This window comes from Triticum urartu, chromosome 3, assembly GCF_003073215.2.
Source record: "Triticum urartu cultivar G1812 chromosome 3, Tu2.1, whole genome shotgun sequence".
NCBI lineage: Eukaryota > Viridiplantae > Streptophyta > Magnoliopsida > Poales > Poaceae > Triticum > Triticum urartu.
Genome location: NC_053024.1, coordinates 424,622,459 through 424,694,547, shown reverse-complemented (window position 1 = coordinate 424,694,547; position 72,089 = coordinate 424,622,459).

Below are 72,089 nucleotides of genomic sequence, written 5' to 3'. Positions count from 1 at the left end.
TTGCCCTCCCCAAGATGGGAGAGTTGTTGGTGATGATGATGACGATGATTTCCCCCTCTGGGAGGGAAGTTCCCCCGGCGGAATCGCTCCGCCAGAGGGAAAAAGTGCTCCTTCCCAAGTTCCGCCTCAAGACGGTGGCGCTTTGCCCCGAAAGTCCTCTCCTTATTTTTTCTAGGTCAAAATGACTTATATACCAGAAGATGGGCACCGGAGGTGGGCTGGGCTGAGCACAACCCACCAGGGCGCGCCTGGGGGGCCAGGCGTGGCCTGTTGTCTTGTGCTCACCAGGTGGCCCCCTCCAGTAGTTATTTTCTCTAGTATTTCTTATTTGTTCTATAAAAATTCCTCGTGAAGTTTCAGCTCATTTGGAGTTGTGCAGAATAGGTAGCCTGACGTAGCTTTTCAGGTCTAGATTTCCAGCTGCCGGAGTTCTCCCTCTTTGTGTGAACCTTGCATATTATGAGAGAAAAGGCATTAGAATTACTCCAAAAGCATTATTATGCATAAAAACATTATAAATAATAGTAGGTAAAAATGATGCAAAATGAATGTATCAACTCCCCCAAGCTTAGACCTCGCTTGTCCTCAAGCGAAAACCGAAATTGAGAAACATGTCCACATGCTAAGAGAGAGAGAGAGGTCGGTAAAAACAAAATACAGACATAGAAGCATCATGTATATTATTATAGCAGCAACAAACTTTAACATAAAACTTTTATCATAGAATTTTTATCATAGACTTCTCATGAATAAGTAACAATTCATCACAAAATCGAAGTGTAAAGCATGAACTCTATTGGAAACCAACAAACTATGTTCTCAGACAACTTCGCAACTACAATTCATCATCTTTTCAGGAAGGGTCACGTATCGGAGCCTTTAGGCAAGTCCACATACTCAACCATCATATAGTCTTCTATGATTGCTAACACTCACCGCATACACATGAGCAAAACATTTCAACCAGACACATAGAAAGATAGGGGCTTATAATTTCGCCGCCCAACATATTCACCTCAAGGGTGATGTCAACAATAATAACTCATGCTACACACATCCAACTGGATATATGTGCCTAGATCTTTCCTCACCACATGATGCTTGCCAAAAGAGAAAATAAAAAGGAATAGAGAGAAAAACTTTGACTTTTGCATAAAAGTAAATACATAAAAGTAAAAGATAGGCCCTTCGCGGAGGGAAGCGGGGGTTTCCATGCGCTTTTTGTTTGTATGCTCAATCCCTTAGTGCAAAAGAGCGTCACGTTATATTGCCCCTTGTGATAGAAACCTTTATTATGTAGTCTGTCACTTTTATTCTTTGCCATCACAAGTTCGTACAATGCTCAATTTCTCTTACACTAAATGATCTAACACTTTTAGAGGCAATTTTTATTGCCTTATTGCACCGATGACAACTTACTTGAAGGATCTTACTCAATCCTTAGGTAGGTATGGTGGACTCTTGAAAATAAGATTTGGGTTTAAGGGTTTTGGATGCACAAGTAGTATCTCTACTTAGTGCAGAATTTTTTGTTAGCAAAGATGGGGGGGGGGGCAAGCACCACATGTTGAAGGATCTACGACAATATAACTTCTATATGAATATGAACAAACATAAATCATTATGTTGTCTTCCTTGTCCAACGTCAACAATTTTGGCATATAATATTTTGATGGGGGATCACAATCACAAAATATTTCCAAGATGGTGTATTTGCATGTGAATCTTCTCTTCCCTTATTAATTCTTTCATGAGTTGCATCATTGACCAATGCTATGTTTGTCAATCTCTAATAAAATTTTCTACTTATACTTTTCCTTATGTGGTGTCATTACTTACCATAAGATTAGCATATGATCTTTTTCATTTATTTCCTTTCTTTTTATTGAAACATGAAAGTAAAGAAAGCAAAACTCAAACTAAACTTTATTATATATCTCGCACACGATTACAAAGATAGATCACTAAGCAAACTCTCGAAAAGAAAGGATTGAACTAAACTTTTATTCATCTAAAGCAAAAGATAACTATGGATCAAACTAAGGTAAATAAAGGAAAAAGATAGTGGAGGTGATACGATATCGGGGCACCTCCCCCAAGCTTGGCACAAGCCAAGGGGAGTGTCCATACCCGATACTCAATTTTCTTTTGGTGATGAAGAAGGAGGTGGTGGTGAGATAACTCCCAATATATCCATGAGTGCCTCCTTCAAGCCTTGAATCTCATGAAGGGCTTTATGAAGCAACTCAGTGTTTTTCTCCACTTCAGCCATAATATGTTTATTCTTCGCCCCCCAAGAACTTGTTCCTGCAACACTATTTCTTGGATGGGATATGTCCCAATTGGACGGTATATGAATACGAGGAGTATTTTTGAACCCATAATTGTGAATCAAAATGTGAAAATTGTTATGATGTAACCTGTGTAAAGGTCTCCTTGGTGGGAATTCTTCTTGAACTTCAGGGTTCTCTTGACTGTTTGATGATCTTATGGCCTGATGAGGATTAGGACGAGTGGAGATGCCAGCCAATGTGCCCCTCTCAGAAGCCGAAGAGTGAACTCCAGGAGAGTTTCCTTCATCTTCCTCCATGGCAACCTCCTCAACTCCCTCTCCCCTTAGCTCCCCCTGTGACAACCAAGCATCACCTTCTTCATGGTTGGAGAAGGGAAAATCCATGGTACCTGGCCTGATAGATCTGACAGAAAATAGCAAGAAAATAAAACAAAAGATTTCTCCACGATACGGTGGTCAATACGTTCGCGGGGGTATATAAAGATTTTTTATCTTGGAAACAAGCAAATGGAAGAAAAACGGAGTTCGGAAGGTACCCGAGGTGGGCACAACCCACCTGGTCTTGTGCCCACCAGGGTCACTAATACGTCTCCAACGTATCTATAATTTTTTATTCTTCCATGCTATTATATTATCTATCTTGGATGTTTTATATGCATTTATATTATATTTTATATGATTTTTGGGACTAACCTATTAACCAAGAGCCCCGTGCCAGTTTTTGTTTTTTCCTTGTTTTTGAGTTTCGCAGAAAAGGAATATCAAACGGAGTCCAATTGACCTGAAACTTCACGACGATTGTTTTTTATCCAGAAGAAGCCCCCGAAGCAAAAGAGTTGGGCCAGAAGAGCCACAAGGCCTCCACAAGGGTGGAGGGCGCGCCCTCCGACCTTGTGGGCCCCTAGTGGACTCCCCTTACTTGTTCTCGATGCCAACACCTCTTATATATCCCCAAACCTCCGGAACAGAACCTAGATCGGGAGTTTCGCCGCCACAAGCCTCTGTAGCCACCATTGTCATCCCGGTGGTCTCCATGACGAGGAGGGAGTAGTTCACCCTTGGGGCTGAGGGTATGTACCAGTAGCTATGTGTTTGATCTCTGTCTCTCTCTCTCGTATTCTTGATATAGCACGATCTTTATGTATCGTGAGCTTTGCTATTATAGTTGGATCTTATGATGTTTCTCCCCCTCTACCTTCTTGTAATGGATTGAGTTTTCCCTTTGAAGTTATCTTATCGGATTGAGTCTTTAAGGATTTGAGAACACTTGATGTATGTCTTGCATGTGCATATCTGTGGTGAAAATGGGATATTCACGTGATCCACTTGATGTATGTTTTGGTGATCAACTTGTGGGTTTTGTGACCTTGTGAACTTATACATAGGGGTTGGCACACGTTTTCGTCTTGACTCTCCGGTGGAAACTTTGGGGAACTCTTTGAAGTTCTTTGTGTTGGTTTGAATAGATGAATCTGAGATTGTGTGATGCATATCGTATAATCAAACCCGTGGGTACTTGTGGTGACATTGGAGTATATAGGTGACATTAGGGTTTTGGTTGATGTGTGTCTTAAGGTGTTACTTTAGTACGAACTCTAGGGCTGTCTGTGACACTTGTAGGAATAGCCCAATAGATCGATCAGAAAGAATAACTTTGAGGTGGCTTCGTACCCTACAATAATCTCTTCGTTTGTTCTCTGCTATTAGTGACTTCGGAGTGACTCTTTGTTGCATGTTGAGGGATTGTTATATGATCCAATTATGTTATCATTGTTGAGAGAACTTTCACTAGTGAAAGTATGAACCCTAGGCCTTATTTCCAAGCATTGCAATACCGTTTTCGCTCACTTTTACTATTAGTTACCTTGCTGTTTTTATAATTTCAGATTACAAAAACCTTTATCTACCATCCATATTGCACTTGTATCACCATCTTCGCCAAACTAGTGCACCTATACAATTTACCATTGTATTGGGTGTGTTGGGGACACAAGAGACTCTTTGTTATTTGGTTGCAGGGTTGTTTGAGAGAGACCATCTTCATCCTATGCCTCCCACAGATTGATAATCCTTAGGGCATCCACTTGAGGGAAACTTGCCACTATCCTACAAAACTCTACGCTTGGATGCCCACCACGAGTCTACAAGAAGAAGGTTGCGTAGTAGACATCAAGCTCTTTTCTGGCGCCGTTGCCGGGGAGGCTAGGTAACCGGCACTAACACCCCGTCAACTAAGCACTTTTCTAGCGCCGTTGCTAGGGAGGTTAGTGCTTGAAGGTATATCTTTATATCTTGCAATCGAATCTTTTAGTTTCTTGTTTTATCACTAGTTGAGTCTATAAAAGAAAACTACAAAAAAATAATGGAATTGAGGTTGCCACATATGCTTTATCTTTTTAATATCTTTCGTGAAAATAAGGATTCCGATAATTTTGCTCAATTGCTAGAGAAAGAATGCAATAAAATATTTGACATACAATCTTTGAATGATGAGTATGATTGCAATGTTGTTAGTATGAATTCTTTGAATATCCGTAGTACTAATGATGATTGCACTAGTCATGATAAAAATGTTTCTTATAAGCATGTCAATTTTTGTGGAGTGCATAGAGTTTGTCGTTACATACCAAAAATTGGAGATAGATTTTGCAAGAGGCATAAGCATTTAGAAACTAAATGGTTGCAAGAGAGGCTAGATGTTTGTGTTGAACAATTTAATATTTTTAGCCATCCTTGTGAACTTTGCAATGAACATGGTCATTTAAATCTCCAATGCAAATTGTTTCATGATCGAATCGTGTCCAAAAATTGTGGTGACTTGATTTCCCTTGCGCATCATAATGAACTTAGTTTGGTTCTGGGATATGAAGAAATGAAACGTATAACTAAGGGTATTCCAGAATATAGCCTTGAGAAATTTCTTGATTTTGATCTAGAGGAAATTTATATGTATTGTGCGGTAAATTGCATTGAGAATCCTTATATTGCCAATTACTTAAAGAAAATAAAACAAATAGAAGATGAAGAGAATACTAATGAAGGGGAAGAGGTTTTCCAATATCCTCCTATTTTTTCTTATGTTGAATCAGGTAACGAGGAGGAGCCTTTTATTCAACCAATCTCATCAATAAGGAGATCCAAAAGGGTGATTAAACCCACACATGATGTGAAGAAGAAAAAGAAAATACGGAGAAGCAAAGGTAAAAAGGTATCACTCCCAAATGGTGTTGCTCCTATTATTGTTATACCTCATGAGAGTGAATCAAAAATAAATGTGGATGATGATATTGATTATTTACCTTATGTAACTATGTCCGAAAAAATTATTGGGGATGATTTCGTTATACCTATTATTCATTGTGATGATTATGATTGGGAAAGTAATGATACTTTTTATAATCTTGAAAATCTTTTTGGCACCAACTTAAAAAGTTGTGATGATAATAATTTCTATACTATTTTTGCTATACATACTATAGATGATGAGAGTGGTTATGCTTATAATATGCAAAGGCCCAAGCTTGGTGATGCTATGTTTGATGATAATGACATGTTTGAGAATTTATTTGCTGCAATTAATGTTTGTCCCAAGCTTGGGGATGCTATGTTTAATGGAGATGATATTTTTAGTCCCCCAAGTCTTGATGTGCAAATTTATTATGATGATAACATGCCTCCTATTTATGATGATTGCAATATGAAAGTGGGTTTGGAAGAGTGTCAACTTTAGGAAGTAGTGATCCCACTATTTTGGAGGGTGTTGAATCTCATTATAATGATAAAAGTGGATTTGGAGAGGTCATGACTTTATTTAGTAATGATTTCACTATCTTGGAGGAGGTCTCAATTGATTATGATGATAACAAAGTTGCTACTTATGATGATTATTGTGATGTCACTTATGTTATAAAAAGTAGTGATGATTATATTTATAAAGCTTGTAATAATTATGATTACCCTTTTTCTGAACATTATTCTTTTAATATGGAAATAATTTATAATATTCGGGTTTCTTATGATACTCCCACCATTCCGAATGAGAGTAAATTTGCTTATGTGGAGAGTAATAAAATTTCTATGCTTTTGCATCATGAAAATAATGCTTTACGTGATGTTTATATTGTTTAATTCATTCATGATACTACCGAAAATTATTATGAGGGAGGAATATACGCTAGTAGGAATTGCAACAATATCAAGTTTCCTCTCTATATGTCGAAAATCTTGACGTTATGCTTGTTTTGCCTTCCTATGCTAGTTGATTGTTGCTCCCATAAGTTCTTTTCTCACAAAATCCCTATGCATAAGAAGTGTGTTAGACTTAAATGTGCTAATCATATGCTTCATGATGCTTCCATTATGTTTCAATAAGATATCATTTATGCGAGCATCATTGAAATCATCATGCCTAGCTAGAAAGGCATTAAAGAAAAGCGCTTGTTCGAAGACAACCCAATATTTATACCTACTCTTTTGGTCTATTCACATGATTATGCTACTGTATTAATCATGTTCTATAGCTTATGTTTCAATAAAGTGCCAAGTAAGACCTTTGGGATGATCTATGGTGATAGTTGATTTGATCTTGCTGAAAAACAAAAACTTTTGCGATCAGGAAAACAATTCTCATTTTTAGCAGGAGCGTGGTAAAATACTGATTCTTTTTGCAGAAGATTAATAAAAAAATTTCCTAGGACTTCCTAATTTCTCAGGATTTCTGAGTTACAAAAGTATTCGAGAGTTACAGATTACTACAGACTGTTCTGTTTTTGACAGATTCTGTTTTCTATGTGTTGTTTGCTTATTTTGATGAATCTATGAGTAGTATCGGAGGGTATGAACCATGGAGAAGTTGGAATACAGTAGATATTACACCAATATAAATAAATAATCAGTTCACAACAGTACCAAAAGTGGTGATTTATTTTCTTATACTAACGGAGCTTATGAGATTTTTTGTTGAGTTTTGTGTTGTGAAGTTTTCAACTTTTGGGTAAAGATTCGATGGACTACGGAATAAGGAGTGGCAAGAGCCTAATCTTGGGGATGCCCAAGGCACCCCAAGGTAATATTCAAGGAAAACCAAGAGCCTAATCTTGGGGATGCCCCGGATGGCATCCCTCTTTCGTCTTCGTTCATCGGTAAATTTACTTGGGGCTATATTTTTATTCACCACATGATATGTGTTTTGCTTGGAGCATCATTTTATTTTATTTTGTTTTGATTGTTGTTTGAATAAAGTAATTAATATATGAAATTTTATTTATGCTAGAGAGTCTTCGCATAGTTACATAATTATTCAACTACTCATTGTGCTTCACTTATATCTTTTGGAGTAGTTTGTCATTTGCTCTAGTGCTTCATTTATATCTTTTTAGAGCACGTCGATAGTTTTATTTTCAAGAAATTTTTGAACTCTCATGCTTCACTTATATCATTTTGAGAGTCTCTAAACAGCATGGTAATTTGCTTTGGGCATCCAAGAGGGATATAATAAAAACTTTCATATAAAGTGCATTGAATACTATGAGAAGTTTGATTCCTTATGATTGTTTTGAGATATGAAGATGGTGATATTAGAGTCATTCTAGTGAGTAATTGTTAATTTGATAAATACTTGTGTTAAGGTTTGTGAGTCCCGTAGCATGCACGTATGGTGAACCGTTATGTAACGAAGTTGGAGCATGAGATATTTTTTTATTGTCTTCCTTATGAGTGGCGGTCGGGGACGAGCGATGGTCTTTCCTACCAATCTATCCACCTAGGAGCATGCACGTAGTACTTTCTTTTGATGACTAATAGATTTTTGCAATAAGCATGTGAGTTCTTTATGACTAATGTTGAGTCCATGGATTATACGCACTCTCACCCTTCCACCATTGCTAGCCTCTCTAGTACCGCGCAACTTTCGCTGGTACCATAAACACACCATATACCCTTCCTCAAAACAGCCATCATACCTACCTATTATGGCATTTCCATAGCCATTCCGAGATATATTGCCATTCAACTTTCCACCGTTCTGTTTATTATGACATGTTCCATCATTGTCATATTGCTTTGCATGATCATGTAGTTGACATAGTATTTGTGGCAAAGCCACCATTCATAATTCTTTCATACATGTCACTCTTAATTCATTGCACATCCCGGAACATAGCCGGAGGCATTCACATAGAGTCATATTTTGTTCTAGTATCGAGTTGTAATTCTTGAGTTGTAAGTAAATAAAAGTGTGATGATCTTCATTATTATAGCATTGTCCCATGTGAGGAGATAAAAAAAGGCCAAATGAAAAAAAGGCCCAAAAAACAAAAAAACGAGAGAAAAAGGGAGAAGGGGCAATGCTACTGTCCTTTTACCACACGTGTGCTTCAAAGTAGCACCATGATCTTCATGATAGAGAGTCTCCTATACTAATAGGAATTTTTCATTATAGAACTTGGCTTGTATATTCCAACGATGGGCTTCCTCAAATGCCCTAGGTCTTCATGAGCAAGCAAGTTGGATGCACACCCACTTAGTTTTCTTTTTGAGCTTTCATACACTTATAGCTCCAATGCATCCATTGCATGGCAATCCCTACTCACTCACATTGATATCTATTGATGGGCATCTCCATAGCCTGTTGATACGCCTAGTTGATGTGAGACTATCTCCCTCTTGTTGACTTCTCCACAACCACCATATTCTATTCCACCTATAGTGCTATGTACATGGCTTACGCTCATGTATTGCGTGAAAGTTGAAAAAGTTTGAGAACATCAAAAGTATGAAACAATTGCTTGGCTTGTCATCGGGGTTGTGCATGATTTGAATATTTTGCGTGATGAAAATGGAGCATAGCCAGACTATATGATTTTGTAGGGATAAGCTTTCTTTGGCCATGTTATTTTGAGAAGACATAATTGCCTTGTTAGTATGCTTGAAGTATTATTGTTTTTATGTCAATATTAAACTTTGTTTTGAATCTTATGGATCTTAATATTCTTGCCACAATAAATAAAATTACATGGATAAATATGTTAGATAGCATTCCACATCAAAAATTCTGTTTTTATCATTTACCTACTCGAGGACGAGAAGGAATTAAGCTTGGGGATGCTTGATACGTCTCCAACGTATCTATAATTTTTTTATTGTTCCATGCTATTATATTATCTATCTTGGATGTTTCATATGCATTTGTATGCTATTTTATATGATTTTTGGGACTAACCTATTAACCTAGAGCCCAGTGCCAGTGCCAGTTTTTCCTTATTTTTGAGTTTTGCAGAAAAGGAATATCAAACGGAGTCCAATTGACCTGAAACTTCACAACGATTGTTTTTCTACCAGAAGAAGCCCCCGAAGCAAAAGAGTTGGGCCAGAAGAGCCACGAGGCTTCCACAAGGGTGTGCTACCTCTTGAGCATGCGTTGGTTTTCCCTTAAAGAGGAAAGGGTGATGCAGCAAAGTAGCGTAAGTATTTCCCTCAGTTTTTGGGACCCAAGGTATCAATCCAGTAGGATATAACACGCAAGTCATCTACTACCTGCACAAACAATCAAGAACCTCGCAACCAACGCAATAAAGGGGTTGTAAATCCCTTCACGGTCACTTGCGAAAGTGAGATCTGATAAAGATAGTAAGGTAAATATTTTTGGTATTTTTGTTGTATAGATTGAAAAATAGTAAACGAGATGCGATGTAAATAAAAGAGATGCAATATAATAAGAAAGAGACCCGGGGGCCATAGGATTCACTAGTGGCTTCTCTCATGATAGCAAGTATTACGGTGGGTGAACAAATTACTGCCAAGCAATTGATAGAAGAGCGCATAGTTATGAGAATATCTAGGCAATGATTATGAAATATAGGCATCACGTCCGTGTTAAGTAGACCGAAACGATTCTGCATCTACTACAATTACTCCACACATCGACCGCTATCCAGCATGCATCTAGAGTATTAAGTTCATAAGAACAGGGTAATGTTTTAGGCAAGATGACATGATGTAGAGGGATAAACTCACGCAATATGATATAAACCCCATCTTTTTATCCTCGATGGCAACAATACAATACGTGCCTTGTTGCCCCTACTGTCACTTGGAAAGGACACTGCAAGATTGAACCCAAAGCTAAGCACTTCTCCGATTGCAAAGAAAGATCAATCTAGTAGGCCAAACTAAACCGATAATTCGAAGAGACTTGCAAAGATATCAAATCATGCATACAAGAATTCAGAGAAGAACCAAATAATGTTCATAGATAAACTTGATCATAAATCCAAAATACATCGGATCTCGGCAAACACACCGCAAAAAGTATTACATCGAATAGATCTCCAAGAACATCGAGGAGAACTTTGTATTGAGAACCAAAGAGAGAGAAGAAGCCATCTAGCTAATAACTATGGACCCGAAGGTCTGTGGTAAACTACTCACAAATCATCGGAGAGGCTATGGTGTTGATGTAGAAGCCCTCCGTGATCGAATCCCCCTTCGGAAGATCGCCGGAAAAGGCCCCAGATGGGATCTCACGGGTACAGAAGGTTGCGGCGGTGGAAAAGTGGTTTCGTGGCTCCCCCTAATGTTTTTAGGGTATCAGAGTATATATATAGGCGAAAGAAGTACATTGGTGGAGCTCCATGGGGCCCACGAGGGTGGGGGCGCGCCTACCCCCCTGGGCGCGCTCTCCTGCCTCGTGGAAGCTTCGCGAAGTTCTAGACTTCAACTCCAAGTCTCCTGGTTTGCGTTTGTTCCCAGAAAGGATCCTCGTGAAGGTTTCGTTCTGTTTGGATTCCATTTGATATTCCTTTTCTGCGACACACTAAAATAGGCAAAAAACAGAAACTGGCACCGGGCCTCGGTTAATAGGTTAGTCCCAAAAATAATATAAAAGTGCATATTAAAGCCCATTAAACATCCAAAACAGATAATATAATATCATGGAACAATAAAAAATTATAGATACGTTGAAGACGTATCAAGCATCCCCAAGCTTAATTCCTGCTTGTCCTCGAGTAGGTAAATGATAAAAACAGAATTTTTGATGTGGAATGCTACCTAGCATAATATTCAATGTAATTTTCTTTATTGTGGCATGAATGCTCAGATCCAAAAGATTCAAGACAAAAGTTTAGTATTGACATAAAAATAATAATACTTCAAGCATGCAAGGGCATATTTATCCCTAAGGTGTTTTGGTGATTGATGACAATGCTTTTGCGGACTAATCGTGTGCCTTGAGTATTTCAGACATTTCATCATTAGGCACAAGACGGTTTAGTTCCCCTCGAGGACTATCAAAGAAGGCGTTTTTCTACGTTTCTTTTCGGTGGTTTTGAGTCGTAGGGAAGCCATACTATTAAGAGGTGTCCGCATTGGTTAGGCTAGGGTGGAATCAACACGTACACATCCCTTTTGCACCCTCTGAGCTTTTCTGTTTCGTTGAAGGCTCCCTTGCTGCCTTCTCCCTGAGGCCTGGTCCCAGCGGTAGTACCGCGAACCCCACCGGTAGTACCACTCGAGAGCTACAAGCAGCAGTACCGCTCCTCTGCGGTAGTACCGCTTGGAGCTCTCAGCCGTAGTACCACTGCAGCTCCGTGCTCCTACCGCATCGACTCAAGGGTTCTCCTTTCGTGACAGGTTTTGCGGCACTAGCTGCGGCGGTAGGGGCGGTAGTACTGCTCTTAGGCGGTAGTACCGTTCTTACCACCACGGTAGTACTGCCCTGGGTCCAGGTCCTCGCTCCCGTCTTACTGGGCGGCAGTACCGCGAGGTGGAACGGTAGTACCGCTGGCCACAGCGGTGGTACCGCCCTGTGCGGGGCTGAGCGAGGGTAACGGTTGGTTTGTCTTCCCCCTTATAAAAGGAGGTCTTCTTCTCCAAGTTGACCTATCTCTTTCCCCCAAGCTCCATTGTTGCTCCAAAGCTCATTTTCGCCCGATCTCACTCCCTACCCAATCAAACTTGTTGGTTTTCTAGGGATTGGTTGAGAAGGCCCAAATCTACACTTCCACCAGGGATTGGTTGAGAAGGCCCAAATCTACACTTCCACCAAGAGAAATTTGATTTCCCCACTCATCCCTTGCGGATCTTGTTACTCTTGGGTGTTTGAGCACCCTAGACGGTTGAGGTCACCTCGGAGCCATATTTCATTGTGGCGAAGCTCTGTGGTTTCGTTGGGAGCCTCCAGTTCGGTTATGGAGAGAGCCCCAACCTTGTTTAAAGGTCAGGTCGCCGCCTCCAAGGGCACCAATAGTGGAATCACGGCATCTCGCATTGTGTGAGGGCGTGAGGAGAATACGGTGGCCCTAGTGGCTTCTTGGGGAGCATTGTGCCTCCACACCGCTCCAACGGAGATGTACTTCCCCTCAAAAGGAAGGAACTTCTGTAACACATCCTCATCTTCACCGGCTCCACTCTTGGTTAGCTCGTGCCTTTACTTGTGCAAGATTTTGTGTTGTATCCTTAGCTTGCTTGTGTACTTGTTGTTGTTGCATCATATAGGTTGCTCACCTCATTGCATATCTAGACAGCCTACTTTAATGCAAAGTTTAAATTGGTAAAGAAAAGCTAAAAAAATAGTTGCCTATTCACCCCCCCCCCCTCTAATCAACTATATTGATCCTTTCAATTGGTATCAGAGCCTCGTCTCTTTATTAAGGACTTTGCTGTCAAAGAGTATGGTTGACACCGTAGACAGTGTGGAGGAGCACTCCGGTGTGAATCCGATCTCGTCTACGGCCGATGGGGGAACCGCGGTCTCTCGTGAGGAATTCAATGTGGCTTTGTACACACTGAAAACCTCCATGACGACCGAGGTTGAAAGCATGTTTAATAAATTCCTAGAAGGGCTTAAACTATCCACTGCACCGTTGAGAGTGGGTAATCCCACTAACAAGGTGATGGATGCTAACTCCGACAAGGGGGAAGCTACTAGTGATCAAGTTCCTTCTTCTAGTGGTAAAAATGGCACCGGCATCTTTGCTCATGTGGAACCTCCACTTGTTTATGGTGGACCGATTCCTTCCACTCATTTGAATCATGTCGGTCCTCCCCCCAAGATTGTGAAAAATGAGGACTTTGATTCTTGGGTCTATCGCTTTAAGCGTCATTTAAATCATGTGAATACTAACATTTGGAGAATCATTGAAGAAGGTTTCTATCTGCATGACCGAAGCAACTTCACTCCTAGAGAAGCCGCGGATAATCAATTCAACGAGAATGCTCTCTTCGTCATCCAAGATGCTATTCCACCCGAAGATCTTCCTCATCTTCGGCCCTTCGCCATGGCCAAAGATGCATGGCATCAAGTTGTTTCCCTCTACAAGGGAAGCGCAAGCATACAACGCTCCAACTATGAAGTGGTGCAAGATGAAGCCGATGAGTTTGCAATGAAAGAAGATGAAGAACCTCGTGAACTTTATCGGAGGGTAACCAAACTCGTGGTCTCACTCCGAGATCATGGGAGCAAGGACATGGATGACAATTGGATCAAGCGCAAATTCCTCAAGGCAATGATGCCTTACCACAAGGCCATGTCCTCCGTCATTCGTCAAAGGTCGGACTTCCACACCTTGTCCTCAAGTGAAGTGTTGGATGAGTTTTTTGCCATGAGCATCTTGGACAAGACTGCCGACAATGCGGTGCTACGTTCTCAAAGAGCAAAGAAGCCCAACCTTGCATTAAAGGCCAAGGTTACTGTGGAAGAATAGGACGAAGAAGAAGAAGAAGACGAGAGCAACCCCGAAGATAAAAAGTATGCCTATCATGAACACATGGCTCTTGCTTCAAGGCAATTTTGGAGCAAGAAAAACTCAAGGACCAACTTCAACAAGAACAACTCAAGTGGCACAAAGGGAAAGCAACGTGTGAGGACTTGCTATAATTGTGGCAATGTGAGCCATTTTGTTGCGGAGTGCCCGTATGAGAAGAGGGAAGACAATGGTGGCAAGCTCATCCAAAAGGACAAATCCAAGTCTTTCCCAAACAAGAGCAACTTCACCAAGAAGACTCGTCCCAAGGCGTTGGTGGTACAAGAAGGGTACAATGAGGATGATGAGGAGGAGGAGGATGGTGAGTTGGTTGCCATGGCCTCCGTTGCCATTGCGACAACTCCACGAGTGTCACTCTTCGACTAACCCAATGAGAGCATCACCGCCAAGTGCCTCATGGCTAAAGCCACCAACAAGGTAACCCCCAACGTCAAAACTACCATCATTAATAATCCTTCTTTGATGGATTGCATTGATGAACATGATGGATCTAATGTGGAGGAGAATGAGTTTGAGTCCTTTATGAGTAAACGCAAGGGTAAATCCAAGAAGCACTTCGTTGCTCTCTCGAAACAACTTGGTGAAGCCAATGACATGATCGAGGCTCACGAAGATACCATCTCTAAGATGAAGGGGCATAGTCATGACTATTCCGATGAGATTTTGGATCTTTCCAATGCTCTTGAGAAATAGTGTGGTCTTCGCTTGGCTCTTGAGGAGTCACACAACGATGATCACGCTAAGTTAAAGAAAGATCATGATCATGCTATTGTTGTTTCTCGTGTGCTAAACTCCGAGAAGGCCAAGCTTGGGGTTGATCTTGCTAGACTCAAAGAGGAGTTTGACCTACTTGAAAAGGCTCACAAGGTCTTGAAGGGTACTCATGCTAGCCTCAAAGAGTCTCATGATCAACTTCAAGTAAGGCTAACCAAGGAGAAAGCCACATTTCCTCATATGATGCTAATTGATAATGCAAATGCTACTGACCCATGTTATGAGCATGTGCATCTTGTTGAGGAGAATGCTAAGTTGAAGGAGCGACTTGAGAAAGGCCTTGTTTCTTGCATACAAGGCGAGAAAAACCTCAATGATCTTTTGAGCAATCAAAAGGGAGTTGTGGCCAAGGAAGGGATTGGGTACGCACCCAAGTCCAAGAACAAGAAGAAGAATGACAAGGCCAAGCGACCTCCCCCTCTCAAGCAAACCTTTGTGAAGGAGGGAGAGGGTGCTACTAAGGAGAAGAAGAAGAAGAAGAAGAACACCGTGAAGGGTGGTGATGCCAAGAAGGGCAACACTTCCCTTCCCAACCAAGCCGGTGACTTTAACCCTTCTTATGTGTTGTCTCGTGCTAGTGATGGACATGTTTACGCCAAATTTGTTGGCTCTCCTTATGAGTACATTGAATGGTCTATTTGGGTTCCTAAGACCCTTGTTACTAACATCAAAGGACCCATTACTAAATGGGTACCTAAAACCAAGCATTGATCTCTTGTAGGTGTTTGCTTCCAGTGGGGAATCATGGTTGCTCGATAGTGGAGCCACTAATCATATGACCGGAAGCAAGGACTTGGTGGTGGATGTTCACAAGATTCCATCTATGCCCACCAATGTCGAGTAGGGTGATGCATCGTCCTCCAAGGTATTGGGGCTTGGCAAGGTTGTCATTTCTCATGATCTCATGATAGAGAAGGTCATGCTTGTTGAGTCCCTTGCATACAATTTACTTTCCGTTCGTCAACTTGCACTCATGGGCTTTGCCACTTTCTTTGATGTTGATACCGCGGCCCTCTTGTGGAGCAAGATTCTTAAAGTAGCCTTTGTTGGGCATGTCAAGAACGGTCTCTATGTGATTAACTTTTTGGAGCGACCCACTAAGACCGCGACATGCCTAATGGCTTAAGTTGACGTGGGATGGCTTTGGCATCGCCGTTTAGCCCTGTCAATATGATATCTTTGCAAAATCTTCTCAAGGGTGACCATGTCCGTGGACTAACAAATGTTATTTTTGCTAAAGATCGTGCTTGCAGTGCTTGTATTGAAGGAAAGCTTCATGAAAAGGCTCACCCTCCCACGACTATCATCTACTCGAAGAGTCCTTTGGAGCTCCTTCACTTGGATCTCTTTGGGCCTTCATCCTTTGATAGTATAGGGGGTAGAAAGTACTGCTTGGTGATTGTGGATGATTATTCAAGATACACTTGGGTGTACCTTCTTTAAGAGGAAGAGTGAGACCCAACAAACCGTCATTGACTTTGCAGATGAAGCCCAACGACAACACAATGCAAAGATCTTGACAATAAGAAGCGACAACGGCACCGAGTTCTAGAACTACACCTTGGATGAGTTCCTTAGTGATGAGGGGATCAAGCATCAATATTCCGCACCATACACCCCTCAACAAAATGGCGTAGCGGAGAGGAAGAACCAGACGTTGATGTATGCGGCAAGGACCATGATGGTGGAGTTCAAGTCTCCATACAACTTTTGGGACGAAGCCATCAACACCGCTTGTCATGCATCCAATCGGCTCTACCTCCGCAAGGGCTTGAACAAGACTCCTTATGAGATACTCACCGATAACAAGCGCAACCTCAAGTACTTCCGGGTGTTCGGGTGTAAGTGTTTCATTCTCAAGAAAGGTGTTCATTTGTCTAAATTTGAGGCTAGACCTTATGAGGGCATATTTGTTGGTTATGCTACCAACTCTCATGCTTACCGTGTCCTCAGTAAGTCCACGGGATTCATTGAGGAGACGTGTAACATGGAGTTTGATGAGAATAACGGCTCCCAAGTGGAGCAAAGTGGCACTTGTGATGTAGGTGATGAAATTCCTCCCGGAGCCATAAGAAGAATGGGAGTTGGCTTTATCCTACCCATTGAGGAACCCCTTGTGGCCGAAGGAGAAGGACAATGCTCCACTCAAGTGGAGCCATCACCAACCCAAGGCCCACACGCTTCCGAAGAACAAAGTGAAGGCCCTCAACATCATGAACAAGACCAAGGGCAAGATCAGTCTGATGACGGTGTTGAATCACCAAGTGATGCCCAAGGTCAAGTTCTCTCCTCCGAGCAAGTTCAAGATCTAAGCTCAAGATCAAGAACAAGCTCAAGATGGCACCCAAGATGATCAAGTCACCGCTCCTCAGCTCACCCCTGAGGAGGAATTGGAGCGTCGTGCCGCCAAGGTCGCTTCCAAGCTCACAACCAAGGGCCATCTCATGACGAATGTGCTTGGAAGCATCCGGAAGGGGGTAAGCACTCGTAGACAATTGGCAAGATATTGTGAACATCACGCATTTGTCTCTTGTGTTGAACCCCAAAAAGGTCTATGAGGCGCTCGAAGATCCAGATTGGCTCAATGCCATGCATGAAGAACTCAACAACTTCGAGTACAATAAGGTGTGGAGGTTGGTGCCAAGGCCAACGGGGAACCACAATGTCATTGGAACGAAGTGGATATTCAAGAACAAGCAAGACGCCCATGGAATTATCATTCGCAACACGGCCCGATTGGTAGCACAAGGCCACTCCCAAGTCGAGGGTATCAACTACGGTGAAACCTTTGCTCCCGTTGCTCGCCTTGAATCCATTCGCATGTTGATTACTTATGCTTCTCATCATAACTTTAAGTTGCAACAAATGGATGTGAAGTGTGCATTTCTTAATGGTCCCATTAATGAGTAGGTGTATGTCAAGCAACCCCCCGGGTTCGAGGATCCCTATTTTCCTGATCACGTGTACCAACTCGATAAGGCACTCTATGGCCTTAAGCAAGCCCCACGTGCGTGGTATGACCACCTTACCGAGTTGTTGCAAGATCACGGTTTTGAAATTGGGAAAATCAAACCCACTCTTTTTACCAAGAAGGTCAAAGGGGAGTTGTTTGTGTGCTAACTATATGTTGATGATATTACCTTTGGTTCCCCTAACAAAGCTTTCAATGAGGAATTTGCCGCACTCATGACCTCCAAGTTTAAGATGTCCATGATGGGAGAATTGAAGTTCTTTCTCGGGTTCGAAGTCAAGCAATGGAGAGAAGGAACCTTCATCAACCAATCCAAATACACTCAAGACATGCTCAAGAGATTCAAGCTCAATGATGTCAAGCCGGCTTCCACTCCAATGCACGTCAAGTGCCAACCTGACTTAGATCCCAATGGTAAAGCGGTGGATCAAAAGGTATATCGCTCCATGATTGGCTCCTTGCTTTACCTTTGTGCATCTAGACCGGATATCATGTTGAGTGTGGGAATTTGTGCACGGTTTCAAGCCGCACCTAAGGAAAGCCACTTTGTGGCGGTCAAGCGAATCTTTCGATATTTGGCTCATACCCCAAACTTTGGCTAATGGTACCCAAGAGGAGCAAACTTCAAGCTTGTAGGTTATTAGGACTCCGATTGGGCGGGAGACAAAGTGGATAGGAAGTCCACTTCCGGAGGGTGCCAATTTCTTGGTTGCTCTTTGGTGAGTTGGTCTTCCAAGAAGCAAAGTTGTGTGTCTCTCTCGTCCACCGAGGCGGAGTACGTGGCCGACGGTAGTTGTTGTGCACAACTTCTTTGGATGAGGCAAACTTTAAAGGATTACGGTGTCATTTGTGACAAAGTGCCTCTTTGGTGTGACAATGAAAGTGCCATCAAGATTTCTCTCAACCCGGTTCAACACTTCAAGACGAAGCATATTGAGATCCGGTATCACTTCATCCGGGATCACATTAGGCGAGGGGAGATCGAGCTCAAACTATGTCAACACTCATGATAACCTTGCAGATATTTTCACGAAGACTTTGGATGAAGCAAGATTTCGCAAATTAAGGCATGAGCTAAATATCATCGATTCGAGAAATGTTGCTTGAACCCTTGCACACTCCACCATACTCGACTTGTTGTCTTGTTTAGGTGTAGGCATGGACACAGGGGGAGTGTTGTTCTCTCAATGAACTGTCCCTCCCCCCATTATGCATAAATTGACCTAGTCTTTCACATTAGCCATTCTTGATGGTACTTGTGCTTCAAAGACGAGTTTTGGTCATGAGACCAAGGTTAAAATCTTCGCGGCGCCATACCTCTTGACTCAAACATAGGTGGCCTCGGCCACCGCCCTCTCTTGAAGAGGTGTGTGTTTCTTGTCCTTGTTCTAGTGTTCTCGTTGCTGAGTCTTTGTTCCCTCTTCTTGCCTTTTGTTTTTCCTTTCTTTTTGAGCTAGCCGGTTGGTGTCTAGTCTTTGAGTCTTGCTAGGCGGTTGTAACACCCTCGATGCGGCTATATCTCCCACGTGTCGAAGCATGACTTAGAGGCATAACCGCATTGAAAGCAATGTCGCAAGTGAGGTAATCTTCACACAACCCATGTAATACATAAGGGAAAGAGATACATAATTGGCTTACAATCTCCACTTCACACAATTACAAGAATAAAGCATTACATCAATCAGATACAATCAAGGTCCGACTACGGAACCAAAATAAAAGAAGACTACCCCAAATGCTACACAGATCCCCGATCGACCCCAACTGGGCTCCTCTACTGATCAACTAGAACGAAACAACACAAAGGACAAGATCTTCATCGAGATCCTCCTTGAGCTTGGTTGCGTCACCTGCTCGGAAACATCGGCACCTGCAAACTGGTTTTGGAAGTATTTGTGAGCCACGGGGACTCAGCAATCTCGCACCCTCGCGATCAAGACTATTTAAGCTTATGGGGTAAGGTAAAAGGTATGAGGTGGAGCCGCAGCAAGCGACTAGCATATATGGTGGCTAACATACGCAAATGAGAGCGAGAAGAGAAGGCAAAGCACGGTCGAACAACTATGATCAAGAAGTGATCCTAGAACAACCTACGTCAAACATAACTCCAACACCGTGTTCACTTCCCGGACTCCGCCGGAAAGAGACCATCACGGTTACACGCGCGGTTGATGTATTTTAATTAAGGTCAACTTCAGGTTTTCTACAACCGGACGTTAACAAATTCCCATCTGCCCATAACCGCGGGCACGGCTTTCAAAAGTTCAAATCCCTGCAGGGGTGTCCCAACTTAGCCCATCACAAGCTCTCACGGTCAACGAAGGATAAACCTTCTCCCAAGACATTCCGATCAGACTTGGTATCCCGGTTCTACAAGACACTTCGACAAGTTAAAACAAATCCAGCAACACCGCCCGAATGTGCCGAAAAATCCCAATAGGAGCTGCACATATCTCGTTCTCAGGGCACACTTAGATGAGCGCTCCATACAATTAAAATCAAACCTCGAGTTTCCCCGAGGGGGCGCTACACAGGACTCTGGTTTGGACCAACATTCAGAGGAGCACTGGCCCGGGGGGGTTAAAATAATGATGACCCTTGAGTCTGCAGAACCCAAGGGAAAGAAAAAGCTAGATGGCGAATGGTAAAACCAATGTTGGGCATTGCTGGAAGAGTTTTATTCAAGGCGAACTTTCAAGGGGTTCCCATTATAGCCCAACCACGTAAGGAACGCAAAATCCGGGAACATAACACCGATATGACGGAAACTAGGGCGGCAAGAGTGGAACAAAACACCAGGCATAAGGCCGAGCCTTCCACCCTTTACCAAGTATATAGATGCATTAATTAAATAAGCGATATTGTGATATCCCAACAAGTAAACATGTTCCAACAAGGAACAACATCTCCATGTTCCAACAAGTAACAAACTTCAATCTTCACCTGCAACTAACAACGCTATAAGAGGGGCTGAGCAAAGCGGTAACATAGCCAAACAACGGCTTGCTAGGACAAGGTGGGTTAGAGGCTTGGTTCAACAATATGGGAGGCATGATAAGCAAGTGGTAGGTATAGTAGCATAGGCATAGCAAAAGAGCGAGCAACTAGCAAGCAAAGATAGAAGTGATTTCGAGGGTATGGTCATCTTGCCTGAAATCCCGCAAGGAAGAAGAACAAGTCCATGAAGAAGAAAAACGGACGTAGACGAACGGGTCCTCACAAACGCGACGTTATCGGAACCAACCCGAAGAAGCAAACACCGGAAAGAAGCACACAACATAGTAAACAAACCACACATGAACATGGTATGATATGCGGGATGCGGGATGCGATGCATATGCAAGATTTGACAAGGAATGATTGAACCTGGCCTCAACATGGAAATCCAAGAGTGACACTGGAAATGTGAGGTTATTTCGGTTGAAATCGATATAAAGATCACCGGAATCGGATGCACGGTTTGGAAATGGCAAGCAAAACAAATATGGCACCGGTCTGCGATAAACAACAAGTAGCCACCTAAATGCATCAAGATAAATATGCTACAGCACTCAAACATGGCAACAAAATACATGGCAGGGATCCTCTCATAATGCTAGAGAAAAGATGAACACTGAGCTACGGCCAATTCATCCATTAACAGGTTCAAACAAGCATGGCAAAAGTGCAATTGATAAACAGGTTTCAGACTTAGTGAAATTAACACAAGCCTGGAATTTCAGATCAGGTAGCACACTTTGAAGCATGAAAACTATATGCTACAGGAACTTAACATGGCAAAGCAAGGCATGGCATGAAGCTACTCAAAGCACTTAACAAAAGTCCCTTAGTGACCATGAGCCAAAAGGGGTCAAAAAATACAATTGCAAGCATGTGAACATGGCAAAAACATAATCAGATCACAGACTTGGAGAAAAACTGGAGCATGCAAATCAGATATCAAGTAGGCATGTTTACGAGCTCGATGCACTTACTACAGAGCATGGCATGACAAACTAAGCATACACCCATCAAGAATACAGGTCATAGAAGCTAGACATGGCAAGAACAACATCATAGCATGCACGGATCAACAACAACATCCTCGGCAAAATCGCTAACAAGTAGACAATCTGCCAGGAATTACGAAATAGCAAAAGTAGAGCTCGATTGACTCAATGCTAGGTTGCTCCATAATTGCAGACAAATACATGGTTGGATAGAGCACTATAAGATTAACAAAACATCATTACTGATCATCCTCAAAAGAGGCACGGATCACTAGGAAACAACATGAACATATGGCATATTGATAAAAACATATCAAGGACTAGATGAAATTCTAAGTCCGTGAAATCAGCATTAACGAATGCACTACTTTGCAAGCTTGTGCTAGTCACCACACATATCACAAAAATACATGGATAGCACCTCTGTAAAGATGGCAAAGCATAGAAGAAAACACATGTAGAGCTCAGGAGCATATCATGCACACATTAATCATAGCAAAAATGACAAATAGCTATTTGATGCAGCAGATCCGACAAATAACTGAAATAGCTCTCTTCCAACAGCATTTCGGGCATCAAGATGGGCTCAAATGAAAATGATGCAATGAGATGAAATGATGTACTCTCTGAGGCGAACATTTTGATATGCTACACGCCCAAAACAGAGCAACGGATGTAGAGATACGATGCGATGAAGATGGCATAAAAGTTAGGGTTTCGGGAGTAAAAAGTCAACCCGATCCAGATCCAGATCCGGATCTCGCCGTTACTGTAGCAGCGGGTGCTCGCCGGAGAAGGGGAAGTCGCCGGAGTAGGGTGGAAGGGCCGGCCGGAGAAGGGGCTTGGTGCGGCGAGGAGATGCCCACCGGCGCCGGAGAAGGCGGCGCTGGCCGCGGCCGGTGCGGTGAGAGTCGGCGGGGTCGACGGTCGCCGACGCGGAGGCACAAGGCGAGGCCGCGCCGGCGCGGTGGCAGAGCCGGGGCGGCTCGGGCGGCGCTTGGAGATGGGCAGCGGGGCGGCGGAACCGGGCCTCGGGGGCCGGCGATGGGCTCCCCGGGCCGCACGGTGGAGGAGGCGGCCGAGCCACTCGGACGGCGACATGTGGCGGCGGACGTCGCGGGCGGACACGTCCATCGGCGGGGGTTTTTGTCCGGCACGCGAGGAGAGGGAGGGATCTAGGGTTTGCACCACGAATTTCGGAGGGGGGAGGTGTTTATATAGGTAGAGGGAGCTAGGAGAGTACAAATGAGGTGCGGTTTTCGGCCACGCGATCGTGATCGAACGACCGAGATGATGGAGGAGGTTTAGGTGGGTTTTGGGCCAAATTGGAAGGGTGTTGGGCTGCAACACACACGAGGCCTTTTCGGTCCCTCGGTTAACTGTTGGAGTATCAAATGAAGTCCAAATGGTACGAAACTTGACAGGCAGTCTACCGGTAGTAAACCAAGGCCGCATGAAAAGTCTCGGTCCAATCCGGAAATGTTTAACCCCCACACACAAAAAGAGGTAGAAAGGGACACCGAGTGACATAGGAGCGTCGGATTGCAAAACGGACAACGGGGAAAATGCTGGGATGCATGAGACGAACATGTATGCAAATGAAATGCACATGATGACATGATATGCAATGCATGAAACGCAAGCAATGACAAGGCAACAACAGCGAATAACTGGACGACACCTGGCACATCGGTCTTGGGGCGTTAGAGCGGTACTACCGCTTATGTTGACAAGCGGTACTACCGCCCACCCGAGCGATACTACCATGGAGGGGAGGGACCAGGGGGTTATGTCGGGGAAGGGGGAGGTTTCGTCTCCCCCATACCCATTCGCACCGTCCCCTCGTTCCTCTTCGTCTCTCCAGCGTCGACTCGCCATGGGAGGGCTCCGGTGGGCTGCCGTATCCAGGCCGTCCCTCTCCATTTCCTTCGGTGGAGTCGATCCCCACCCCGTCCTCTTGCCATGGATGCCGGTATTGCCCCCGTTCCTCCTCTCCGTTTGTCTAGATTTCAGATCTAGTGTCTTAGGGGCAATAGTGGTTGCATCTCTCGATTTTTGGCTAAATCTAGGCTTGAGTAGGTTGGAGAAGGCGACTAGACTATTTGGATTGATAATTGGTAGGAGTATTTTTTAATTTGGCAGTCCGGTAGTGCTGGATTTGACCATGATAGTAGGGAACCGTCGTTTCCCTGTCTTGAGCGGTACTACCTCTAGGGCGGTACTGCCGCTTATGGATCGTGGTGCTACCGCTGTTTGCCCAATTCCATCCTGTTCCTGCCATTTTTTGATCTTTTTGCTGTGTTTTTTGGCTTATGCTCGTTCTTTCTGGTTGTTCCATGTGTCTATGTGTTTGGTTCTAGGTGATGGTCCTTCTGAGCAGCATGAACGCCGTGTCAACCCCGGGCGTGCAACTTCCAAGCGCTACCGCACCCCTGAGACAACGACAGCCTCATCAAGTGTTCCGCCTCCTCCCCAAATGAAGAAGATGAGTGCGTCCAAGCCCAAGCCTAGGACCAAGTCTGTGATAGAGTTGTCCGCCAAGGAATTCTGGGAGAAGCATTGGCGCAACCCCTATGAGGTCGCTCAAGAACCCGCCTTGGTCAACCGCCCGTTCTGGAACTGTTTTCAGTATGCCATCTACTTTGATGTGATCAAAGCCAAGAAGAATCTTTTTGTTGATGTTCATTCCATCGATGTTGCCTTTATGGAGAAGGATCCTGACTACTTTGGGGAGGCTCTTCAGATGTGCTCTCAGTAGAACATCCTCAGGATCATGCAATTCAACAAGGACTTTGATGCAGATTTGGTGGCTCAGTTTTATGCCACCATCCATCTTGGCACGAATGAGGACAGGATTCTGACTTGGATGACAAATGGCAGGATGCTCTCTGTCAAGTGGAAGGCCTTCATGGAGCTTCTTGAAGTTGAGGATCAAGGTCTTGAGAACCCAGTTAGCTTTCGCCCTCACTGCAATGCAACTTCCACTCACAAGCAATCTCTCTGGCCATACTGTACCTTGAAGATTCACCCAGTGACTCAGAAGGAGACCTATGAGCTGCCAGCATTTCTTGATATTCTCCATCGCATCTTCAGGGAGACTCTCTTCCCTCGCATTGGCAACTTGGATATGGTACACTCTTTCCTTGTGGACATGCTTCTTTTATGTCAACATGAGAAGGAGGAAAACACTGGAGACTCTTTGGATATCTCTCATGTCATGTGGTCTGAGTTGGTTTCCGCCATCTCTGAGCGAAAGTGCCCTATCTATGGACCATTTATCATGTTGCTCATTGAGAAGTCCTGGGAGCGTGTTTATCCTAAGGTGTTGTTGGAGACTGGGGATCTAGTTTCTCATGAGATCAAGCGTCTGAGGAAGAAGGAGAACTGGGGCACCGCAGCTCCGAGTTCTGGCGTTCCGCCTGGAGCTGCTGACATGGAGACCGAGCTGATGCTGATGATGACAATGACTATGAGGCATCTGGAGTCGAGCCCTCTTGGGCAAAGAATCTCAAGCGCAAGATGAAGAAACTCTTCTGCATGGAGTCTCATGGTCAGTACATGACTCATGTGGCTGAGAAGCAGGCCAGGGGTCGTCACAAGGAGCTCATGCGTTAGTTGGGTGCGGCCATTGCCAGCGGATCTGAGGGCAAGATCACTAATGAGGAGGAGTGGATTCAGCAGCACTGTCCGTGGACCGATTCAGACACCAAGCAGTTTCCGACTGAGGATGGTAGTGCAAATGATCCCGCCAAGATGTGATGATAGAGCCCCTCAGTTTGCTTTCACCTGGAGCCTTAGCAGCGCTCTTTGCCTTTTTGGTGTCTCGATACCAAAGGGGGAGAGATTTTAGGGATTTGTCGGTGTCAAGTTGTGAGCGTGTGTTTGTGTGGCATTTTTGCCTTGCCTGTCTTTCTCGCAAACTCTTTTCTCGTGTTGAACCTTGCTTGCTTTGGTTTGGTTTGTGCTCGTGAGACTTATCTATCATATGGTGTAAGACATATGCACTCTATCGCATCTTATTGAGCTTATGTTATCTTGTGCTATTTATGTTATGCTCATATTTACTATCTTGCTTAGTGTTAGCCCTATTGTTGCAAGATATGCATTGTCTATAAAATATAGGGGGAGTGTTGATCCTAGTATGTGCGTTGTGCAGTCCAAAGCACTTATCTAGATAGCACACATCTAGGGGGAGCCCGTCTATATTTTAGAGATGTGGGGTCTACTTATCTCCTATATCTTCCCCTTTGTGCAAATCTTGTATTGTCATCAATCCACCAAAAAGGGGGAGATTGTAAGGGCATATTTATCCCTAAGGTGTTTTGGTGATTGATGACAATGCTTTCGCGGACTAATCGTGTGCCTTGAGTATTTCAGACGTTTCATCACTAGGCACAAGACGGTTTTGTCCCCCTCGAGGACTACCGAAGACGACGTTTGTCTATGTTTCTTTTTGGTCGTTTTGAGTCGTAGGGAAGTCATACTATTAAGAGGGCGTCCGCATTGGTTAGGCTAGGGTGGAATCAACACGTACACATCCCTTTTGCACCCTCTGAGCTTTTCCATTTTGTTGAAGGCTCCCTTGCTGCCTTCTCCCTGAGGTCTGGTCCCAGCGGTAGTACCGCGAACCGCAGCGGTAGTACCGCTCGAGAGCTACAAGCGGCAGTACCGCTCCTCAGCGGTAGTACCGCTTGGAGCTCTCAGCTGTAGTACCGCTGTAGCTCCATGCTCCTACCGCCTCGACTCGACGGTTCTCCTTTCGTGTCGGGTTTTGCAGCACTAGCTGCGGCAGTAGGGGTGGTAGTACTGCTCTTAGGCGGTAGTACAGTTCTTACCACCGTGGTAGTACCGCCCTGGGTCCAGGTCCTCGCTCCCGTCTTACTGTGCGGCAGTACCGCAAGGTGGAATGGTAGTACCGCTGGCCACAGCAGTAGTACCGCCCACCCCTGCGGTAGTACTGCCCTATGCGGGGCTGAGCCAGGGTAACAGTTGGTTTGTCTTCCCCCCTTATAAAAGGAGGTCTTCTTCTCCAAGTTGACCTATCTCTTTCCCCCAAGCTCCATTGTTGCTCCAAAGCTCATTTTCGCCCGATCTCACTCCCTACCCAATCAAACTTGTTGATTTTCTAGGGATTGGTTGAGAAGGCCCAAATCTACACTTCCACCAAGAGAAATTTGATTCCCCCGTCTCATCCCTTGCGGATCTTGTTACTCTTGGGTGTTTGAGCACCCTAGATGGTTGAGGTAACCTCGGAGCCATATTCCATTGTGGTGAAGCTCTGTGGTTTTGTTGGGAGCCTCCAATTCGGTTATGGAGAGAGCCCCAACCTTGTTTGTAAAGGTTCGGTCGCCGCCTCCAAGGGCACCAATAGTGGAATCACGGCATCTTGCATTGTGTGAGGGCGTGAGGAGAATACGGTGGCCCTAGTGGCTTCTTGGGGAGCATTGTGCCTCCACACCACTCCAACGGAGACGTACTTCCCCTCAAAAGGAAGGAACTTCGGTAACACATCCTCGTCTTCACCGGCTCCACTCTTGGTTATCTCATGCCTTTACTTGTGCAAGCTTTTGTGTTGTATCCTTAGCTTGCTTGTGTACTTATTGTTGTTGCATCATATAGGTTGCTCACCTCGTTGCATATCTAGACAACCTACTTTGATGCAAAGTTTAAATTGGTAAAGAAAGGCTAAAAATTGTTAGTTGCCTATTCACCCCCCCCCCTCTAGTCAACTATATCGATCCTTTCAAAGCATACTAACCAAGCAATTATGTCTTCTCAAAATAACATAGCCAAAAAAGCTCATCCCTAAAAAATCATATGGTTTGGGCATGCTTCATCTCCGTCACACAAAATGCTGCCATCATGTACAACCCTAATGACAAGCCAAGAAATTGTTTCATACTTAGCCTTTTCAAACATTTTCAACTTTTACGCAATATAAGAGCGCGAGCCATGGACATAGCACTATGGGTGTTATAGAATGGTGGTTGTGGAGAAGACAAAAGGGAGGAAGATAGTCTGACATCAATTAGGTGTATCAATGGGCTATGGAGATGCCCATCAATAGATATCAATGTGAGTGAGTAGGGATTGCCATGCAACGGATGCACTTGGGCTATAAGTGTATGAAAGCTCAACAAAAGTAACTAAGTGGGTGTGCATCCAACTTGCTTGCTCACGAAGACCTAGGGCAATTTGAGGAAGCCCATCATTGGAATATACAAGCCAAGTTCTATAATGTAAAATACCCACTAGTATATGAAAGTGAAAACGTAAGAGACTCTCTATCATGAATATCATGGTGCTACTTTGAAGCACAAGCGTGGAAAAGGATAGTAACATTGCCCCTTCTCTCTTTTTCTCTCATTTATATTTTTTTTGTTTGGGCCTTCTCTTCTTTTTTTATGGCCTCATTTTTTTCGTCCGGAGTCTCATCCCGACTTGTGGGGGAATCATAGTCTCCATCATCCTTTCCTCACATGGGACAATGCTCTAATAATGAAGATCATCACACTTTTATTTACTTACAACTCAAAAATTACAACTCGATACTTAGAACAAAATATGACTCTATGTGAATGCCTCCGGCGGTGTACCAGGATGTGCAATGAATCAAGAGTGACATGTATAAAAAATTATGAATGGTGTCCATGCCACAAATACGATGTCAACTACATGATCATGCAAAGCAATATGACTATAATGAAGCATGTCATAGTAAACGGAACGGTGGAAAGTTGCATGGCAATATATCTCGGAATGGCTATGGAAATGACATAATAGGTAGGTGTGGTGGCTGTTTTGAGGAAGGTAAATGATGGGTTTATGGTACCAGCGAAAGTTGCACGGCACAAGAGAGGCTAGCAATGGTGGAAGGGTGAGAGTGCGTATAATCCATGGACTCAACATTAGTCATAAAGAACTCACATACTTAATGCAAAAATCTACAAGTCATCAAAACCAAGCACTACGCACATGATCCTAGAGGGATAGATTGGTAGGAAAAGACCATCGCTCATCCCCGACCGCCACTCATAAGGAAGGCACTCAAAGAACACCTCATGCTTCAAATTTGTCACACAACGGTTACCATACGTGCATGCTATGGGACTTGCCAACCTTAACACAAGTATTTCTCAATTTCACAATTAATCAAATAGCACAACTCTAATATTACCATCTTTATATCTCAAAACAATTATCAAGTATTAAACTATTCAATGCACTCTATATGAAAGTTTTTATTATACCCATCTTAGTTGCCCATCATATTAGGACTAATTTTATAGCCAAAGCAAATTACCATGCTGTTCTAAAAGACTCTCAAAATAATATAAGTTAAGCATTAGAGATCAATAATTTCTATAAAATAAAACCACCACCATGCTCTAAAAAGATATAAGTGAAGCACTAGAGCAAAATTATCTAGCTCAAAAGATATAAGTGAAGCACATAGAGTATTCTAATAAATTCTGATTCATGTGTGTCTCTCTCAAAAGGTGTGTACAGCAAGTATGATTTTGGTAAACTAAAAATCATAGACTCAATTCATACAGGACGCTCCAAGCAAAACATATATCATGTGGTGAATAAAAATATAGCCTCAAGTAAAGTTACCGATAGACGAAGACGAAAGAGGGGATGCCTTCCGGGGCATCCCCAAGCTTAGGCTTTTGGTTGTCCTTGAATTTTACCTTGGGGTGCCTTGGGCATACCCAAGCTTAGGCTCTTGCCACTCCTTGTTCCAAAATCCATCAAATCTTTACCCAAAAACTTGAAAACTTCACAACACAAAACACAACAGAAAATCTCATGAGCTCCATTAGTATAAGAAAACAAACCACCACTTTAATGTACTATAATTAACTCATTCTTTATTTATATTGGTGTTAAACATAATGTATTCCAACTTCTCTATGGTTCATACCCCCCGATACTATCCATAGTATCATCAAAATAAGCAAACAACACACGAAAAACAGAATCTGCCAAAACAGAACAGTCTGTAGCAATCCGGAGGTTCCGAATACTTCTGTAATTCAAAAAATTCTAAAAAATTAGGACGACCAGGAAAATTTGTATATTGATCTACTGCAGTTGGAATTGGTATTTTATCGCTCTCTGGTAAGAAATAAAAAATTATTCTTGTGAGCGCATACTTTCTGTTTTTGTCAGCAAGATCAAACAACAATCACCCAAGAAGATCTTAAAGGCTTTACTTGGCATCAACACTAATTGAAACATAAAAACACAATCATAAAAGAGGCTATATAAATTGTTTATTACTAAACAGGAATAAAAAAGTAAAGAAAAAATATAAAATTGGGTTGCCTCCCAACAAGCGCTATCATTTAACGTCCCTAGCTAGGCATAAAAGCAAGAATAGATATAAGTATTGCCCTCTTTGGTATTTATATTTTTAATGGAGTTATGCTCGGATACGGGAGGTTCCTTACATTTCCCTTCATGCTCAGAGATTTTTAGATCTAGAGCATCCAACCGCTTATTGCAAAGAGTGATCAACGCATTCATACGGTGAAGGTTCCCACCAACATTTTTAAGAGGCTTAATAGATTTTTGCAATTCGCACAATTTCTCTAAAATTTGGGTTCCTTATTGAGTAAGGTGTAGTTCCTTTTGTGGGGGAAGTACTCCTACTATTCCCTCTAAAATTTCATAAGCAATATTGGGATCAATTTCAATAAAATTCCCTTTAGCGGCAAAATCCAAGAGTTGTCTATGGGATATGGTTAGCCCAACATAAAAATTATGAAGTAAGATCTTGAAATCTCCCACCTATAGTGCAACTATGATAGGATTCTATGATCCTATACCAAGCATCTTTTAAGTTTTCTCCTTGTCTTTGTTTGAGTGAAGAACTTCAAAATCGGGAGACGAAGGAAGGGAGAAAGGGCTAGCCATGACAGCGAAACAAACGATCTAACACACGGACACACAAGAGGCAAGCGAAAAGAGGCGAGTGGAAAAAGGGCGAATAAAATAGCAAAGGTGAAGTGGGGGAGAGGAAAACGAGAGGCAAATGGCAAATAATGTAATGCAAGGGAGAAGAGTTTATGATGGGTACTTGGTATGTCTTGACTTGAGCGTAGATCTCCCCGGCAACAGCGCCAGAAATCCTTCTTGCTACCTCTTGACCATGCGTTGGTTTTCCCTTGAAGAGGAAAGGGTGATGCAGCAAAGTAGCGTAAGTATTTCCCTCAGTTTTTGAGAACCAAGGTATCAATCCAGTAGGAGATAACACACAAGTCACCTAGTACCTGCACAAACAATCAAGAACCTCGCAACCAACGCCATAAAGGGGTTGTCAATCCCTTCACGGTCACTTGCGAAAGTGAGATCTGATAAAGATAGTAAGGTAAATATTTTTGGTATTTTTGTTGTATAGATTTCAAAATAGTAAACAAGATGTGATGTAAATAAAAGAGATGCAATATAATAAGAAAGAGACCCGGGGGCCATAGGTTTCACTAGTGGCTTCTCTCATGATAGCAAGTATTACGGTGGGTGAACAAATTACTGCCAAGCAATTGAAAGAAGAGCGCATAGTTATGAGAATGTCTAGGCAATGATTATGAAATATAGGCATCACGTCCGTGTTAAGTAGACCGAAACAATTCTGCATCTACTACTATTAATCCACACATCGATCGCTATCCTGCATGCATCTAGAGTATTAAGTTCATAAGAACAGAGTAATGCTTTAGGCAAGATGACATGATGTAGAGGGATAAACACAAGCAATATGATATAAACCCCATCTTTTTATCCTCGATGGCCACAATACAATACGTGCCTTGCTGCCCCTACTGTCACTGGGAAAGGACATCACAAGATTGAACCCAAAGCTAAGCACTTCTCCCATTGCAAGAAAGATCAATCTAGTAGGCCAAACTAAACCGATAATTCGAAGAGACTTGCAAAGGTATCAAATCATGCATATAAGAATTTAGAGAAGAACCAAATATTCTTCATAGATAAACTTGATCATAAATCCACAATTCACCGGATCTTGGCAAACACACCGCAAAAAGTATTACATCGAATACATCTCCAAGAACATCGAGGAGAACTTTGTATTGAGAACCAAAGAGAAAGAAGAAGCCATCTAGATAATAACTATGGACCCGAAGGTCTATGGTAAACTACTCACACATCATCGGAGAGGCTATGGTGTTGATGTAGAAGCCCTCCGTGATCGAATCCACCTCCGGTAGATCGCCGGAAAAGGCCCCAGATGGGATATCATGGGTACAGGAGGTTGTGGCGGTGGAAAAGCTGTTTAGTGGCTCCCCCTGATGTTTTTAGGGTATAAGAGTATATATAGGTGAAAGAAGTACGTCGGTGGAGCTCCGTGGGGCCCACGAGGGTGGGGGCGCGCCTACCCCCCTTGGGCACGCCCTCCTGCCTCGTGGAAGCTTCGCGGAGTTCCAAACTTCAACTCCAAGTCTCCTGGTTTGTGTTTGTTCCAAGAAAGATCCTCATGAAGGTTTCGTTTCATTTGGATTCCGTTTGATATTCCTTTTTTGCAAACACTAAAATAGGCAAAATAAAAACAGAAATTGGCACTAGGCCTCCGGTTAATAGGTTAGTCCTAAAAATAATATAAAAGTGCATATTAAAGCCCATTAAACATCCAAAACAGATAATATAATAGCATGGAACAATCAAAAATTATAGATACGTTGGAGACGTATCAGGGTGGAGGGTGCGCCCTACCCCTCGGGCGCACCCTCTGACCCTGTGGGCCCCTCGTGGAATCCCCTGACTTGTTCTCGATGCCAACACCTCTTATATATCCCCAAACCTCTAGAACAAAACCTACATCGGGAGTTCCATCGCCGCAAGCCTCTGTGGCCACCAAAAACCAATCTGGACCCTATTCTGGCTCCGTGCAGGGGGGGGGGGGAATCATCACCGGTGGACATCTTCATCATCCCAGCGGTCTCCATGATGAGGAGGGAGTAGTTCACCCTCGGGGCTGAGGGTATGTACCAGTAGCTATGTGTTTGATCTCTCTCTCTCTCTCGTGTTCTTGATATGGCGCGATCTTGATGTACCGTGAGCTTTGCTATTATAGTTCGATCTTATGATGTTTCTCCCCCTCTACCTTCTTGTAATAGATTGAGTTTTCCCTTTGAAGTTATCTTATCGGATTGAGTCTTTAAGGATTTGAGAACACTTGCTGTATGTCTTGCATGTGCTTATCTATGGTGACAATGGGATATTCACGTGGTCCACTTGATGTATGGTTTGGTGATCAACTTGCGGGTTATGTGACCTTGTGAACTTATGCATAGGGGTTGGCACACGTTTTCGTCTTGAATCTCCAGTAGAAACTTTGGGGAACTCTTTGAATTTCTTTGTGTTGGTTTGAATAGATGAATCTGAGATTGTGTGATGCATATCGTATAATCAAACTTGCGGATACTTGTGGTGACATTGGAGTATCTAGGTGACATTAGGGTTTTGGTTGATGTGTGTATTAAGGTGTTATTTTAGTACGAACTCTAGGGCTGTTTGTGACACTTATAGGAATAGCCCAATAGATTGATCAGAAAGAATAACTTTGAGGTGGTTTCGTACCCTACAATAATCTCTTCGTTTGTTCTCCGCTACTACTGACTTTGGAGTGACTCTTTGTTGCATGTTGAGGGATTGTTATATGATCCAATTATGTTATCATTGTTGAGAGAACTTGCACTAGTGAAAGTATGAACCCTAGGCCTTGTTTCCAAGCATTGCAATACCATTTTCGCTCACTTTTACTATTAGTTACCTTGCTGTTTTTATATTTTCAGATTACAAAAACCTTTATCTACCATCCATATTGCACTTGTATCACCATCTCTTCGCCGAACTAATGCACCTATACAATTTACCATTGTATTGGGTCTGTTGGGGACATAAGAGACTCTGTTATTTGGTTGTAGGGTTGTTTGAGAGAGACCATCTTCATCCTACGCCTCCCACAGATTGCTAAACCTTAGGGCATCCACTTGAGGGAAACTTGCTACTATCCTACAAAACTTTGCGCTTGGAGGCCCAACACGAGTCTACAAGAAGAAGGTTGCGTAGTAGACATCAGTCACCTTCCTGGTAGTTTCCCCGCAACCTGGTCCCCGCGACCGCGGCTCACACGGCGAGGGCCACTACAACCTTGTACAGAGCCCTGCGCTTGGGCGTATAGAGGGAGCGGGTAGCCAGGTGGCATCCACTCGTACCAAGGCCGCGTCACCTCTTGCCTCGCCCCAGCGTCATGATGGTGTCGGGACCTCTTCTTCGGCGGAAGTAGCTCCGGCTCCTCAAGGGGGGTCTTTCCCCTCTTCGCTGCGGAAAACCTCCTAACCGGCACCATGGATGTTTCGACAGGATAGCAAGATGAAAGGACCAAGAGGAGGAAGGAGGAGCGAGCAGTGAGAATGCAGAGATGAGCAGAGGGAGGCCAACTGTCGGTCACCAAGATCGTGCATAATGATGATTTTCCTTTGCATGCAGCAGCGTCTCATCAAGTCGGACGGTTGCCGAGGCAGCATGGGGAAGCGGAGGCACCCACGTCCCATCAATCACCACGCGTCAATCAAGGTCGTAGGCAGTTGGGGCATGCGGCACTCCGCACTTGCCCTTTGGCTTCGCCTCGAAGCCAAGTTCGAGCACGCCTTGGGCCCGGGGGCTACTATCGGCGTTCTGGGACTGGGGGTGCCTAGACTTGCCTGTCTGCGGCCCATGAGCATGGCTCTCTCAACGGCCCGGTATGGCCCAGCTTCAGCGGCAGCGAGTCAAGACCCTCGTGAGGGGCCAAGCCTTGTGAGGTGGACGACACCAAGACCTCCCTGGGGGTAGCCTCACTATGCTGACTCCCGAGGAGCCGAGATATTTATGCAAGGGCCACCTCGCGAGGTTCGCTTGACCTGAGCCATGACGACCAAGGCCAGACGGGCGCCAGCGGGCGTAGTGTACCAGTTTCCTCTTTGGTGCTAAGGAGGCAAGCGCGGGCGTGGGGTCCCGAGGCATCAGGAAAATGTTTTCATATCGGTGCAACAAGACCAAGACCAGCAGGATGGCAGGACGGAGGTCATCGCGGAGCCCACAACAGCGTCACCACCAGAGCCTTTGGCAGGCGAAGACTACTTTTGTCAGGACAGCTTGTATTAGTAGTCCCCCTTCAAACTTGGCCGTTGTGGGATCCCTTCCCGCCTAAATATCTGGGAAGAGGACCAAGGCCACTATAAATAGGACCTAGCCACCACCGTAGAAAGGGATGGATCATTCAGATCACCCTCACCCACCAGCTCATGAAGCTCAAGAACACCTCACCTCCTGAGGTTGTTCATCCTCAGCCCCTCGAGGAAATCCACCCACAAGCTGGAGTAGGGTATTACACCGCAAGGTGGCCCGAACCAGTATAAACCCCTGTGTCTCTTGTTCTTTGGGTTCGTCGAGCTAGGCCATGGGATCGTTGAGCGAGCGAGTTGGGGAGAGAGTGTTCTTCGTGCGCACCCCAGAGTTCGAACCTCTCAAGGGTTTGTCGGAACCCGTAATCCAACATTTGGCGCGCTAGGTAGGGGTGCGCTGAAACCTCTCTTCCGCCGATCGACGTACCACTGCTCCACCACTTCCATGGCTGACGCTCGTCGAGCCCGTGCTGAGCGCCGAGCCGCCCTCAATTCTCGCGTCGCTCAGACGGTGCCCGTCGATGGGCCTCCCCGTCGCTCTCCATCACCCGTTGCCAACGCCGCCACCGGCCCGGCGGGGAATGAGCAGCAGGCCTCGTTGTTGCACCCCTTTGTAAGGTGGGACAGACGCACCGCCACCTCGTCGCCGACTCCAACCGGCTCGTTGTCCCACGTTTGTTGCGGACGCGCAGGCTGCGCTGCTCATGGCGCACGGGCTCTTGCGTTACTGCCCCGTCGACGACCTCTACGAAGACTGGCTGGACCGCATCGCCGAGCTTGTCAGCGCCGCAGGGGGCTCTCCTGCATCGTCCCTTTTGCTGCCTCGCCCGCCTCCTGCAGCGGGCGACGTAGCCCATGGAGCACCTTCGCCAGCTCCACATCAAGATGTCGCCCTTGCACCAAGACGCGCGGCCCCACAGCGCGACCCACCACGCAGGGCGCCCGCACGCAAAGAAGGAAGCTGCCAGGAAATCCCGCGGCCGCAAGAAGGTGCTCCTGCACTCCCAGCACTGATACGTCCATTTTGCATCATGCTTTTATATCGATATTTATTGCATTATCGGCTGTTATTTCACATTATGTCACAATACTTATGGCTATTCTCTCTTATTTTACAAGGTTTACATAAGGAGGGAGAATGCCGGCAGCTGGAATTCTGGGCTGGAAAAGGAGAAAATATTAGAGACCTATTCTGCACAACTCCAAAAGTCTTGAAACTCCACGGAATACCTTATAATAAATAATGAAAAATCCTCGCCAAAGATGAAGACCAGGGGGCCCACACCCTGTCCACGAGGGTGGGGGGCGCCCCCCTAGGGCGCGCCCCCTACCTCGTGGGCCCCCTGGTGGCTCTCCGATGACCATCTTCTGCTATATGAAGTCTTTCGTCGAGAAAAAAACAAGAAGCAACCTTTCGGGACAAAACTCCGCCGCCACGAGGCGGAACCTTGGCGGAACCATTCTAGGGCTCCGGTAGAGCTATTCTGTCGGGGACACTTCCCTTCGAGAGGGGAAAATCATCGCCATCGTCATCACCAATGCTCCTCTCATCGGGAGAGGGCAATCTCCATCAACATCTTCACCAGCACCATCTCCTCTCAAAACCCTAGTTCATCTCTTGTATCCAATTCTTGTCTCCAAGTCTGGGATTGGTACCTGTGGGTTGCTAGTAGTGTTAATTACTCCTTGTAGTTGATGCCAGTTGGTTTATTTGGTGGAAGATCATCTGTTCTTATCCTTTATGCATATTATTACCCCTCTGATTATGAACATGAATATGCTTTGTGAGTAGTTATGTTTGTTCCTGAGGACAAGGGAGAAGTCTTGCTATTAGTAGTCATGTGAATTTGGTATTCGTTCGATATTTTGATGAGATGTATATTGTCTAGCCTCTAGTGGTGTTATGTGAACGTCGACTACATAACACTTCACCATTATTTGGGCCTAGAGGAAGGCATTGGTAAGTAATAAGTAGATGATGGGTTGCTAGAGTGACAGAAGCTTAAACCCTAGTTTATGCGTTGCTTTGTAAGGGGTTGATTTGGATCCATATGTTTCATGCTATGGTTAGGTTTACCTTAAGGCTTTTGTTGTAGTTGCGGATGCTTGCAATAGAGGTTAATCATAAGTGGGATGCTTGTTCAAGTAAGAACAGCACCCAAGCACCGGTCCACCCACATGTCAAATTATCAAAGTACCGAACGCGAATCATATGAACGTGATGAAAACTAGCTTGACGATATTCCCATGTGTCCTCGGGAGCACTTTTCCTTATATAAGAGTTTGTCCAGGCTTGTCCTTTGCTACAAAAAGATTGGGCCACCTTGCTGCACTTTATTTACTTTTGTTACTTGTTGCTCGTTACAAATTATCTTATCACAAAACTATTTGTTCCCACTTATTTCAGTACTTGCAGAGAATACCTTGCTGAAAACCGCTTATCATTTCCTTCTGCTCCTCGTTGGGTTCGACACTCTTACTTATCGAAAGGACTTCGATAGATCCCCTATACTTGTGGGTCATCAAGACTATTTTCTGGTGCCGTTGCCGGGGAGTGAAGCGCCTTTGGTAGGTGGAATTTGGTAAGGAAAAAATTATATAGTGTGCTGAAATTTACTGTCACTTGTTACTATGGAAAGTAATCCTCTGAGGGGCTTGTTCGGGGTATCTTCACCCCGACCAGTAGAGCAAAGAGTTGCTCCTCAACCTACTGAACCTATTGAAAATGAAATTCCTTATGAGTGTCCTTCGGGTATGATAGAAAAACTGCTAGCTAATCCTTTTACAGGAGATGGAACAAAGCATCCTCATGAACACCTAATATATGTGGATGAAGTTTGTGCATTATTTAAGCTTGCAGGTATACCCGATGATGTTGATAAGAAGAAGGCCTTCCCTTTATCTTTGAAGGGATACGCATTGATATGGTATAGGCTATGTGATGATACGATATCATGGAACTATAGAAGATTGAAATTTGAATTTCATCAAAAGTATTACCCTATGCATCTTGTTCATCGTGATCGCAATTATATATATATATATAATTTTTGGCCTCGCGGAGGAGAAAGCATCGCTCAAGCTTTCCTGATGACCCACTACCTATTGATGATAGCTTTCCTGATGAACAATTAAATGTCATAAGTACTTCTCGTAGTACTCCTTGGTATGCTGATTATGCTAATTACATAGTTGCTAAATTTATACCACCTAGCTTCACATACCAACAAAAGAAAAGGTTCTTCTATGATTTGAGACATTACTTTTGGGATGACCCACATCTTTATAAAGAAGGAGTAGATGGTGTTATTAGACGTTGTGTACCTGAGCATGAACAGGAACATATCCTACGCAAGTGCCACTCCGAAACTTATGGAGGACATCACGCAGGAGATAGAACTGCACATAAGGTATTGCAATCCGGTTTTATTGGCCTTCTCTCTTCATGGATGCCTGTAAGTTTGTCCTATCTTGTGATGAATGTCAAATAATTGGTAATATTAGTAGACGTCAAGAAATGCCTATGAATTATTCACTTGTTTTTGAACCGTTTGATGTTTGGGGCTTTGATTATATGGGACCTTTTCCTGCCTCTAATGGATATACATATATTTTAGTTGTTGTTGATTACATTACTAAGTTGGTACAAGCTATTCCAAGTAGTAGTGCTGATCATAACACTTCTATTAAAATGCTTAAAGAAGTTATTTTTCCGAGGTTTGGAGTCCCTAGATATTTAATGACTGATGGTGGTTCACATTTTATTCATGGTGCTTCCCGTAAAATGCTTGCTAAATATGACGTCAATCATAGAATTGCATCTCCGTATCACCCACAGTCTAGTGATCAAGTAGAATTGAGTAATAGAGAACTCAAATTAATTTTGCAAAAGACTGTCAATAGGTCTAGAAAGAATTGGTCCAAGAAACTTGATGATGCATTATGGGCCTATAGAACTGCATATAAAAATCCTATGGGTATGTCTCCGTATAAAATGGTACATGGAAAAGCATGTCACTTACCTCTCGAACTAGAACATAAGGCATATTGGGCTATTAAAGAGCTCAACTATGATTTCAAACTTGCCAGTGAAAAGAGGTTATTTGATATTAGCTCACTTGATGAATGGAGAACCCAAGCTTATGAAAATGCCAAGTTGTTTAAAGAAAAGGTTAAAAGATGGCATGACAAAAGGATACAAAAGCGTGAGTTTAATGTAGGTGATTATGTATTGCTACACAACTCTTGTTTAAGATATTTTGCAGGAAAACTTCTCTCTAAATGGGAAGGCCCCTATGTTATCGAGGAGGTCTATCGTTTCGGTGCCATAAAAATCAACAACTCCGAAGGCACAAATCTGAAGGTGGTAAACGGTCAGAGAATTAAACATTATATCTCAGGTAATCCCATAAATATTGAGACCAATATTATTGAAACCGTAACCCCGGAGGAATACATAAGGGACACTTTCCAGAACGTTTCAGACTCCGAAAAGGAATAGGTATGTGGTACGGTAAGTAAACCGACTGTAGAACAATTTTTAAGGCAATATTTCTCCGTTTTGGAATATTTAGAAAAATAGAAAATTAAGTAGCAGTCCGGGAAGGACACGAGGGCCCCACGAGGGTGGAGGGCGCGCCCTACCCCCTGGGCGCGCCCCCTTCCTCGTGAGCACCTCGTGTGCCTTCCGGACTCCGTTTTCGTGCACGATACGTATTTTGGTCGGTAAAAATTCACTATATATTCTCCCGAAGGTTTTGACTCCCGTATCACGCAAATATTCTCTGTTCTTGTTTCGAGCTGTTTTTCTGACAGATCTAGATTATCATGACGTCCCCAAGTGCTTCCAAGGACAAGTTCTTCGAGAAGGCCATCAACCCTTACCTCGCGGAGGTGCTGCGACACCCTCAAACCATTGAGATGCGTGATGGGTTGCTGCACATCCGCGATGCTGAAGGACCAAAGGGAACCGGAAGCATGGAGACGAGGCTCGAAGCAATGGAGCAACAATTTTTCAAGTGCCAGGGGATGGTGGAGCGTGGAATCAATGCTAGCCACACGATGCTCGCGGAGTTCACTAACAACTACAAGCTGGATGCCAAGAACACTGAGGAGGCCATCTTCAAGCTACATGAGAAGATCGAGCACCTCCAAGCCCAAATCTATGACCTGCAAAACAAAAATTGTGAGTATGAATATAGATTCAAAAGAATGAGTTTGGCTGCAGATTCGAGGATTCCGGAGACTCGATCATCCTTCTATGATGGTGAACCTATGCCTTGGAAGATGGATGACAAGCCCGCATCATCAACAACACCTCCACCTTCTTCACCCACCAAGGAGACATAATAACATGGGTATGGGCACTCCCCTTGGCAACTGCCAAGCTTGCGGGAGGTGCCCCGATATCGTATCACAATCACAACTCCTATCTTTACCGTTTTCCTTAGTTCGATCCTATTAGTAGTATTTTGATCTAGTAGAATAAATTTTATGGCATGATCTAGTTTTGAGTTTTGCCTTATGATCTCTCTATGTAATCGAGTCTGTGAGCTATATAATAAAGATTAGTGTTGAGTCAAGGGCTTGATTTTCCTGCTATGATCTTGGGTGAATAAAAGAAAAGAGAAAAAGAATAAGAAGAAACAAAGAGATCATATCGATCTTATTGATAGTAATGACTTCACATAGAAAGAGTGTGATGATTAAAAGTTGTTGGGAGTTGGCAGACATAGTTTTCGTCATCGTTGCGATTAATAGGAAGTAATAAGGAAAGAGTTAAAAGGGGGGCATGAGTTATTATTGTTGACATTACCCTCGAGGTAAAAGGTTGTGGGGCGAAACTATAAGCCCCTATCTTTCTCCGTGTCCGATTAAAACTCCGTAACCACAAGTATTGCGTGAGTGTTAGCAATTATGAAGGACTAGATGATAGTTGAGTATGTGGACTTGCTTTTTAGCTCTGACATAGACTCTTTCTGATGTTATGATAAATTGCAATTGCTTCAATGACTGAGGTTATAGTTTGTTGGTTCTCAATAAGGTTTCTGATTCATACTTTTGCATTGTGAATAGATCATCACTTGAACATAAGTAATCATATGACAATATCTGTATATGTTGCTGTTATGAGAATAATCATGATGCCTCCATGTCCGTATTTTATTTTTATCAATGCCTCTACCTCTAAATATGGGGACATATTTATTGTTATCGGCTTTCACTTTAGGACAAGCGAGGTCTAAGCTTGGGGGAGTTGATACGTCCATTTTGCATCATGCTTTTATATCGATATTTATTGCATTATGAGCTGTTATTTCACATTATGTCACAATACTTATGCCTATTCTCTCTTATTTTACAAGGTTTACATAAGGAGGGAGAATGCCGGCAGCTAGAATTCTGGGCTGGAAAAGGAGCAAATATTAGAGACCTATTCTGCACAACTCCAAAAGTCTTGAAACTCCACGGAATACCTTATAATAAATAATGAAAAATCATCGCCAAAGATGAAGACCAGGGGGCCCACACCCTGTCCACGAGGGTGGGGGGCGCCCCCCACCCTAGGGCGCGCCCCCCTACCTCGTGGGCCCCCTGGTGGCTCTCCGATGACCATCTTCTACTATATGAAGTCTTTTGCCGAGAAGAAAAACAAGAAGCAACCTTTCGGGACGAAACTCCACCACCACGAGGCGGGACCAATCTAGGGCTCTGGCAGAGCTGTTCTGTCAGGGACACTTCCCTCTGAGAGGGGGAAATCATTGCCATCGTCATCACCAACGCTCCTCTCATCGGGAGAGGGAAATCTCCATCAACATCTTCACCAGCACCATCTCCTCTCAAAACCCTAGTTCATCTCTTGTATCCAATTCTTGTCTCCAAGTCTGGGATTGGTACCTATGGGTTGCTAGTAGTGTTAATTACTCATTGTAGTTGATGCTAGTTGGTTTATTTGGTGGAAGGTTATATGTTCAGATCCTTTATGCATATTATTACCCCTCTGATTATGAACATGAATATGCTTTGTGAGTAGTTATGTTTGTTCCTGAGGACAAGGGAGAAGTCTTGCTATTAGTAGTCATGTGAATTTGGTATTCGTTCGATATTTTGATGAGATGTATGTTGTCTAGCCTCTAGTGGTGTTATGTGAACATCGACTACATAACACTTCACCATTATTTGGGCCTAGAGGAAGGCATTGGGAAGTAATAAGTAGATGATGGGTTGCTAGAGTGACAGAAGCTTAAACCCTAGTTTATGCGTTGCTTCATAAGGGGCTGATTTGGATCCATATGTTTCATGCTATGGTTAGGTTTACCTTAATACTTTTGTTTTAGTTGCGGATGCTTGCAATAGAGGTTAATCATAAGTGGGATGCTTGTTCAAGTAAGAACAGCACCCAAGCACCGGTCCACCCACATGTCAAATTATCAAAGTACCAAACGCGAATCATATGAACGTGATGAAAACTAGCTTGACGATATTCCCATGTGTCCTCGGGAGCGCTTTTCCTTATATAAGAGTTTGTCCATTCTTGTCCTTTGCTACAAAAAGGATTGGGCCACCTTGCTGCACTTTATTTACTTTTGTTACTTGTTGCTCGTTACAAATTATCTTGTCACAAAACTATCTGGTACCATTTATTTCAGTACTTGCAGAGAATACCTTGCTGAAAACCGCTTATCATTTCCTTCTGCTCCTCGTTGGGTTCGACACTCTTACTTATCAAAAGGACTACGATAGATCCCCTATACTTGTGCGTCATCAAGCACCACCACATCAAGATCACGCGCCGCCAGCGACGGCGACGCATGGGTACCAAGACCAGGCTCCACCTCCACGATGGGCTCCAGTGACCATGGCGGGCTATCACGCCTTCACCCCCGAGCTGCGCAGCATTATCTGGCCTAGCAAATTCAAGCCCGAACTGCCTCCATGCTATGAAGGCACCCCCGACCCTGCTGAGTTCTTGCAGCTCTATGAGCTGAGCATCGAGGCTGCCAACGATGACAAGAAGGTCATGGCAAACTGGTTTCCCATGGCTCTCAAAGACATGGCGCGCTCGTGGCTCCTGAACCTGCCCGCGGGATCGATCTCCTCCTGGGGCGAGATGCGTGAGCGCTTCATCACCAACTTCCAAGGCACTCCTGGCCGCCCGCCTGCTACTGGTGACCTGCGGTGCATCAAGCAGCAGTCGGGCGAAACCATGCAGAAGTACATCCAGCGTTTCAATAGCGTTCGCCTCAAGATTGCCAAGGTGACGAACGAGGCCATTATCTCAGCATTCTCTGATGGCGTCCATGATGTCAAGATGAAGGAAGAGCTCGCCATACACGAGGACCTGTGCACGGCTCTGGAGATGTTCAACATGGAGACCAAGTGTGCGAGAGCTGAGGAGGGACGCCTCTCCCTCCTTGAGCTTCTAGCTGCCGACCAGAAGACAAGAAGGCCAAGACCAAGGACGTGAAGCGCAAGGGGACTGCCGTGCTCACGGTGGAACCAGAGATGAAGCACGGCTGCGACCACCCAGAGTCATCCAAGGCAAACCGCCCTTTCTGCACCTTCCACAATGTACACAGCCACAACACCAACGACTGTCAGGAGCTCAAGGCCATCTGTGACGGGCGCTTCGGATGACGCCCTGAGTGCAATGACCGAGGCTACGGTCGTGGAGGAGGCATAAGTGGAGGGCGCTGGGACGACAACGGCCCCCGCTAGGAGTGGCGCGACCGACCTCGTGAGGACCGCTGGTAGGACCAACCTCGCAAGGGTGCCTGGAGGGACCAGCCTCATGAGGACCGCCCTCAGGGCAACGCCGACCTCCCTCCGCTGCCGCTGCCGCCGCCACCAAGGAGGAACGACCACCACCACCAGGATGAGGGGTTTGGGGGCTTCTAGGAGCCTCGCGCCATCGTCTACATCTTGGGTGGCGCTCAGGCCCCAGCCTCCCAGCGCATCTTCAAGCAGTTCGCTCGTGAGGTGAACACGGCCCTCCCCAGGCTCGAAGCCATGCGCCCGCTCAGGTGGTCCAAATACACCATCATCTTCCGCTCGTCCGACCAGCTCAACTACGCGGCAACTGCCGGCACCCTCCCGATGCTCTGCTCGCCCATCATCGGCAATGTCCTTGTCACCAAGACCCTCATCGACGGCGGTGCAGGGCTCAATGTTCTCTTCGTCGAGACGTTCGAACACCTCCAAGTGCCACATGATCAGCTGCAGCCCACCAAGCCCTTCTCAGGAGTAACCGACGGCTCCACCACCCCGATAGGGAAAATCCGCCTCCCTGTCACCTTTGGCAAGCGCGACAACTACCGCATCGAGCTCATCGACTTCGATGTCGCCCACATACGATTTTCGTACAATGCCATCCTCGGTATCCGGCCCTGGCTAAGTTCATGGCGGTGACCCACCATGGTTACAATGTCCTCAAGATGCCAAGGAGCCGCGGCATCATCGTGGTCGCTTGCGAGGAGAAGGATGCGGTGTGCTCTCTCGAGCGTGCCTACTAGGCTGCAGCGGCCGAAGACCTGGACAATGAAGGTGCCACCTACCCTCCTGAGGTTGTCCCCAAGAAGAAGAAGCGGCTGCGCAGCCAGGAGCCTCAGGAGAGCGGTGTCTCTAGCGGCACCACCTCAGGACCTGCGCCCACGGCCGGGGTGCCTCCCTCTATCGCATAGGAAGGCACGCATGGCGCCCTCCTCGGGATGGGCTTGGGGTCTCTCTTCCAGAGGGCCTCTGACTTAGCCAATGTCACGAGGGAGGCGCTCGGGCACCACGTGGAGGCATTCTTCACCGCACGCTTCGCTCATGAGGGCACAAGGCATGGAGTGCCTGGTGCTCAGGAGTTCATCACCAAGGCGACCGAAGAGCTTCAAGAGGCGAGAACCATGCGCGGCGACCGCCGGCCACCACCTGGCGCAGCTCCTTGTCCTGGCAAGGACGACGAGCTACGTGTCTGCGTCAACATCCCAGGGCTCAACAGGGCCGCATCCCAGGAGCATTTCTGGCCTCCGTGCATTGGTAGGTGCGAGGGTCCACCTCATAGCTATGTTTGCATGCCATTTGGCCTACCGAACACGGCTGTCACCTTCTAGCGCCACCTGCAGAGCGTTCTGGCGGCTTAGGAGGCCAGGCATCACGCAGTCCTGGCAGAGATGGTGATGGTTCTTCATGAGCCTCCTGGGCCCCCAGAGCCTCCCGAGGCTCTGGACTCAGGCAACTCGTGAGGAGCAACTTCTTCAACATGCGCCTTCAGCTGCTTCAACATCCCTCCAGCAACGACGCCAGGTGACTCTGTACAATTCATTCAGTTGGGGGCGCCCCTCGGGTAGCATTATCCCCAAGTCGCACGGGCCTGTCCCTGCGACGTGTATCCTTTTGTGTCTTTAATCCACTTTCTTAGGGCGCCCCTCTGGCTGCATCATCCCCAGGTCGCGTGGGTCTGTCCCTGCGGCATGTATCACTCTTATATTTATCTGAACTAGCTTGCCTCCTCCCATGAGTTACTTGATGATTATCTCTTACTTGCTTGTTGCCCTTCACAGCCTCCCGCGTTGCTGACCGGCTTCCTGCTCATCCCACAACAGGGGCTACACATGCTGGCACGGCTCTTGTTCTCGGGTCCATCCCTACAACGCTGACAAACCTGAGAGAGTGAGCTCTGGCTCGCAGCCTCCCCGCGCACGTCACCTCACCAAGTCCTCAGTGCCTTCATCTTCTTGCGGAAAGATCGGGGCAGGACATCAAACGCGATTACGGGCTGTATTCTCCCCTCGAACTAACCCACAGGGACCTCCGGAGCTTGGCTACGAGTGGCCTCGCCGGCCGCCCTCCTTTCGCGTCATTCGCTTGCGCGTTAAAGGGGGGCTCCTGAGCATTGCGCCTTAGGAGCTTCTACTGACTCTCCAGCCCTCACCCCCTGGCCTTGACCACGGCATCATGACCTGGCATACCAGCGGCGGCTGAGCTTTCTCGAGGATCGAGACCCGAGGACGCAGAGCATTTAGATGAGCAAGGAAGGGGGAGGCCGGCGTGAGCCTCACCTAGTAACACTACCGCTGAAGCGGAAATCAAACGATGTGCAAGGAACCACCTCAAACTTGACAAGATAAGTCACATGTTCGCGTTAGCACGATGTCGCAATTGGAATTTTTGGTTCGGGCAGCCTTGCTCTGGCAATGCCGCCTTCCTTTTCTGCCTTTAGGATGCTGCTTGCAGACCAAAGGGGACCTCTTGAGCATGGCACCTCATGAGCTCTTACTGGACCTTGGGCCGCTCACCTCCTGACCTTGACCACGGCATCGCGACCTGGCATACCAGCGACGGCTGAAGCCTGCCTAGGGACTGGGACCTGCCAGCGTAGAGCACATAGCTACCGCAAGGACGAAAAGGGGGGACAGTGCCGAAGCAAGACAGGCCATCACAAGTCTTATAGTAGGAATAATAAACACCAGAGCAAAAGCATTACAGGTTCTTTACACACACCCACGGGGTTCACTCTGATTCCTCGCAGGGAACAAGAGAAGAAAAAACTTCTAGGGTCCTAGCTACGGGCGTCACCGCCGACGCCATCATCAACAATGGGCCACGAGGGGTCGATGCCAAACCCATCCAGATCAACGATGACGACAAGCTGACGCCGCTGCCGCACTCCGGGCACGACGAGAGCTCGGGGGCACGTAGCTGTCGTCGCTCGACTCCGAAGACTCGCTGGGCTCAGGAGAATCGCTGGACTCCCAGGAGTCTTCGCTGCTGCTGGAGGAGCCACCGGCAGGACCCACGGTCGGCACTGCTCCTGCCGCCTCGCCCCGCTGATGGTCTCCTTCGGGGCGGCACTCCAGGCAACGGCCTTCCTTGTCGAAGACCTTGAAGAACAATGTGGAGGCACTATCATACTTGAAATGGATGGCGAGGGCCCCCTGCACGCGACAGGCGCGGGCAACCTCGCCCCATCCGCGAGTCATGAAGATCTTGCCAGTGGAGACGACCTCGACCTCTGCTCCCGTGGCTAGACTGCAGCACCTAGCGTGCTGCAGCCACAGCTCGAGCGGCCCCCTCGGCGGAATCTCTTCAGTGAAGAACCGCGGGAACCGGATCCACGTGCGTGGAGGCATCGCCGCCCATAGCATGAACTCAGGCAAGGAGGCCTCGGCATGGGTTCGCGTGGCAGGCAGCCGCACGACCTCAACCTGGTCCCCATGACCATGGCTTGCACGGCGAGGGCCGCTACCACCTTCTATGGAGGCCTGCGATTAGGCGTACAAAGGGAGCGGGTAGCCAGGTGGCGGCCGCTCGTACCAAGGCCACGTCACCTCTTGCCTCGCCCTGGCATCGTGACGGTGCCGGGACCTCTTCTTCGGCGGAAGCAGCTCCAGCTCCTCAAGGTGGGTCTTTCCCTTCTCCGCTGTGGAAAACCTCCTAACCGACGCCATGGATGTTTCGATAGGATAGCAAGATGAAAGGACCAAGAGGAGGAAGGAGGAGCGAGTAGCGAGAAGGCAGAGATGAGCTGGGGGGCTCTGCCCCTCCCCTCATTTATAGCAAGATGAAAGGATCAAGTTGGACGGTTGCCGAGGCAGCATGGGGAAGCGGAGGCGCCCACGTTCCATCAATTGCCATGCGTCAATCAAGGCCGCGGGCGGTTAGGGCCCGCGGCACTCCGCACTTGCCCTTTGGCTTCACCTCGAAGCCAAGTTCGAGCACGCCTTGGGCCCAAGGGCTACTGTCGGCATTCTGGGACCAGGGGTGCCTAGCTTTTCCTGCCTGTGGCCCGCAAGCGTGGCTCTCTCAATGGCCCGGTATGGCCCAGCTTCAGCGGCAGCGACTCAAGACCCTTGCAAGGGGCCAAGCCTCGCGAGGCGGACAACACCAAGAGCTCCCTGGGGGCAGCCTCACTAGGCTAACTCCTGATGAGCGGAGATATCTATGCAAGGGGCACCTCGCGAGGTTCGCATGACGTGAGCCATGAGGACCAAGGCCAGGCGGGCGCCAGCGGGCGCAGTGTACCAGTTTCCTCTTTGGTGCTAAGGAGACAAGCACAGGCGCGGGGTCCCAGGCATCAGGCAAATGTTTCCATATTGGTGCAGCAAGACCAAGACCAGCAGGACGGCAGGATGGAGGTCGTCGTGGAGCCCACAGTAGCGTCAACACCAGAGCCTTTGGCAGGCGAAGACTACTTTTGTCATGATAGTTTGTACTAGTTGTCCCCCTTCAAACTTGGCCGTTGTGGGATCCCTTCCCGCCTAAACATTTGGGAAGAGGACCAAGGCCACTATAAATAGGACCTAGCCACCACCGTAGCAAGGGACGGATCATTCAGATCACCCTCTCACCCACCATCTCATCGAGCTCAAGAACACCTCACCTCTTGAGGATGTTCATCCACTGTACTAGTTCATCCTCAGCCCCTCCGGGCAATCCACGCACAAACTGGAGTAGGGTATTACACCGCAAGGTGGCCCGAACCAGTATAAACCCCCGTGTCTCTTGTTCTTTGGGTTCGTCGAGCTAGGTCGTGGGATCGTTGAGCGAGCGAGTTGGGGAGAGAGTGTTCTTCATGCGCACCCCAGAGTTTGAACCTTCAAGGGTTTGCCAGAACCCATAATCCGACAAGCACTACTAGTTGGTATAGCTTCTACCCACTTAGTAACATAATCAACAGCAACCAAAATATGAGTATACCCATTAGAGGAAGGAAAAGGTCCCATGTAATCAAAACACCAAACATCAAATGGTTCAACAACAAGTGAATAGTTCATAGGCATTTCTTGATGCTTACTGATATTACCTATTCTTTGACATTCATCACAAGATGAGACAAACTTACGAGCATCCTTGAAGAGTGTAGGCCAATAAAATCCAGACCTTGTGAGCAGTTCTGTCTCCCGCATGATGTCCTCCATAAGCTTCGGAGTGACATTTACATAGGATTTGTCCCTGTTCATGCTCAGGTACACAACGTCTAATAATACCATCTACTCCTTCTTTATAAAGATGTGGGTCAACCCAAAAGTAATGTCTTAAATCATAGAAGAATTTTTTTCTTTCGTTGGTATGTAAAGCTAGGTGGTATGTATTTGGCAACAATTTAATTAGCATAGTCAGCATACCAAGGTGTACTATCAGAAACATTTATTGCAGCTAATTGCTCATCGGGAAAACTATCACTAATAGGTTGTGGGTCATCAAGATTATTTTCAAGCCTAGACAAGTTATCAGCTACGGGTTCTCCGCTCCTTTTCTATCAGTGATATGCAAATCAAATTATTGTAGCAAGAGAACCCACCTAATGAGTTTAGGTTTAGCATCTTTCTTTTCCATAAGATATTTTATAGAAGCATGATTGTCGTGGGAAACCACGGCCACTTATGGGACCAAAAGGCCCCTTGTTGGTTCGGTAGGGGGACGTCGCGTTGCACAAAGAGGAAATGAGCGTGGGGCAGCACGACAGAGATCATGCAGGAAATTTTACCCGGGTTCGGGCCACCGTGAGGCATAAAACCCTACTCCTGCTTTGGTGGATTGATGGTGGAAAGGTGGTGGTGAAGCATAGTGCACTTGCCCGACAGGGGTTGACTCAGGGCGGCAGTGGCTACGCGCGTATGAGGGTGTGAGCTATCCAACCTTCTAACCCTGTGTACGGTTGCCATGGGCCTCCTTTTATAGATCAAGGGGTTACCACAATGGCAAAGTAGTCATTATGCACTGATAAGATAGCCAACAGTGCTATCATACCTAACTCTCAAAGAGTAGAGATGTTTTCTTATGCACAAGTTATAGCTTACAGAACACTAACGGACAGGAGGTGGAACTTATCTATTTGGCTTACTGGGGATCGCAGCGCTGGGCAAATCTTCCCAACTCCTTGTCAAAGCCAAGTTCACGGTAGGAACCTGCAGCTTTATGCAGATGAGAATGAATGCAAGATGCGATCCTATCTATATGCATATGCAAATGCTCATGAAAGGCTTATGCAATGATCTCTGGAATGCTCATGCATGCATGTGGTCTTGGTCGGGGGGCCCCCATAACGCTTCTTTATTTTCTCTTGCACAGGGTCATCACCCTGGCTTTGTACCAGGGGTTACATGCAGCTGAGGCAAGGCCTGTACAAAAGGGTGGTTGCCGGGTAGGGCCCGACAGCCGCGCCTTATGGGTAGAACTTGTGGGGATGCTCAATATTCCATGAGTTTTGCAATTGAATGCCCTCTCCGGTCTCCAGATAGACCGCACGAGGTCTGGTGACTTGTACTACCTGGTAAGGGCCTTCCCACTTCGGTGACAACATGTTTGTACCCTTGGTGGACTAAACGCGCCTAAGGACAAGGTCACCTTCCTCAAAACACCGGGAGTGAACCCTGCGGCTATGATAGCGACGCAGGGCTTGCTGATAGCGTGTAGCACGCGTAGCAGCCCGGAGACGGTTCTCCTCAAGTAGCACGACATCGTCACACCGATGCTAATCTTGCGCTACTTCATCATAGGCAAGCACTTGAGACGACCCGTAAATGAGTTTTGTGGGGATAACTGCTTCTGCCCCGTAGACCAGGGAGAAGGGAGTCTGCCCGGTAGCTCGGTTTGGTATCATTCTGAGGGACCAGAGAACTACCTGCAGCTCCTCGATCCACCGCCTGCCGTGCTTCTGCAGCGTATCAAAGGTTCTTGTCTTGAGTCTGCGCAGGACTTCAGTGTTCACCCTCTCAGCTTGTCCATTGCTCTGGGGTGTGCCACAGAGGCAAATGAGATCTTGCATCCGAGGGCATGAACATATTGCATGAAGGCGCGACTCGTGAACTGGGTGCCGTTGTCGGTATTGATCCTTGCCAGAACTCCAAAACGACACACCAGCTCTTTCAAGAACTTGATAGCTGACTGAGCAGTCACCTTTCTCACGGAAGTAACTTCCGGCCACTTTGTAAACTTGTCGATAGCAACGAACAAGAATTCAAAGCCCCCAATTTGGTGACTAGCTCGACCGCATCTTGGAGGGCTGTGGGCCGAGGATATTGAGCCCCCAGGCCGAAAATGGCCATGATAGAGGGATTGTTTGAAGATCTTGGGCATGCAGGTGGGTTTTCTTGGAATGGAACTGGCAGGCTTCACATTTGGTGACTAGCTCGACCGCATCTTGGAGGTCTGTGGGCCAATAGAATCCTTGTCAGAATGCTTTCCCAACTAATACCCTTGATCCAATGTGGGAGCCACACATGCCTTTGTGTATCTCAGCCAGTAGTTCCTTTCCTTCTTCCGGTAGACACACATCAATTTCACACCGTTGGGCCTCCTTCTGTACAGAGTGTGATCGACAAACTGATACATACTGGCCCTCCGGGCTACTCTTTCAGCTTCATCTTGGTCGCTAGGAAGCTCTCCGGTTTGGAGGAAGTGGACAATGTGCCTTGCCCAAGTTGGAGCCTGTGGCTCGGCAACGAGGACTACCGGCACCTCCTTTTCTGCGGGAGCACACGCCTCGTTCGCGGGGTCCATGGGCCCGGCTGGAGGGTGTGGTCTTGCAGGCTGTGAGGAGTTGTTTCCAGCAGGGTCTCTGCCAGGAGCGGATGGCTCTGCCGGGAGAGGCTTGCTAGTATCCAACTTTCTCCTTTTCCGGGCCATTGTTGCTGGGGATACGGAGGGCTGAGTGAGATGGATAAAAAAAGTTCCTCGTTCCACAGGAAGCTTCTGCGCAACACACTTTGACAGATGATCAGCTATGCTATTTTCTGCACGGGATATGTGCTCTGTTTGCAATCCGTCAAAGCGCTCCTCCAATCTCCTCACTTCCTCGACATATGCCTCCATCAATGGACTTTGGTAATCCTTGTTGACTTGTCTCACCACAAGCTGTGAATATCCTCGAATGGTTAGCTTCTTAATTCCCAATTCGGCTGCAATCCTGAGCCCGACAAGGAGCCCTTCATACTTAGTTGTATTGTTGGTTGCTTCTTCTCGGGCAAAATGCATTTGGATGACGTACTTCAAGTGCTCCTCGGGGGGGGGGGCGACAAGAAGCACGCCAGCTCCTGCACCTTGAAGGGAAAAGCACCATCAAAATACATACACTACAAAAAAGACACATCGGTGACATTTTGGGCCGAAAGAAAAAAAATTCGGTCATACTTATGACACTTCTATGACGATAATTGTGACAAAACCCGGTATCATCATAGATGTGGTAGGCTCCTACTTCTATGACAAAAAATCATGACAGAAAATGGGCTTTTTATCCTGGGCGGGCCGGAGACGCAGCTGCATTACATTCTTTGGGCCGTCCATGACGGAAAAAACCGTGGTGGAAGCGAGGGCGAGGAAAATATCGGGGAGTTCCCGGTTATGGTGGGTGGTCGGGGGCCAAGCGATGCGCATTTATATCGTGCACGTACGTGCCTGTGTGCGGGCGTTGTGCTCTAACTGAGCGATGCGCGTTTATTTTCCTGTAAAATTATTCGCTTGGTTACTCCTGACAAGCGGGGCCACACTTATCATTGTGAGAATCGACTTATTTTTGTCATATAACATGGTCAACGGGTTTGACATGAAAATAACAATGTCTAATGGCATTTTTGAGCAAATATCTAACTTAACGATGGCATTTTTTAGATATCTAATTGCATTTTTGAGGAGGCACCTCATGGATCGATGGCATTTTCATGTAGTTGTAACTTCTAATGGCAAAACAGAGTAGTGATACACAACTAGTAGCACAAATAATAAGAACCCAAGAATTAAATAGGTATGCTAATTTCTTTAATAGAATTTAGCACCCCATTTAAGCACGTACTAGCTTTTTTAATAGTACTATATGTATAATTTGGCGACGAGCGCTCTCTATATGTATCACCTTTTTTCTTTAATTTCATCTTGTTAGTTTTGCTCCATGGGCAATCCATCGATACTACTACTATACAAAAGTATACACTTTTTAAAAGGCTAGAGGGCGGGGCAATCTAGCTTGGTCGGTTTCAAGAGAGGCGAAGGCCTTTGTGATTTGACGACTCATTACTGCTGGAAGGTGGGGCCTTGTGATTTGACTTCTTGTATAAATGTGCCGACGACCTGAGGAGGAGTAAAGAACCATGCGGTATACTCAAGTTTTCCACTAGAGTGCGACAGAGCATGAAACACGGCAACCCAGTGCCATATGGCGATAAAAAATGATCTAATTTGCTAGTCATCTCATTATTAGCATTGTTTTATTCATGCCTCGCAGAGAACGTGACACGTGCGGTGAAACACCTGAAGCAAAAGAAGAAACACAGGAGCAAAAAAAGAAGGAAGATTATAACCCCCAAAAAAGAAGGAAGATGCACACACAAGTCTGGGGCGCTGCTCTCTACTACATGAAGGGTTACTGGCTGCGGAGTCATAACTTCTTCTTCATCGCCTCCACGACCTCCATCTCATTGTCCATCTCCTCCGACATCTTCTTCATTCTGTCCATGACGCGGGATTTCTCGACGCGAGACTTCATCATCTGTTCCACGGCCGCATTATGTACCTTGACAGCAGCTAGGTGCTTGATGTGGAGCTTCGCCAACTCTTCCTCCTGTTCCATGACAAGGGCCTATAGCATCTTCATCAAGGAACTACTATTCTCATGCAGCTTCTTCTAGCTGGCGTTCTCCTCCTTCAGCAGGTCGAGCTCATGGTAGAGCTTCGCCTTGTCCTCCTGACATTGCAGGATTTCACCGGTCGTCTTCTCCTCCAAGGCAATGCTCTTCTTCAGCAGCATCACCAAGCCGGCGGTCAACTCCCCCTGCCCATTGAGCTCAGCACGCATGTCATTGAGGCTCTCCTTCAGCAGCTCCACCAAGCCGTGGATGAACTCCTTCTGCTTATTGAGGTGCTTATTGAGCTGATCGGGCATGTCGGCATGTTTGCCTTCGCGGCTAGGGCGCTCCTGGGAGCCATCGCCTGCCCGTGAGAGATCTTTCGAGGTCACTACGAGGCGGCGAGCCCTCTCTTTTTCCCGCAGCCTTGGTTGCCGCTACCTTGTTACGAGTAGTTCTCAACCTAGAGATTTGCACACCAGCCATGGCAAGGACGTACGAAGAAGGACTTATGTGGAGGAAGGTAGAGTAATTTTCGGTTAGGTAGTTCCCCTTTTTATAACCTAAGTACTAGCACTGGTACTAAAACCTGCATAGTGGGAACACATTCAGGTTTGGTACATACTAGTAGGTGTGAGAAGGCTTGCACTTAATTGTAGCACTAGTACTTTGGAATGTGAGGGGAACAAGGTAAAGATTAATTGATGGTTTTGGTTTCGAGGCTCGACATGGCTCCTGATGAGTTTAGTGGAACATAAATTTCAAGTACTCCCTCCATCTCAGTTTACATGCACGTGTATCTAGGTTGTCAATGAAACTTATATAAAATAAATTGTTTAACATAAAAAATATATCATTAAAAAATAGAATATTTGAAGTTTGTAATGATATATTTTTCGTAATGTATGACTCTTATTAAGTTGGTCAAATTAATGACCTAGGTACATGTGCAAGACTTGTAAACTGAGATAGAGGGAGTACTACACTGCTCAAATGCGGTCGCACAAGTCAGTGATGTGACTGGTCGTACATGTCAGACCAAGCCGATGCGTGTCCCTTCGGTGAGACGCGGGTCCAACCGACCGTCTGTTGGTGCGACCGATTGTAAAGTATTACGCGATGGAGACTTTTGGTTGTGGCTTCGGTTGATTGTTGCGACCAAGCATTCTAAAACAAGTGATAAATCAATTACCATATTTTTCCAAATGACCAAGTATTCACAGGAATACAATAAGTACATATAGATGGAGTGATTGTCAAGGTTGCAAACCGACATGGTGTTGCAAGTTCACTGCAGCAGCAACCGACTAGGTCACTGCATCGCTGGCGGGGAAGGAGGGCAGCTCACCTTGCCTACGATGCATGCCCAGTGGCGCCGCCGCAACTGGTCCCGGGATTTGGCTTCTCCTACCTCCCATTTGAACAGTTGCACCGGCTGCTCATGCCATTGCGCGGGCATGCACGTTCTTTCCTCCGCAGTCGACTCCGTGAATATGATCTCTGCCATTAGCCCTAGCTCAAAATCAATGTGACACTGCCAGATGCTGACATCCCTCAGCATCTCTCCACTGAGATGGACTTGCACCTCCGCCTTGTGCTACGCCAAGCGCAACTCCTTGGAACTTCTCTCCAATCGATGCGATGCTTCCTCAATTTGATTTGCCCTTGCTGCCCACCACCTGAAACGCAGCCCTGGCATGTCCTCCGGCGCCACCGATTTGTGGTTCGAAAGCAATGGATCCCCTCTAAAACACATGTGTGTTTCGCTCAAAGGCACAGTGCTGCGGGCCGCAGCGAGAGGGCAGCCCGTGGGATCCTGGGATCTAAAGGATTATCCATGGCGGGATCCAGTGGGCGAGGCGGGGAGGCGAGCCTAGGCACCGGGAGAGCCCTACGAAGCTAAGATAAAGATAGTACTACTCCACTCTGTCCATATTTAAATACAAAGGCCACCAACCGCAGTCCTGGCAAAAATTGATCATGCTGCCTGCGTCCTGGTTTATTGGCCCCCTTTTTTTGTGCCACTTTTTATGACATGCATAAATATTATGTTACTTAAAAAAATGGTAAAAAAATGGCACAAAATACGAAGGAGACCAATGAAAGTAGCAACCCATGATTTAACTACTCGCATGCACGCAGTGGAGTAGTAATGTCTTTCTTCCTTCCTCACGTCCACTCAATTTGCATGTGCTATATTAATTGACCATCAATGAAGTGAAGGACTTTACACACGTCAAATTATCACATGGGGTGGATCTTCGTACAAAAATGTGCCTCCCAATGTACCCGCGTGTACGTGCGAGGGAATGAGTGCATGCGTGGTGTGCGTGCACATCTTCGCTTCGTGCATGTACCGCCAGTGTGCCTTAGAGAGGACGAGTACATTCTTATGGAACCAGCAGCACGTCACTGTGATCAATCCACACAAGGAGGTCGCGACAACGCCTCCACATGTGCCATGTGGCTTCATGAACTATAAGAGAGACATTGTGTAGCGTGCCATTGGAATTCTTATTTATGTGTTTTGCACATACTTGAAGTACTAGTAAGGTACACATGCATTGCACGCATCAGATTTGGCAACCAAATTATGAATAAATACCACACTATAGCATGTAAGCTTTGAGTCATATATGCATGATGTAGACGTTCGTTTAATTCTTATAGTTCATCTCATTCAAAATCAATTAGATTTTATAAAAAAGCTAGGGCCTCTTTGATTCATAGGATTTCCAAAACGGGGGAATAGGAAAAACATAGGATTAGAGTGGAATGTAGTCTTGAATCCTACAGGATTGTATGAGTGTTTGATTGTGCATAGAAAAAACGCAGGATTCTTTCAAAGAGGTTTGAGTGGATGGGATGTTTCCTATGAAATCTAGTGCAAATGAATCCTATGGAAAAATTCTTATGGATTACAATCCTACGAATCAAACAACCAAGATAGGAAAAATTCCTAAGGATTAGAATCCTCCAAAATTCCTTTGAGAATCCTTTGAATCAAAGAAGCCCGCAATCTATTTTCTGATTCATGGAATTGTGCGTTTAAAAGCATAAAGTAAAAAACAAATAATGGCAATTCAACTAGAAAAAAAGTTTGGGAAGTTATGATACGGAAGATTCTAGAACAAAGGAGACGCACTTGTGTTTTGAGGTTTGTGCATTATGCTTAAGTTCAACCATGGAGTCTGCTAGATTGTACATGTGGCAAAATATGGTGGGGGGCTAGAAGATGGTGCGAGGGTCCAAGTGGAGGGAAACTATGAAGGAGTGCACAAGTGAGAGATCGATATTCAAAGAGAGGGGACAAGAACGTGCGCTGTTGCGCGCAATGGCGGAGACATGAAAAATAAATGTAGCTAGGGGCCAAGCATTGCTAATCCTTTACGAGGAGGGCCAATTCATCAACTTAAACCATTTTACCAGCAATTGTCTAATGATCACATTCATATTAGCCTCGATATATAGTGATGTTAGGGGGGGCAGGGCCCTTGCTGCCCCATGTCTCCGCCACTATGCGCGCGTCTGAGAGGTGAAGCGGAAGGCATGGATGATGAGAGGGGGGCGTTGGATATATAATTAATGTGGGTGTATTAGCTATGTAGTCCTATATAGAGAGGTATAGATTGATCGATGTGGACATGGGAAAGAGGGTGAGACCTCACTAGATATATAGATTGATCGGTTTGCGTGGAAAACTGGGAAAGACCTAGCTATATACACACACACATAGAGGAATATCGATCGTTGTGCATGCACGTGAGAGATAAAGAATGCCCGATATGATAGAGAGGGGGAGGTGTGTGTGTGTGTGTGTGTGTGTGCATGCATGGGAGGCTGACCTGAAGAAAAAGATTGCATGTGTGCGATGGATAATGCCGACTGGTAGTGTGTGTGCATGCACGCACGAGAGAAAGTTAGTGGTACAATTATAAAGACAAGACGACTATGTGCGTGTAAAAGACTAGGTGAGGTCATAATCAATGTAAAGTTAAATTCAAATATTTGAAAAAGAGATCATGATGTTTGAAACCCATGCATGCATGAATATAACTGAGATATGCGTGGTCTGGTTTGGAAAAGAGCATGTTGTACTGTATACACATTGAACAAGGTCAAACTGATTTGAATTTGAGATACCGATGGCAGACATCGTTTGGCCACATTGCATCCGTGCATGGACACACTATTCTAATTAGAGATGATGGGTGGCATTCACATCACATACTATATCTATACCCCTATATATTATATTTTATATTTTTATATAGTGTGCGGATAACTTTAACTTTGAAAGATGGTCGTTGGATGAAGCCAATCCGATGGTGCAAAGATGGCAAATTTGAGCACTACTGGCCGTTGGATATCATCTAGATTCCACCAGATTTTGCCACATGTACAATCTAGAAGACTCCATGGTTGAACTTAAGCATAATGCACAAACCTCAAAACACAAGCACTTCTTCTTTGTTCTAGAATCTTCCGTATCATAATTGCCCAAAAAATTTTCTACATGATTTGCCATTATTTGTTTTTACTTTATGCTTTGCAATGCACAATTCCATGAATCTTAAAATAGATTAGCTTTCTTATAAAACTAGATGATTTTGAATGAAATGAACTATAAGAATTAAACGAACATCTACATCATGCATATAGGACTCAAAGCTTACATGTTATAATGTGGTATTTATTCATAATTTGGTTGCCAAATCTCATGCGTGCAATGCACATGTACCTTACTAGTCTAAATGGTGTTTGTGTGTGTTGTGCGTGTTAAACACATTGTACATAGTATCATACATGGTTTAGACTGTGAACATCTAGCTAGATCATACATGTACTATGATTTGAATTCAGCATAAAATGGATACATATATTTGAATTTGAGATCGTATGTACATGTAGTTCGTATTTATATAGGAATTTACATCTCCTGTATTCATGTCATGTGTTGTGAAGATAATATTTAGATGGTTGTATAACTAACCGAGTACAATCCCATTCAAACAGGGAAAATGTACTCAAATTTAGTCCATATGCTAGACAACACACATTGTTTTTTTATTGTTGAGGGAAGTGCAAATTGTTTTGGTACTGTACACGCTATGTTTGTTGTACCATTTTTTTATTTTTTTTGTTGTATTTGAATGCATTTATAGTAATATAGTAAAACGAGGCATGGCTCTCTCTAGTGATGAGGTGCAAATTGTCTTTTTTTGTATACGTTAAGCTTGTTCTCCCGAAATTTCAAGCCACACCTTGTTATGCCGAAATTTCAAGCTAGCATCTCTGTCTATCGTGCTGCGAAACTCCCGCCTCTTCAACCCGCGCCTGGTTACCCCGAAATATTGAAGATATATGTTTGTCTCGTTGTGCTCCGAAAACTCCCTCCATCTCAACCCGCGCCTGATATGTCTCCAACGTATCTATAATTTTTTGTTGTTCCATGCTATTATATTATCTGTTTTGGATGTTTAATGGGATTTAATATGCACTTTTATATTATTTTTGGGACTAACATGTTAACCGGAGGCCCAATGCCAGTTGCTGTTCTTTTTGCCTATTTCAGTGTTTCGCAGAAAAGGAATATCAAACGGAATCCAAACAGAACGGAACCTTCATGAGGATCTTTTTTGGAACAAACGCAATCCAGGAGACTTGGAGTTGAGGTCAAGGAAGCAACGAGGTGGCCACGAGGTAGGGAGGCGCGCCCAGGGGGGTAGGCGCGCCCCCCACCCATGTGGGCCCCTCGTAGCTCCACCGACCTACTTCCTTCGCCTATATATACTCTTATACCCTAAAAACATCCAGGAGAGCCACGAAACCACTTTTCCACCGCCGCAACCTTCTATATCCGTGAGATCCCATCTTGGGGCCTTTTTCGGCGATCTGCCGGAGGGGGATTCGATCACGGAGGGCTTCTACATCAACACCATAGCCTCTCCGATGATGTGTGAGTAGTTTACCACAAACCTTCGGGTCCATAGTTATTACCTAGATGCCTTCTTCTCTCTCTTTGGTTCTCAATACAAAGTTCTCCTCGATGTTCTTGGAGATCTATTCGATCTAATACTTTTTGCGGTGTGTTTGCCGAGATCCGATGGATTGTGGGTTTATGATCAAGATTATCTATGAACAATATTTGATTTTTCTCTGAATTCTTATATGCATTATTTGATATCTTTGCAAGTCTCTTCGAATTATCGGTTTAGTTTGGCCTACTAGATTGATCTTTCTTGCAATGGGAGAAGTGCTTAGCTTTGGGTTCAATCTTGTGGGGCTCGATTCCAGTGACAGAAAGGGAACCGACACGTATTGTATTATTGCCATCGAGGATAAAAAGATGGGGTTTATATCATATTGCTTGAATTTATCCCTCTACATCATGTCATCTTACCAAATGCGTTACTCTGTTCTTATGAACTTAATACTCTAGATGCATGCTGGATAGCGGTCGATGTGTGGAGTAATAGTAGTAGATTCAGAATCATTTCGGTCTACTTAACACAGACGTGATGCCTATGTTCATGATCATGCCTAGATATTCTCATAACTATGCGCTTTTCTATCAATTGCTCGGCAGTAATTTGTTCACCCACCATAATATATGCTATCTTGAGAGAAGCCACTAGTGAAACCTTGAAGTAAATATGCCCTAGAGGCAATAATAAAGTTATTATTTATTTTCTTATATCATGATAAATGTTCACTATTCATTCTAGAATTGTATTAACCAGAAACATGATACATGTGTGAATACATAGACAAACAGAGTGTCACTAGTATGCCTCTACTTGACTAGCTCGTTTATCAAAGATGGTTATGTTTCCTAGCCATAGACATGAGTTGTCATTTGATTAAATGGGATCACATCATTAGGAGAATGATGTGATTGACTTGACCCATTTTGTTAGCTTAGCACTTGATCGTTTAGTATGTTGCTATTGCTTTCTTCATGACTTATACATGTTCCTATGACTATGAGATTATGCAACTCCCGTTTACCAGAGGAACACTTTGTGTGCTACCAAACGTCACAACGTAACTGGGTGATTATAAAGGTGCTCTATAGGTGTCTCCGAAGGTACTTGTTGAGTTGGCGTATTTCGAGATTAGGATTTGTCACTCCGATTGTCGGAGAGGTATCTCTGGGCCCACTCGGTAATGCACATCACTATAAGCCTTGCAAGCATTGTAACTAATGAGTTAGTTGCAGGATGATGTATTACGGAACGAGTAAAGAGACTTGCCGTTAACGAGTTTGAACTAGGTATTGAGATACCGACGATCGAATCTCGGGCAACTAACATGCCGATGACAAAGGGAACAACATATGTTGTTATGCGGTTTGACCGATAAATATCTTCGTAGAATATGTGGGAGCCAATATGAGCATCTAGGTTCCGCTATTGGTTATTCACCAGAGACGTGTCTCGGTCATATCTACATAGTTCTCGAACCCGTAGGGTCCGCATGCTTAAAGTTCGGTGACGATCGGTATTATGAGTTTTTGTGTTTTGATGTACCGAAGGTAGTTCGGAGTCCTGGATATGATCACGGACATGACGAGGAGTCTCGAAATGGTTGAGACGTAAAGATCGATATATTGGATGACTATGTTCGGATACCGGAAAGGTTTCGGACATATACCGGAGTACCGAGGGGTTACCGGAACCCCCCGGGGGCTTAATGGGCCTACATGGGCCTTAGTGGAAATAGAGGGCAGCAAGGGGAGTGTGGGGCACACCCCCAAGGCCCAAACCAAATTGGTTTAGGGCAAGGGGGGCCTGGCCCCTCTTTCCTTCTCCTCCTCTCCCTTTCCTTCCCCCTCTCCTACTCCTACTAGGAAAAAGAGGAGTCCTACTCCTAGTGGGAGTAGGACTCCCCCTCTTGGCGCGCCTCTCCCTGGTCGGCCGCCTCCTCCCCCTTTCTCCTTTATATACGAGGGCAGGGGGCACCCCATAGACACAACAATTGATCATTGATCTCTTAGCCGTGTGCGGTGCCCCCTCCACCATAATCCACGTCGATCATATCATAGTGGTGCTTAGGCGAAGCCCTGCGTCGGTAGCATCATCATCACTGTCACCACGCCATCGTGCTGACGAAACTCTCCTATGAAGCTTTGCTGGATCGGAGCTCGCGGGACATCATCGAGTTGAACGTGTGCAGAACTCGGAGGTGCCGTGCGTTCGGTACTTGGATAGGTCGGATCATGAAGACGTACGACTACATCAACCGTGTTGTGCTAACTCTTCCACATTCGGTCTAAGAGGGTACGTAGACACACTCTCCCCTCTCGTTGCTATGCATCACCATGACCTTGTGTGTGCATAGGAATTTGTTTTGAAATTACTACGTTCCCCAACAATGGCATCCGAGCCAGGTTTATGCATAGATGTTATATGCACGAGTATAACACAAGTGAGTTGTGGGCGATACAAGTCATACTGCTTACCAGCATGTCATACTTTGGTTCGGCGGTATTGTTGGATGAAGCAGCCCGGACCGACATTACGCGTATGCTTACGTAAGACTGGTTCTACCAACGTGCTTTGCACACAGGTGGCTGGCGGGTGTTAGTTTCTCCAACTTTAGTTGAACCAAGTGTGGCTACGCCCAGTCCTTGAGAAGGTTAAAACAACACTAACTTGACGAACTATCGTTGTGGTTTCGATGCGTAGGTAAGAACGGTTCTTGCTTAGCCCGTAGCAGCCACGTAAAACTTGCAACAACAAAGTAGAGGGCGTCTAACTTGTTTTTGCAGGCATGTTGTGATGTGATATGGTCAAGACATGATGCTATATTTATTGTATGAGGTGATCATGTTTTGTAACGGAGTTATCGGCAACTGGCAGGAGCCATATGGTTGTCCCTTTATTGTATGCAATGCAATCACCCTGTAATTGCTTTACTTTATCACTAAGCGGTAGCGATAGTCGTAGAAGCAATAGTTGGCGAGACGACAACGATGCTACGATGGAGATCAAGGTGTCGCGCCGGTGACGATGGTGATCATGACAGTGCTTTGGAGATGGAGATCAAAGGCACAAGATGATGATGGCCATATCATATCACTTATATTGATTGCATGTGATGTTTATCCTTTATGCATCTTATTCTGCTTTGTTTGACGGTAGCATTATAAGATGATCTCTCACTAAATTTCAAGGTAAAAGTGTTCTCCCTGGGTATGCACCGTTGCCAAAGTTCGTCGTGCCGAGACACCACGTGATGATCGGGTGTGATAAGTTCAACGTTCATCTATAACGGGTGTAAGACAGTTTTGCACACGCAGAATACTCGGGTTAAACTTGACGAGCCTAACATATGCAAATATGGCCTCGGAACACTGAGACCGAAAGGTCGAGCGTGAATCATATAGTAGATATGAGCAACATAGGGATGTTCACCATTGAAAACTACTCCATTTCACGTGATGATCGGTTATGGTTTAGTTGATATGGATCACGTGATCACTTAGATGATTAGAGCGATGTCTATCTAAGTGGGAGTTCTTAAGTAATATGATTAATTGAACTTAAATTTATCATGAACTTAGTACCTGATAGTATTTTGCTTGTCTATGTTATTGTAGATAGATGGCCCGTGTTGTTGTTCCGTTGAATTTTAATGCGTTCCTTGAGAAAGCAAAGTTGAAAGATGATGGTAGCAATTACACGGACTGGGTCCGTAACTTGAGGATTATCCTCATTGCTGCACAGAAGAATTACGTCCTGGAAGCACCGCTGGGTGCCAGGCCTGCTGCAGATGCTGCTGATGACGTTAAGAACGTCTGGCAGAGTAAAGTTGATGACTACTCGATAGTTCAGTGTGCCATGCTTTACGGCTTAGAACCGGGACTTCAACAACGTTTTGAACATCATGGATCATATGAGATGTTCCAGGAGTTGAAGTTAATATTTCAAGCAAATGCCCGGATTGAGAGATATGAAGTCTCCAATAAGTTCTATAGCTGTAAGATGGAGGAGAATAGTTCTGTCAGTGAACATATACTTAAAATGTCTGGGTATCATAATCACTTGACTCAACTGGGAGTTAATCTTCCTGATGATAGTGTCATTGACAGAGTTCTTCGATCACTGCCACCAAGCTACAAGAGCTTCTTGATGAACTATAATATGCAAGGGATGAATAAAACAATTCTCGAGCTCTTTGCAATGCTAAAGGCAGCGGAGGTAGAAATCAAGAAGCGGCATCAAGTGTTGATGGTCAACAAGACCACTGGTTTCAAGAAAAATGGTAAAGGGAAGAAGAAGGGGAACTTCAAGAAGAATGGCAAACAAGTTGTTGCTCAGGAGAAGAAACCCAGGTCTGGACCTAAGCCTGAGACTGAGTGCTTCTACTGCAAACAGACTGGTCACTGGAAGCGGAACTGCCCCAAGTATTTGGCGGATAAGAAGGATGGCAAGGTGAACAAAGGTATATCTGATATACATGTTATTGATGTGTACCTTACCAGAGCACGCAGTAGCACCTGGGTATTTGATACTGATTCTGTTGCTAATATTTGCAACTCGAAACAGGGACTACGGATTAAGCGAAGACTGGCTAAGGACGAGGTGACGATGCGCGTGGGAAATGGTTCCAAAGTCGATGTGATCGCCGTCAGCACGCTACCTCTACATCTACCTTCGGGATTAGTTTTAGACGTGAATAATTGTTATTAGGTGCCAGCGTTGAGCATGAACATTATATCTGGATCTTGTTTGACGCGAGACGGTTATTCATTTAAATATGAGAATAATGGTTATTCCATTTATATGAGTAATATCTTTTATGGTCATGCACCCTTGAAGAGTGGTCTATTTGTGTTAAATCTCGATAGTAGTGACACACATATTCATAATGTTGAAGCTAAAAGATGCAGAGTTGATAATGATAGTGCAACTTATTTGTGGCACTACCGTTTAGGTCATATTGGTGTAAAGCGCATGAAGAAACTCCATACTGATGGACTTTTGGAATCACTTGATTACGAATCACTTGGTACTTGCAAACCATGCCTCATGGGAAAGATGACTAAAACGCCGTTCTCCGGAACAATGGAGCGAGCAACAGACTTGTTGGAAATCATACATACTGATGTATGTGGTCCAATGAATATTGAGGCTCGCGGAGGGTATCATTATTTTCTCACCTTCACAGATGATTTAAGCAGATATGGGTATATCTACTTAATGAAACATAAGTCTGAAACATTTGAAAAGTTCAAAGAATTTCAGAGTGAAGTGGAAAATCATCGTAACAAGAAAATAAAATTTCTACGATCTGATCGTGGAGGAGAATATTTGAGTTACTAGTTTGGTCTACATTTGAAACAATGCGGAATAGTTTCACAACTCACGCCACCCGGAACACCATAGTGTAATGGTGTGTCCGAACGTCGTAATCATACTTTACTAGATATGGTGCAATCTATGATGTCTCTTACTGATTTACCGCTATCGTTTTGGGGTTATGCTTTAGAGATGGCTGCATTCACGTTAAATAGGGCACCATCAAAATCCGTTGAGATGACGCCTTATGAACTATGGTTTGGCAAGAAACCAAAGTTGTCTTTTCTTAAAGTTTTGGGGCTATGATGCTTATTTAAAAAAGCTTCAACCTGATAAGCTCGAACCCAAATCGGAGAAATGTGTCTTCATAGGATACCCAAAAGAAACTGTTGGGTACACCTTCTATCATAGATCTGAAGGCAAGACATTCGTTGCTAGATCCTTTCTAGAAAAGGAGTTTCTCTCGAAAGAAGTGAGTGGGAGGAAAGTAGAACTTGATGAGGTAATTGTACCTGCTCCCTTATTGGAAAGTAGTTCATCACAATAACCAGTTCCTGTGACACCTACACCAATTAGTGAGGAAGCCAATGATGATGATCATGAAACTTCAGATCAAGTTACTACTGAACCTCGTAGGTCAACCAGAGCAAGATCCATACCAGAGTGGTACGGTAATCCTGTTATGGAGGTCATGTTACTTGACCATGACGAACCTACGAACTATGAGGAAGCGATGATGAGCCAGGATTCCGCAAAATGGCTTGAGGCCATGAAATCTGAGATGGGATCCATGTATGAGAACAAAGTGTTGACTTTGGTTGACTTGCCCGATGATCGACGAGCCATCGAAAATAAATGGATCTTCAAGAAGAAGACAGACGCTGATGGTAATGTTACTGTCTACAAAGCTCGACTTGTTGTGAAAGGTTTTTGACACGTTCAAGGAGTTGACTACGATGAGACCTTCTCACCCGTAGTGATGCTTAAGTCCGTCCGAATCATGTTAGCTATTGTCGCATTTTATGATTATGAAATTTCACAAATGGATGTAAAGACTGCATTGCTGAATGGATTTCTGGAAGAAGAGTTGTATATGATGCAACCTGAAGGTTTTATCGATCCAAAAGGTGCTAACAAAGTGTGCAAGATCCATCGATCCATTTATGGACTGGTGCAAGCCTCTCGGAGTTGGAATAAACGTTTTGATAGTGTGATCAAAGCATATGGTTTTATACAAACTTTTGGAGAAGCCTGTATTTACAAGAAAGTGAGTGGGAGCTCTGTAGCATTTCTAATATTATATGTGGATGACATATTGTTGATTGGAAATGATATAGAATTTCTGGATAGCATAAAAGGATACTTGAATAAGAGTTTTTCAATGAAAGACCTCGGTGAAGCTGCTTATATATTAGGCACCAAGATCTATAGAGATAGATCAAGACGCTTAATTGGACTTTCACAAAGCACATACCTTGACAAAGTTTTGAATAAGTTCAAAATGGATCAGGCAAAGAAAGGGTTCTTGCCTGTGTTACAAGGTGTGAAGTTGAGTAAGACTCAATGCCCGGCCACTGCAGAAGATAGAGAGAAAATGAAAGATGTTCCCTATGCTTCAGCCATACACTCTATCATGTATGCAATGTTGTGTACCAGACCTGATGTGTGCCTTGCTATTAGTTTAGGAGGGAGGTACCAAAGTAATCCAGGAGTGGATCACTGGACAGCGGTTAAGAACATCCTGAAGTACGTGAAAAGGACTAAGGATATGTTTCTCGTTTATGGAGGTGACAAAGAGCTCATCGTAAATGGGTACGTTGATGCAAGCTTTGACACTGATCCGGACGATTCTAAATCGCAAACCGGATACGTTTTTATATTGAACGGTGGAGCCGTCAGTTGGAGCAGTTCTAAACAGAGCGTCGTAGCGGGATCTACATGTGAAGCGGAGTACATTGCTACTTCGGAAGCAGCAAATGAAGGAGTCTGGATGAAGGAGTTCATATCCGATCTAGGTGTCATACCTAGTGCATCAGGTCCAATGAAAATCTTTTGTGACAATACTGGTGTAATTGCCTTGGCAAAGGAATCCAGATTTCACAAGAGAACCAAGCACATCAAGAGACGCTTCAACTCCATCTGGGATCAAGTCCAGGTGTGAGACATAGAGATTTGCAAGATACATACGGATCTGAATGTTGCAGACCCGTTGACTAAGCCTCTTCCACGAGCAAAACATGATCAGCACCAAGGCTCCATGGGTGTTAGAATCATTACTGTGTAATCTAGATTATTGACTCTAGTGCAAGTGGGAGACTGAAGGAAATATGCCCTAGAGGCAATAATAAAGTTATTATTTATTTCCTTATATCATGATAAATGTTTATTATTCATGCTAGAATTGTATTAACCGGAAACATGATACATGTGTGAATACATAGACATGCAGAGTGTCACTAGTATGCCTCTACTTGACTAGCTTGTTTATCAAAGATGGTTATGTCTCCTAGCCATAGACATGAGTTGTCATTTGATTAAACGGGATCACATCATTAGGACAATGATGTGATTGACTTGACCCATTTTGTTAGCTTAGCACTTGATCGTTTTGTATGTTGTTATTGCTTTCTTCGTGACTTATACATGTTCCTATGACTATGAGATTATGCAACTCCCGTTTACCGGAGGAACACTTTGTGTGCTACCAAACGTCACAACGTAACTGGGTGATTATAAAGGTGCTCTACAGGTGTATTCGAAGGTACTTGTTGAGTTGGCGTATTTCGAGATTGGGATTTGTCACTCCGATTGTCGGAGAGGTATCTCTGGGCTCACTCCGTAATGCACATCACCATAAGCCTTGCAAGCATTGTAGCTAATGAGTTAGTTGCAGGATGATGTATTACTGAACGAGTAAATAGACTTGCCAGTGACGATATTGAACTAGGTATTGAGATACCGACGATCGAATCTCGGGCAAGTAACATACCGATGACAAAGGGAACAACGTATGTTGTTATGCGGTTTGACCGATAAAGATCTTCGTAGAATATGTGGGAGCCAATATGAGCATCCAGGTTCCGCTATTGGTTATTGACCGGAGACGTGTCTCGGTCATGTCTACATAGTTCTTGAACCCGTAGGGTCCGCATGCTTAAAGTTCGGTGACGATCGGTATTATTAGTTTTTGTGTTTTGATGTACCGAAGGTAGTTCGGAGTCCCGGATATGATCATGGACATGACGAGGAGTCTCGAAATGGTCGAGATGTAAAGATCGATATATTGGACGACTATGTTCGGACAACGCAAAGGTTCCGGAAGGTTTCGGACATATACCGGAGTACCGAGGGGTTAACGACCCCCCCCCTCGGGGGGGGGGGCTTAATGGGCCTTAGTGGAAATAGAGGGCAGCAAGGGGAGTGTGGGGCGTGCCCCCCCAAGGCCCAAACCTAATTGGTTTAGGGCAAGGGGGGTCGGCCCCCTCTTTCCTTCTCCTCCTCTCCCTTTCCTTCCCCCTCTCCTAATCCTACTAGGAAAAAGATGAGTCCTACTCCTAGTGGGAGTAGGACTCCCCCTCTTGACACGCCTCTCCCTGGCCAGCCGCCTCCTCCCCCTTTCTCCTTTATATACGAGGGCAGGGGCACCCCATAGACACAACAATTGATCATTGTTCTCTTAGCCGTGTGCGGTGCCCCCCTCCACCATAATCCACCTCGATCATATCGTAGCGGTGCTTAGGCGAAGCCCTGCGTCGGTAGCATCATCATCACCATCACCACGCCGTCGTGCTGACGAAACTCTCCTGTGAAGCTTTGCTGGATCGGAGCTCGCGGGACATCATTGAGTTGAACGTGTGCAGAACTCGGAGGTGCCGTGCGTTCGGTACTTGGATCGGTCGGATCGTGAAGACGTACGACTACATCAACCGTGTTGTGCTAATGCTTCCGCATTCGGTCTACGAGGGTACGTAGACACACTCTCCCCTCTCGTTGCTATGCATCACCATGATCCTGTGTGTGCGTAGGAATTTTTCTGAAATTACTACGTTCCCCAACAAACCTATGGCCCCCGGGTCTACTTTACATCATATAAGTTTCCGATCTATAATCCTAGTTTACTATTTATTTTGTAATCTTTGCTTTTCAATCTATACAATAAAAATACCAAAAATATTTATCTTATTATCTTTATCAGATCTCACTTTTGCAAGTGGTCATGAAGGGATTGACAACCCCTTTATCGCGTTGGTTGCAAGGTTCTTGATTGTTTGTGCAGGTACTAGGTGACTTGCATGTAGTCTCCTACTGGATTGATACCTTGGTTCTCAAGAACTGTGGGAAATACTTACGCTAATTTGCTATATCACCCTTTCCTCTTCAAGGGAAAACCAATGCATGCTCAAGAGGTAGCAAGAAAGATTTCTGGCGTCGTTGCCGGGGAGATCTACGCTCAAGTCAAGACATACCAAGTACCCATCACAAACTCTTATCCCTCGCATTACATTATTTGCCATTTGCCTCTCGTTTTCCTCTCCCCCACTTTACCTTTGCCGTTTTATTCACCCTTTTTCTGTTCGTTTCTTTTCGCTTGCTTCTTTTGTGCTTGGGTGTTGGATTAATTGTTTGTCACAATGGCTCAAGACAATACTAAATTATGTGACTTTTCCAATACCAACAACAATGATTTTATTAGCACTCCGATTGCTCCTATTACCGATGCTGAATCTTATGAAATTAATGTTGCTTTGTTGAATCTTGTCATGAAAGATCAATTTTCTGGCCTTCTTAATGAAGATGCCGCTACCCATCTAAACAACTTTGTTAATTTGTGTGATATGCAAAAGAAGAAAGATGTGGACAATGATATTGTTAAATTGAAGCTCTTTCCGTTTTCGCTTAGAGATCATGCTAAGACTTGGTTCTCTTCTTTGCCTAAAAATAGTATTGATTCATGGCATAAGTGCAAAGATGCTTTTATCTCTATGTATTTTCCTCCCGCTAAGATCATCTCTCTTAGAAATGATATTATGAATTTTAAGCAACTTGATCATGAGCATGTTGCACAAGCTTGGGAGAGGATGAAATTAATGATACGTAATTGCCCTACACATGGTTTGAATTAATGGATGATTATACAGAATTTTTATGCTGGATTGAATTTTGCTTCTAGAAATCTTTTAGATTCGGCCGCAACAGGCACTTTTATGGAAATAACTTTAGGAGAAGCTACTAAACTCCTAGATAATATTATGGTTAATTATTCTCAATGGCATACCGAAAGATCCACTAGTAAAAAGGTTCACGCGATAGAAGAGATTAATGTTTTGAGTGGAAAGATGGATGACCTTATGAAATTGTTTGCTAATAAGAGTGTTTCTTCTGATCCTAATGATATGCCTTTGTCCACTTTGACTGAGAATAATAATGAATCCTTGGATTTGAATTTTGTTGGTAGGAACAATTTTGGTAACAACAAGTATAGAGGAAATTTTAATTCTAGGCCGTTCCCTGGTAATTCCTCTAATAATTATGGTAATTCCTACAACAACTCTTATGGAAATTTTAATAAGATGCCCTCTGATTTTGAGACTAGTGTTAAAGAATTTATGAATTCGCAAAAGAATTTCAATGCTTTGATTGAAGAAAAATTGCTTAAGATTGATGAGTTGGCTAGGAACGTGGATAGAATTTCTCTTGATGTTGATTCTTTGAAACTTAGATCTATTCCACCTAAGCATGATATCAATGAGTCTCTCAAAGCCATGAGAATTTCCATTGATGAGTGCAAAGAAAGAACCGCTAGGATGCGTGCTAAAAAAGATTGCTTTGTGAAAGCGTGTTCTTCTAGTTTTCATGATAATAAATACGTAGATCTAAAAGTGATTGATGTGTCTCCTATTAAATATTTGTTTTCTAACATGAATCTTGATAAATATGGGACTAGAGATGAGCCAACTTTAGTTAAAAGGCGTCCCAATGATTCGGAGTTTTTAGATCTTGATGCTGAAATTAATAAAAGTGGGATTGAAGAGGTCAAAACTTTACATAGCAATGAACCCACTATTTTGGACTTCAAGAAATTTAATTATGATAGTTGCTCTTTGATAGATTGTATTTCTTTGTTGCAATCCGTGTTAAATTCTCCTCATGCTTATGATCAAAACAAAGCTTTTACTAAGCATATCGTTGATGCTTTAATGCAATCTTATGAAGAAAAACTTGAATTAGAAGTTTCTATCCCTAGAAAACTTTATGATGAGTGGGAACCTACTATTAAAATTAAGATTAAAGATAATGAATGCTATGTCTTATGTGATTTGGGTGCTAGTGTTTCCACGATTCCAAAAACTTTGTGTGATGTGTTAGGTTTTCGTGAATTTGATGATTGTTCTTTAAATTTGCACCTTGCGGATTCCACCATTAAGAAACCTATGGGAAGGATTAATGATGTTCTCATTGTTGCAAATAGGAATTATGTGCCCGTAGATTTCATCGTTCTTGATATAGATTGCAATCCTACATGTCCTATTATTCTTGGTAGACCTTTTCTTAGAACGATTGGTGCAATTATTGACATGAAAGAAGGAAATATTATATTCCAATTTCCGTTAAGGAAAGGCATAGAACACTTTCCTAGATAGAAAATTAAATTGCCTTATGAATCAATTATGAGAGGCACTTATGGATTGCATACGAAAGATGACAATACCTAGATCTATTCTTGTTTTTATGCCTAGCTAAGGGCGTTAAACGATAGCGTTTGTTGGGAGGCAACCCAATTTTATTTTTGTTCCTCGCTTTTTGTTCCTGTTTAGTAATAAGTAAATCATCTATCCTCTGTTATGATTGCGTTTTTATGTTTTAATTAGTGTTTGTGCCAAGTAAAGCCTTTAGGATCTTCTTGGGTGATTGTTATTTGATCTTGCTGTAAAAAACAGAAAATTTGTGCTCACGAGGATAATTTTCGTTTTTTACCAAAGAGCGATAAAATACCAATTCCAACTGCAGTATATCAATATACAAATTATTTATGATTTCCTAATTTTTCATAATTTTTGGAGTTACAGAAGTATTCAAAACTTGCAGATTGCTACAGACTGTTCTGTTTTTGACAGATTCTGTTTTTCGTGTGTTGTTCGCTTATTTTGATGAATCTATGGCTAGTATCGGGGGAGGGGGGGTATGAACCATAGAGAAGTTAGAATACAGTAGGTTTAACACCAATATAAATAAATAATGAGTTCATTACAGTA